This window comes from Gavia stellata, chromosome 30 (assembly GCF_030936135.1).
Source record: "Gavia stellata isolate bGavSte3 chromosome 30, bGavSte3.hap2, whole genome shotgun sequence".
Lineage (NCBI taxonomy): Eukaryota > Metazoa > Chordata > Aves > Gaviiformes > Gaviidae > Gavia > Gavia stellata.
Genome location: NC_082623.1, coordinates 3,830,219 through 3,899,074, shown reverse-complemented (window position 1 = coordinate 3,899,074; position 68,856 = coordinate 3,830,219). Strand labels below are relative to the sequence as shown.

The following is a 68,856-nucleotide window of genomic DNA, read 5'->3' as shown; positions in this document are numbered from 1 at the left end:
CTCAGTGCAGGCAGCCCGTCCCATCCCCTGCCCGTTCAGGCTTTGCACCAGCCTCACCCTTGCCCTGGATATGCCAAGCAAGAGCTGTCCCGATGGGAGGCATCTCCCTTTGCTCCAGCAAATGGCTGCTGCACTCCCCTCCTGCGGCTGTGACCGCAGAGCCCCTTCTGCCGGGGGCTCTCCTCTCTCCCGTTGCTGCTTTGGGGATGCTCCATACAGCAGCCGGCTCCTTCTCGCGGGGGCCGGTCCCTCTTCCCACCACAGCACCCCAGCAGGACCCCAACACGACCGAGAGCTCCTCCAGCCGCCCGCCCTCCTCCTCCTCTGCCTCCAGCCGGTCCTAAGGATGAAGGCAGTGAGAGGCATCACGGCGCTGCTGGATACCCGCCCTTCGCTTTCCCTGGCTCCCCGTGACTCACGCTCAGTTAAAGTCTTTTGCTTTGATGTGGGGAAGAGCAGAGCGAGGAGAAGACGGCTTCCCACCATGGCTGCCCGCCTTTTTAATGATCCCGGTTACTGATTAGACAGCAGCAGCCCAAAGCACGGGCACCCGGAGGTGTCCGGAGCTGCATGTGCCGCCGCGGAGGGAAACACTCACATGTCACAGCTTCGGGAGCGCCTGTGAGCTCAGGCCAGGGACCCTTCGTCAGGACTTTTTGGGACTCATCATCTTCCAGGGGTTTCTCCTTCGGCGCTGCGGGGCCGGCAGTGGGGCGGGCGGGTGGCCGGGGCTCTGCCGATGGTGCCGCTGGCGTCTGCCTCGGCGAAGGGCGCGAGGTCTCGCCCGCCTCTGCAAGAGAAATGGGGTTGGAGCTGAGCACCCCGGGGTGCACCGAGCTGTAAGCAGAGCCCCCCAGTCACCAAAACCCACAGCAACCCGCAGCACATCCCCAGCTGCTGCAAACAGCACCGGTCGGTGCTTTGGGACTCTGATTTTGGGCATGAGCCAAATCCAGCCGCCCCTGTTGCTTCTGCAGCCCAGAGACCACGGTGCGGGGAAGAGCTGCAGCACTGTGAGGGATTTTGGGCTGCTGGGGATGGGCATCGGGGCTGCATCGCTCTGAAGCCACTCACCCTGCTGCAACGCCAGCGGTTCGGCAGCACCCTCCCAAAAACCTTCCCGAGGTCCCACATTCCTTCTCTAAAAAGCCAGGAGATCTGGTTACGCTCAGCGGTTCAAGCTGGATTCTTCATCCCCCCCTTCCCATGAAAGGGCCACTGTCTTCCGTGTGGGAGCCGGCTACCACCTCCCCTCGCATTCCCGCTTGCTCTGGGACGGGAGCAGCCCCTGCGGGACCCCCTCGATGGGGCAAGCAAAACCCCAGACAGGAGATGTGTTATCCCCCGTGGGGATAAACCCCAATGCCGCACACCCCCTTGCAGAAACCCAGCGAGGAGAAGGCGTAACCACCTCCCACAGAGCCAGCACTGTGGGCTGGGGGGCTGGCTGCCCCCCCAAGGTGGGGTGTCTGGGGGGCTGCGGGGTGTCTGGGGGGGCTGCATGGTGCACAGTGCAATGCTACACTCCCCCACCCACCGCGAGCCCCCTCCTCGCCGCTCCATCCCTCTCCCCGGCACCCGGAATAGCAACCGCTTGCACAACAGGGGCTGGACCGCACTTTATATAAATCTAAATTATAGCTTGGGCGAAGGGAGGGAGACCAAAGACCCATAATTTCCCTGGCTATAACAAGAGGTCCTACACGCAGGCAGGCAAGGGCGGGTGGGGGGAACAGAGACCTCGGACACTTCATTATACTCAATATAACAAGAGGTCCTACAAGCAGGAGCCGGGGAGGAAGGCAGGCAGACCTCACACGTATAATTATAGGGACTATAACAAGAGGCCCTACAAGGGAGGGGAAGGGCCCCATCCGCACCCCGGGGTCGGCAGGAGCCTGGACATGCTGCAGAGGGGCTGCAACCAGCCCGAAGCGATGCTCGCTCAGCTCCCAGCTCCACTACAGCCCGCACGCTCATCCGTCTGCCTCAGTTTCCCCACAGGACCATCCTCTCCACTCTCCCCAGGATGCTGATCCAGCCTGGGGCACTGGAGCTCCTGCGACAGGGGGTTTGCTGGGAAGGAAAGCTCATCCCGCTGCAGAACCCTGCTCGCAGCTCTCGCAGGCGAGGCAATTTTGGGGCTCGACCAAAGGAAATTCAGCAGCTCCAGCTGAATTTTGCACAGCAACGCTGTCTCCAAATCCCAAGCAGAGTGGGAGCACATGAGCTGCAGAAAGGAGAAAACTCATTCCCATGCCCCTGAAAAGCCCAGGGCAAAACAGAGAGGAGAAGAGAGCAGGCTGTCATCTACCTACAGGTGTTTGCGCGTAGGTGTGGCGTATAGGTGAATAATAACCACATGTTGCTGCATCCACCTCCTCTGTCATGTCCCAACCTGGACCGGCCTGTGTCAGACCTGCAGCATTTTGTCAGCGCCTGATCTAAAGCCTGTTAAAGCCAGACACGAAAACCCTGATGGCTGAGGAGCTCTGGGTGAAGCCCTGAGTCAGAGGCGCCCGGTGCAGAGCACGGAGGGTGCAGCTCCGGCGCGGTCCCCAGGAAGGCATGCGAGCCACCGGGCATTGGCATAGCTGGGGAGCTGCTCCGCTTTCTGCTATAAGATGTCCCCACTACGCTCAGGGCTTAAAAATCAACAGCCAAGACTTTGGGGGTGCCCAGAGCAGCCCCATCACCACCAGATCCCCTGCTCTGCTCTCGCCCCCGAGGTCAGCGCTCCCCTCCGCAGCGAGTGATTTACACTGGGAAAAAGAGCTGGGAAATCAGGTGCTGCAGCGTGAGAAGGGCTGGCAGCCGCTCTGTGCACAGCGAGAGCTCCAGCTGATCCCTGCCTCTGCCCCGGCTGCGGCTGCTCTGCGCTGCCTCCATCACATCCCTTGCCCCCTCCGTGCCCGTTCCCGAGGGGCTGAGGACAAGGATGGTCTGTTTAGACCCTGAGCTCTGCGAGCGTGGATGGCGAGCATGCCGGTCCGCCGAATATTGAGACAAGGCTCGTTTTTGCCATGTCCACTTCACCCGTATAATTACCCTGCACAACAAGAGGTCTCACACACAACCACAGCGATGCAGGGAGGAAGATGGCAATTAAATTAACTCCCACCGGAACAAGCAGGCCAGAAGAGAGACAAAAATAGACAGGAAAGAAATTTGGGTAAGCTGGTCCTTCCCCGCCTTGTGCAGCCTCGTTTCCCCATCGCTGCGCCTCCATGGGGAGTGTACGGACGGCGCTGACCCCCAAGTGCACAGCGTCCCCCGGGAGTGAGATGGAGAAGGGCTGACCCCGGGGCAGGGCTGGGGCAGCCGGACACGTGTGGGCTCAGCACAAACCCTGCAGGCTCCTGCCCCACAGCTCCCTGCCTGCACCGCTGGTCTGCTGGGTCTGGGCACTTCCCAGGCACCTTCCGACCCACAGGGAAATGGAGCGGGAATGCACAGGGAAAACGCTCATGCACTGAGCATGCATGAGCACAGCAGCTCAGAAACAAGCCTGGCAAAATGCACCCAAGGAAGAGGCATCACTCCTGACGGCACTGGGAGAGACGGACAGACAGACCCCCGGCACTGGCAGAGTTGCTGGGGCATAGGCTTGCCCGGCTCCCCCTCCTCCTTTAAACACCCCCCGGCCCCTGCTCGCAGGGGTGCTCACACTGCTGTGCTTGGCACCGCCAGGCACCTCTTCCAGGCCAGGACGGGCACAGGCGCAGGACGTGCGGCTCCGTAGGGGTCCCGTGCAGGTAATCCCCTGCCCCCTTGGCTGCACGCCCTCATCGCTCCTCCAAACACTCGCTTTGGGGTACAAAGCCCCTGCGAGAGGGGGTCCTGCTCCCCAAACCACACTAAGCCGGGCAGAGAGGGTGCACGGGGAAAGAGGTGTGGGGAGATGCTGCTCCGTCCCACCATCACTGGGGTCTGGAGGGGGTCCCCCGGCAAGGTGAGACCCTCCTCGGGGGTCCCCTGTCCCCACTGCCACCAGGGCAGGGACTGGCTTCTTCCCTCCACTATCACCCCCGCTGCCGCCAGAACAAGACCACGCTTGACCTAAATCTGCCGGGTTTAAAAGCAACCACAAGCCCGGGCAAAATGCAGACGAAGCCCTAAGGAGAGCCGGCCCTCGGGATGGGGCGTCCATCCCCTGCACCCCCATAGCAGCTGCACCCCCAGCCCCTTCCCGGCCGGGGCAAACGCTCATCACGTGGCAGAGAAACCACCCTGGGATGAGAGTCCAGGTCTCTGCTGCCCCATTCTGCACGACCTTCTGTAAAATACAAGGGAGAAATGAAGGTAATGTGGCACAGGGAGAGCAACCCACATGTTTTGTTTATCAGAACAGAGATAATAAGGCATTTAAAAATAATAAGCCAGGCTTCAATAAAACACAGCACTGCCGTAAGGTACGAGAGATTAGAAAAGCCGATAGATGTGGAGCTACTTTCTTTGCCTCCTGGTTGCCAAGCCTGGGACATGGGTCAGGTTTTCTGACTGTTCTCCCCCATTTACAAAGTCCAAATCCACCCGTCGTAAAAGCCCCAAGACATCAGTGAGCTCCAAAGTCCACCAAGCATCGCAGGAGTTGAGAAAAAAGGAGGGAGGAGAGGAAAGATGTAAAGAAGCTGGAAGGTTTCATGGGCTTTAACAGAGTAGCTTGTAATACTCCTGCAAAGTCAAACATACAACATGTCCCTCTGGGAGCACCGGCTGTGGGACGGACCTGCTTTGCACGGTCAGTATCTGCAGGAGCTTCTGGGGCAACCACCAGACATTGTCCTGATTAGTGGAAAAAGTATTTGTGCTTTGGGTGGGAGGCGCACTCAAATCCCGATGAGCTTGCAGGACTGAGCTAACCCATCCCTGAAAAGCTGGACAAACAAAAGGAAACAGCAGTGTGTCAGCAGCTGGTGAGAGCTGTCCCAGGATGAGACAGAGCTTCTCCATCAGCACAAACAAGAGCCGCACCGCAGACACCACGGCCACAGCACCGTCCGGCTCACGGGGACCTGTGGGTTTCTTCTCTACAGCTGGTTGTAGTGCCCAGACCCCCAGCTGGGAAGGCACGGAGGATGTGGGAAGATGCAAAGCTGGAGCCATGCTTTTGGGTCAAACCCACCCAGGTTGTCCCATGGCTCCCACTCAGCCTTCCTGCAAGAGATGATCTACCCAACCAGTTGGGACCTCTGATTTATCTGCCCCTCCTCTATCCAAGTGCCTTTGGCTAAAGAGGAAGAAATCTGGTGGCAGGAGATGGAGGGACACCTCACCGGCATGGCATGTGCCCACCACCGCTGCCCCACGCGTGGCTGCATGCCAGCGACGGGCAGCACGGGAGAGAAAAATGCCTCCGAGACACAGCAGCTAAAGACAGGCTTGGACCGACGAGCTCAGAAGCAAATCCCATCTCTCCAGCAGGCAGCGTGTTTGGATTAGGTGGTGGCAACCTTGTGAAAGGGAGGGAGAAGGGTCTCGATGCGTCTGGATCCACACCTGAGCTCTTCTGGACCTGAAGAGCATCCAAATCTAACGCCGTGGGTCGCGACTCCTGCCGATGTGGAGATGCTCAGGAGTCTCCCGTCCCCCCTTCTCTCTACCTTTAATCCCTCAGGAATGGCTGGTCAGGGACGAGATAATGTTGGATGGAGACACAAACAGAGACAGTCTAGCGAGGCATTTGCCATTAACAACACGCTACCTTGCAGCAATATTTAGTTTGGGAGCTTTCTAATCTGTTTCATGCAGATAAAATGAGCGTGTAATCTCTCTTGGTTTTCCCGTACACGCTGCCTGGCCCAATCAGGTGCCTGTCTGACCTATTCAAGGGATATTTTAGAGCTTGATTAAGTGGTTTCAAGTGCAGAAGAGACGGCACTGAAGCAAATCCTTCCAATCCCACGAGCCAGGCTGGAGGAGAGGAAAGCAAAATTCTGGTTTGAAAGTTTGCTCAACTGGGAAAAATCCAAATGGCTTATTTACATTCAGTCTGAAATTAATGCACTAAAGCATTTGCAGATTCAATGATATTCAGGGAAAGGAAAAGGAGGGTGGGAGGGGAAGAAGGAGAAATGCCCAGAGCTCCTGAGCACGCCTGGGACAGATCCAGCACAGCTTTGCTTCCCTCCTGGAAAGTGTTAGCCCCAGTGCCTCTCTGCTCACCTGGGCAATGCTTTGGATAAACAATTCAGTTCTGGGACAATGAGGAATCCGGTCAGAAAATATTGGTTTCTATGAAAAGTGACTTCCTAAATGCAAAAAAGCAAAACAAAGCAAAAAAACCCACAAAACCCCAAATAGCTTGCCAGCCTGGGAGTTGTTATTATTTGTTATTTATAGCCATTGGGTGGGTAGGAAGAGAGGAATTTCGGGCCGGCCAGACAGGCCAGGACCAGTGTCTATCCAGTCTGTCCGCGTTCGGCATTTCGACCTCGGCTGACAGCTCCTCCTGCGACAGAACCCCGACTCCAGGTTTGGGGCGCAGATCCCGTGCCAAGGTGTCCCTACAAACCCCACCGACCAAAAGGTCCTCGTTGACCCATCCATCTCCTGCAAAGGAGGCACAGACCAACCCTCATGGAAGAATTGCTCCTACGCGAGAGCAAGGACACCGCGGTGGTGGGGATAACCCCTGGAGAAGGGGTTTCAGGGAAGGTAAGAAACAAAAATCACTGCAAGATGCACAAAGGGTGAAAGATCCAGCCTGAGGTTGAGTCAACTTCCATTGACTTCGAGGAGCACCGTGCCGGCTCGGCGCTCCCCGGCGCAGGCTAACCCCCCGTGCTGGCCAGAAGGATGTAAAACCCCCATGCCACAGGAGCGTGGCACGGAGGAAGGATGCAGGAGGAGATCCTGCGACATCTCAGGTGTCCTTAAGGAGAAACAATTATCCTTGAAGCCTGGAAAGCGGCTAACGCGATGCCTATCAGATCCAAGGAGATTCTGGGAATTACAGAGCAAGGAGCCACATGGCTGTGCTGGGGAAAATTATGGAGAGTCTAATTAAGGACCATGCCAGTACAGTAATTGCGTAACCTTACGGGGTCAAACCAGCACAGGTTCTGCCAGGGAAAATTTGTATCTTTCTAACCTGCTAAGAGTCCTTAAAAAAAGTTAATTGAAGAGCAGATGAATGTGAGCTGGTGGACATCACTATTAACAAGAATAATAATTTGCACTTATACAGCACCTTTCATCCTGAGATGTACCCAGCTTACAGTTTTAAGCCAGTGCCCATCATACATTACCCGCTCTCCATGTATTTTACATTAGCACAGCCGCAGCTCTAAGTTGTTGTGAAACGGAGCCTTATCACTGCTCAGCCCGACGGGGAAACCGAGGCACGTAAAAGGGATTTGCCCAAAGCAACATCCTATGGCGATGGAGCCCAAAACTTCGCAGTCCTGGTGCTCAACTTGCCGCTGGCGTGCGTGCTTGCTAGGTTGGGGCTCCTTCAAAGCAGAGACCCCAAAGCAGCTTCGGAAGACCTGCACTGTGGCCTGAACGGGACCGGGGCGAGGTAAAGATCAAGCCCTTCTGCAAAGGCCAGGGCACGGCTCGTGGGGCAGCAGCACCCCTGCTCGCTGAAGGAAGGCGGCGAGGCCGGCCAGCGATGAAGCCGTTTGGGTGGAGCGAGTTAATTGCTCCTGGAGTCAGCGAGTCGACCCGCTTCCTCGCGATGCGAAGGCGCAGCGCTGCGGGGAACGCACCACGCCGGCAGCCCAGCCCTGGCACCGAAAGCGGCCGAACCGGGTGAGCACCGTCTTGCACCGGGCACGGCTGCCCGCACCAGGGGAAGGAGCCGGTGCTGGGAGCCTCCCGTGCCCCCACAGGGAGCACCCCAAAGGAGGATGGGGCTGGGGTGAAAACGCTTCCCAAAGCTACTGCCCTCTCCCTGATCCGCCCTGCCGGAGAGCCAGGGATGCACCGGCGGAAAGACAGCGGGACAGGACTGGAGCAAGGGGGGGACCTTCCCCCCCAAGTCAAATACCAAGTTCAACAGGGCTGACGAAGCCCGGCTGAAGATCATACGGAGACGGGTAAAAGCCTGCATGCATGCGGTTGCAGTGGGCAAAGCCTGAAGATTGGGATTTGGGGCAAAAAAAATCCCAATTACCCCATTCCTGCTGCTATGCAATAGCGCATTTCCACCAGTACAACCCGAGTGCAGCACCCGGGAAGGGGCCACCGGCACCAGGAGGGACCGACGCGGCTCCATCCGGCACCAAACCCCGCAGCCCGGGGAGGCTGCCGGTGCCCATGCCGCAGGAGGCTGCTCAGGGCACGGCCCGAGCAAGACGGAGCTCTGGGAGAAATCAGGAAAACTACAGCGAACGGCCAGAGGACAGCTTGGGTTCCAAGGAAATACAATAAGGAGCGGGACGCTGGGGTGGCAAGCGGCACAGCCCCGAAGGGCCTGCTTTGTTTTGCTCAAAACCTGAAACATTTGAAAAAAAGCCAGAAATCTGCCTTTTTCTGGGGGGTTTTGAGTTTGTTGTTGTTCAAAGAAAAGAAAAAAAATCAAGCATTTTCATAAGCAGACGAGAAACTCTGAAACAGAAATTAATCTTTTGGTGCAAAAAGTCTTTATCTGGGGTTAAACATAATTTACTTTAGGGCTTTTTTTTTTTTTTGGCCCCTTTGCACTTACAGGACGTCTGTGTGCAAATCTGCAAGTAGCTCCATTAAAATCAGTGCTAAGACAAGCAAAGACCCTTTTATTTTGACCTCGCAGGGGGCTGCCTTTGTATCTGCCCCCCTCCCAGGGCAGGACAGAGTCCCAGTAATGGGTACCTGAGCGATGGTGGCACCGACTCCTGCCCAGCCTCCCCTGCTCGGGGCAATCCGTGGGTGCTCAGGACCCCGAGCGGGGTGGCAGCACCCTCACGCAGGCAGCCGGACCCCCGTATTTTGGGCGAGGGGGGCAGAGCCGCTCGCAGCTCTGAAGGCTTCGTTTGGGGCTGCAGCAGACAACAGCTTTCCGCCTCCTGTTACACCTCGGGGCAAACTCCTTGGGAACAGGCAGAAAGAATTAAAGGAAAAAAGTACACGCGTGTGAGTGTCCCATCCCTGCCCGGCTCCAAGCAAAGAGCTGCCGGCGCCTGCGGCCAAGCCGGGACATGGACACAGAGTTGGGACATGGAGGGGGGACGCAGCGGTGGCCCCACGCAATAGGTGTCCTGCTGGGAAGGGAAAGAAGAGAGGTGGGAGTGAGCAGAGTCAAACCGGAGGGAAGGGTTTTTCCTCTGGAGATGGGTTTGCCTCAAGCGTCTTTACATGGGTTTGCTTCCCGTAAGGAAAGCCCCTCTCCTGCTGTCCCTGTTCCCCCTCCTCTTCCTCCCTGTGAAGGGAAGGAAGGACAAAAATAATCCCATCAGCCAAAGGGTTTTCTGGTTTTCTCCTGTTTTCTGTTAATACCTCCAAAAAAATAATTATACCCCGTGTACTCCACATAGGCAGACAATTGCCTCTTCTCTCTGAGGCTCCTCTGTAAACTACCTGTGGCTATTTCAAGGGTTTGGTTTGCAATGTGCCCGTCCCCCCGGAGGAAGGAGGCTGCGAAGGCACCGGGCCCATCTCCAGAGATTCCAAGGAACAAACTCCAGGAAACGGGCTTCGTCTCAGGCTGGGAAATAGGACCGAGCATGGCGATGCCAACCCGACCCTGCCCACAACGCACTAACATGGGCCAAAGCACTCTGGCACCTCAGTTTCCCCATTTATTTCACCGGCTCGGCGTTACCAAGTTATCTGGTCTAATTTGCAAAGCATTGGAAAGGGAGTCCAGTAAAAATTCCCAGGCTCCGTGGTGCGTGACAGAGCCCCTGGACGCTGCCCAAGCGATAATGGCTCCGCACCGAAACGTCACGAGGCCAAACAAGCACGAAAGACAAACCGGACCCTGTCCATTCATTGCTCACCAAAAAAAAAAAACCAACAAAGAAAGAAAGAAGGGATCTGAGCAGGAATTCAAAGCTCAAGACGTGGAACTGAAAAGCCACCCTGAGACAGGACAGGGATATTCTCTCGGCATGAAATTTGGCCCCTGGAGCCTGGGCAGGAGGAAATCGGGGGTGTGCTGGAGATGCCCTTAGCCCCCCCGGCTTTGCACGCTGTGAAAGGGGGGACTAAAGAAGGCAAATTTGGTCCAGCTCTGCTCAGGTATGCCCACCCCGGGTCCACGCGCCCCTCCAGGAGGAGCTGGGGAAGAGGAGGGTGGGTTAAGGGGCTCGTTTGGGAGGGGGGTGACCCCCACACACCATGGGCATACCACACTGGGCACTCACGATGCCCCCGGGCCCCCAGATGTTGCACACCTCGGCCGGGTCCCACCGCTCCTGCTCGGGACACCAGTACAACCGAGAGGTTGAACCACGCTCTACCTACACACCGCTCCCGGGCAGCCAGCGGCTGGGAAGGCGGAAAAGTTGCAAGGCCATTTTTTCCGACACATTTAACAGATTTCTAAACTACTTCTTAAAATAACCCACACTTGATCTTACAGCAGCTAGTGCGCAGCACTCCTCCTAACCCTGGCTGATGGCAAGTTCCCGTGCAAAAGCTTTTTTGCACGAGGTCCGTGCGTTAACAGTTCACTGTTTCCCACCTGGAGAGGAAAAACGAATGGAAGGAAATCCAGAGAAATGAGCTCTGCACAGCCCCTGCAGCTGCCTCGGCCCCGGGACGTGGCTGCAGCACAAAGCAGCATAAGAGTTCAGCCGGGAAGCGGAGCCTGCAGCATCCAGCTGGAAAAGCAGGGGGAAGAGAACAAGAGGATGTATTCTCCGAAACTTGGGCCCAGCCGTGCTCCGGGCCAATGCCAACAAGGGGAAAGATCCAGATGTGCTTAACTCAGTTTCTGTGCATCACCGTGCCCGGTGCTCCCGTGGCACAGCTCCTGCCCGCTCAGCCCGCTGCCCGGCAGCCGCTTTCGGAGCACGCGGGGAGCTGGTCCCGGGGTGGATCTGGCCCCTTTTGTGTCTGGTCTGACAGCACACACAACGGGCTGCTTCACCTCTCGCCGTCAGCTTCCCGCTCTGGCATTTCTCCTCTCTCACTGGGACTTTTAATGCAGTTTCCGCACGTGAACCTTGGCAGGGACTGACCACCACCGGACACCGGCACAGGTCCTCACACCCCGGGCAGAGCCACCACACCACCCGGACAACGGAGGGGCTCAGCTTTACCCCATGGAGAAAGTGAGGAACCCCCAAACTTTTCCATCCACTCCTCCATGGCCTGATCCTGCCCTCCTACATCCCACCGGAGAACCCCAGGGAGTCGCTGCAGGGTGGGGAAGGGGCCCCGCCACCCCCATCCCCATCCCAGCCCCCCCAGGGCTGCAGAGCAGCCCCCAACCCCTCGCCCCCATCCCTCGGGGGTGTTTTTAACCCCCTCAGCTTGCGCTGGCCCCGCGCCCCGGCTGCCCTCTGCGCTTGGCCGAGGTACAGCCACTGCCTCAAAAGTTTGTGCTGCCAATTCCCCCCGGGCTCGGCCGTGCCTGGACCGCGCCAGGCACGGGCACACGCCTGCGGCCACGCACTGCCGGGGGTGCAAACGCACACTCAGCCGCACACAACCACGCACACGCACACCCCCGCCTTCCTGGCCACGCACACAGGCACACCCCCCCCCCCCTCAAGCCGAGCACACGCTGAACCACGCACCCCCCCCCAAGCCACGCACACCCCCACACTCCACCATACATCCCCCCCAGCTATGCACCCCCAGCCGTGCTTACACGCACCCCCTCCAGCCACGCACCCCCCGCCCCGCTGTCCACCCACAGCCCCCCCAGCCACGCACACCCCCCCCCCCCCATGCAGACGCACCCCCTCCAGGGCACCCCCCACCCGTGCACCCAACACCCCCCCCCCGCCGTGCACCCCTCAGCCGTGCTCCCCTGAAACCGTGCACCCCCCCGCAGCTGTGCACCCCCAAAGCCGTGCACACCCCCCCCGCAACTGTGCACCCCCAAAGCCGTGCACACCCCCCCAGCTGTGCACCCCCAAAGCCGTGCACACTCCTCCAAAACCGTGCACCCCCCAAAACCGTGCAAACCCCCCCAGCTGTGCACACGCCCCCCCCCCCGCAACTGCGCACCCCCAAAGCCGTGCACACACACACCCCCGCAACTGTGCGCCGCCAAAGCCGCGCACACCCCCCCAGCAGTGCACCCCCAAAGCCGGACACACGCCCCCCCCCCGCAACGGTGCACCCCCAAAGCCGGGTACACCCCCCCCAGCCGGGCACACCCCCCCAAAGCCGGGCACACCCCCCCCCCCCCGCAGCTGTGCACCCCCAAAGCCGGGCACACCCCCCCAGCTGTGCACACGCCCCCTCCGCAACTCTGCACCCCCAAAGCCGGGCACCCCCCCCCCAGCTGTGCACACCCCCCCCCCCGCAGCTGTGCACCCCCAAAGCCGGGCACACCCCCCCAGCTGTGCACACGCCCCCCCCCGCAGCTATGCACCCCCAAAGCCGTGCACACACACTCACACACATATCCCCCCCCAGCCGCGCACCCCCCGGCCCAGCGGCGCACGCACCCCCCCACGCCCCGACCCCCCCCCCCAGCCACGCACCCCCCCGCCCCGGGCAGCGCCCCCGGCAGCAGCCCCGCGTTACCTGGCGGCGGGACCGGCTCGGCTCGGCGGGGCTCCGGGCGGCTCGGCCGGTGGTCGCTGGCCTGGGACATCGGAGAGGGGCGCGGCGGCTGCGGCGGGGAGAGCGGGCTCACTGCGGGCCGGCGCCGGCCCCCCCCGCCCCGGGCGCCGCCGCGCTCACCTGGGGCCCCGCGGGCCGCCGCGCCGCGCCTCGGCTCAGCCCCGCGCCCGCCCCCGCCGCGCATCCCCCGGCCCCGCCGCCCGCTGCGCGCCGGCAGCGCTCACCGCCCCGCCGCCGCCCGGCCCCGCCGCTCCGGCGACCTATAACGAGCCGGTCGGGGGCGCGGGGTTGGGTTTGGGGTTGGGTTTGGGGTTGTTTTTTTTTTTTTCTTTCCCAATTCCTTAAAAAAAAAAAAAAAAAAAATAAAAAAAAAGGAGCTGCGAGAACAAACAAACAACCAGCCGCGTCCCCGCGCTCCGCGCAGCGGGAGGGGGGGCGGAAAAGTTTCTTTTGGGGGCTGGAGCAGAGCCGGGAGGGGAGAGGCGCAGGGCAGGCAGAGGTTGCTCGGCTCCCAGGGCCGGCCTCGAAATGGGGCTTTCTCCGCTTTGCTGCGCTTTCGGCTCAGTGTTGTTTCCCCCCCACCCCACAAACTGCAGCGGGGGAGTCGTGGGGATTAGTGGGACTGGGAAACTCCCACCACCCAGCCGTGCTCAGGACCCTTGGGTGGGTGCTGCAGCTTGTCTGCTCTGCGCCCGGGTGGGGAAGCAAAAAGGGTGCTTTTACTCCTGACCCTGCTGGCACGTCCTCGGGAAAGCCTCAGCCTCTCCCACCCCTCCCTGCCTCAGTTTCCCCAACCGGTAAATGAGGTTCGGCTCCTCAGGGCGATGCCTGGAAGTGCTGGGATCAGAGGTGACAACGTCACTGCTGTCATCAGCCCCGAGTGCAACGGTGTGAAACCGAGGTTTCAAGCAGTATCAGCGCTTCTCAAGCGGGCCAACCCGGGGTTCGCTGCGTTTGCTCCGGCGCTGTGTCCCTGCGGAGTCCCCACGAGGCCTCGTCCTCGTGCAGAGCATCATGCAGGACCCAGCGGGGCGTTTTCAAAGTTGTTTTTTTTATAACACCGCTGTGTTTTCCTGCTTTTAAAAAAAACCCCAGCGTTGCAAAGTGTTACAAAAAAAGGCAGCAATGGCTCTGGAGCTCGGCTGGAGCCACGCTGCCGCCAGCGTGAGCCTGGAGCTGAACCGGCCGGCAGCACAGCGGGCTGCCCTCGCCTGCAGCGTGGGGCCGGGGGTCACCGCGAGCCGGCACTTCCCTCGGTCACCGCTTCCCGGACACGCCGGGGGTCTGGGGCGACAGCTCCATTTTCCAGAGCTATGGGTCCGGGTTCCCAGAGCAGGGCTGAACCCACGGGACGGCCCCGGGGCCTCCCCACGTCCCACTTCTGTCCCGCCTGGTGATGCCGTAGCCCTGCTGCCATCAGGGCTGTCTCCTGCGCTGTGGTGCAGCATTTAGTGTGGCGAGGGATAAGGGGAAGGCTCTGAGACATTACCACAGCGGCCACACGTAAAGGAAACGTGTTGGGAGGGGGAAATGAGGCAGCCTGGGTCACGAAGCAGGACTGGAGGGACCCGATGTGCTCAGGATCGTTCTGAAAGCTCCAGCCTGAAGCTAGGGAGATGGAGAGGGTCGTGCAAGACCTCAAGAATCGGTCTGTTTTAAAGCCAACTTGTCACGACAGTTTGCGCCTTTTAAATAATCCTTCCGGCAGGAGCATTCCTGCCCGCACCCTACAGCGGCCCTAAAATCCTGCTGCGTCCTCCTCAGAGCCAGCCAGCACCATCCTGCCCACGCTGCTGTGCCGGGCGCTGCACATCCCAGTCCCTGCTTGGCAGGTCGGGAAAATAGGGACCCTGACACGGACAGAGCCCCGAGAGCTCCCGATCCAGGCGGTGGTGGGTGCGTGGGGAGCAGCACGGGGTGCAGAGTGGGGTGGAGCGTGGGGTGCAGCGCCATGTAGGGCCACGCACCCTCCTTCCCGGCCGCAGCGGTCCTGCTGCAGAGAGCCTTTCTCTGTGCATCGTTGTTACCGAGGGTGAAGCATCGATTGACACTGCGACGCCCCGTCCCTGGGGGGGCCACCCCGGCGCAGGTCACCCCGCCGGGAGCCAGTGGCTGGATCATTTCCTTCACCTGACCCCGCTCCGCTGGCCGCAGCCCCAGCAGGACCCAGCCAGCTTTCCACAAGTGCTCATGAAAAGCACCGTCCGAGCGTGGAGCCGGCCATGCTGGTGACGGCGAGCGGGGCCGCGGGGTGTGCCGGCATCGCCGGCCTCTGAGGCAGCGTCTGTGAGTCACACCGGGAAGACGCCAGCTCCATGTGCTGCTGCCGCACATTCCTCCCTGTTTACCTGCTCAGACACCCGTGAGCCTGGCCCCACCGGGGCAGACGCACCCTCGCTCCTCCCGGGCAGTCCGGAGGGACGTGGCCCCACCGGACAAAGGTGCTTGATGCAAGAAGGACCCAGCAGCCCTGGGATTGCCTTGAGCCTGGGGAAGGAGGAGGGCGGCTGCCTGGGTGGGTGATGCTCTGCCTGGCCGAGGACGGAGCCGGGAACCGGGGTACCACATGCTCGGCTCAGGCCGGGTGGGGATTAGCAGCACTTTCCCTCTGTGCTGACAGCTTGGCCTGATAACCCATAAAAAGAAATGAAAGAATCCTTGGAGAGCCGAGTCACAACTTTGGTGGCGCAGGATGTCGCCCTGGGCAGCCCTGCCTTCAGAGGGGGAAAGGGGCTCCCCAGGGCGGCTGCATGGGCGCCCAGGCTGGCAGAGACGCGGGCACGGCGGGACCTGTGCCACGCAGGAAAGTGCTTTGCAGGGTTTTTGGGGCCGGAGAGCAGCAGGTCTTGACCCACGGCAACAGCGGGGCCGTGGTGCTGCCTGCCCCGTGGGCCATCCCGCCGAGCCTCCCATGCCCCGAGCAGGAACACCCCCAGCCTCAGAGGTGCAGCACTGCTCCCTCTCCAAGTGGAAGGGATTACACCGAAACCAAAGGCAGGATCCAACCCTGCAAAACAAGCCTGTGCCCTCCCTTCTTCCACCACCCGTGTCCCTTTGCCACAGGGCAAAATGCTGCCCCAGTACCTGCTCCCGGTGCCCCAGGGCTGTGCCCCCTCCCTGTGAGCCTGGGCAGGATACATCCCATCTCGGCACAGCACAATGGCTGACAGCGTGCCTGCTGCCTTAACGCTGAGCTTAGCCCTCCTCCGCTGTCCCCCAGCCACCTCCTCGCTGCCTCCTCCCATTGGGGTTTCTCTCCTGCCGCATCCCACGTTCATTCAGAAGCAGGAGGCGAAATTTGGCAAGTGCAAACCGAGGGCAGCCAGGGCTCAGCCTTCCCCGACCTCTCCTTAGGGCGCTGCGTCGCGGGGACGGTTCGAGCACGTCACCGGCAGCACCTGTCACCAGCAGAATCCGGTGGGGCGAGTGGCTCAGCCGGCCTCGCCGCTGCTCTCCCACGAAGGGCCCTGGAAAAAAAACATGCCAGTGCTTTGCATTGCCGTTGCCCAACACTGACGAACCAGCCTCCAACGCCCTCCCTCGCCACGGGGCTGCTGGACCCTGCGCATGGTGGTCCCATGGGGGCTCCAGCCCCGTCCCTGTACTGGAAAGCTCCAGGGATGGAGGTGAGCAGGAAAGTGCGTATGAGCCTGGCAGGGTCTGTCATGGGGGTTACGATGTGCTCAGCGATGCCAAGTACCCAGCACAGTGACAAGAGCCTTTTCCACAAAAACAAGTGGTTTTTTTCCCCAAAGCTTTGTCCCCTCTAAAGAAAACTCCCCTCGAGCAGTTTTAGCAGGGTGCTGGGGCAGACAGGAGAGGGGCTGCGGGCACCCTGCAGTGTACAAATGAATCCTGCAGTGATTACACCCGGATTAATCCCGCGATACACCCGGGACTGCTGCACCCTGAGGAACACTGTGGGAGCTGGCTGTATTTTGGAAAACAAGGCCATTTCTGTAGGTGTGTGACTGCGCTGACCCACATTCACAAACCCTGGCATCAGCCACCGCTCCGAGCGCATCTGCCGCCAAAGTAAATCCACCCCAGTCCTCCCAGCTCCCGGCTGCCTCTCGGGCTCCTCGGCCGGAGCCGGGTCTGCGCCCCATCGCCCCCGGGTCCGCTGCTCCCCCAGCACCCCACAACTCCCCATCGCTGGGGCTGGCAGCGGCGTGGAAGAGGAGGGGCAGAGATTGAAACCTCCCTGACCTTCCTGACTCCGATGAGGATTTAGCACTAAGCCTCGACTTTGCAGTTCAAAGAGGGTTTTGCAACATTCCCGGCATTTATCCCTCGGCGAGCCCTTTGCAGTTTTGAAAGAAAAATAAATAAATAAGAGAAAATGCGTGCAATCTGAAAACAACAACAAAAAAACCCCACCCCAAGCCGCAGCGTGCGGTTAACCTGCCATGAATGGGACTGTAGATTTCGGCTGTGTCTCAGCACAGAGCCGGGCTGTGCAGACTGAGCCGTGTTTGCTTAGGGTCCAAGCCATAACCCCCTGATCTGTCTAGCATAATTACCAGTCGCTGGGCGCACACAAAATCGCTCAACAAAATAACCTTCTCAAACCCTTCTGTGCGAAGCGGGCGGGGGGGCGGAGAGGCGCTGGCTGCTTGGGTTCGCAGTGAATGACCCCACTGTTTCAGATTTTCTGCTAAAAGATTTTGATGAGTCACGAGCTATTTCTGTAAATAATAAAAAAAAAAAGAAGGAAATGGACATTTAATAAAAAAAAAAAAGGGGCCCCATGAACATTCATCTTTTGAAGATGGAAAAATTAAAGACTTCCCCCCTCCCCTCTGCGCCACGCTTTGTCCCCGGGGGGGGTTGTGTGCAAGCGCTGGTATTGGGGGGGGGGGGGCAGAGGCACATGAGCAGCCGTCGGCACATCGTGCAGAGCACATCGGAGCAGCCCCACCACTGCCACCCACCACGGCGGCTCCGGGGCGGCCGCTGGGGACCACGGCTTGGGGGGGCTCGCCGGCCACCCCGGTGCTGCGGGGTGAGTGGGCCACGTCCCAGCCGGGCAGGGGAGTGAGTGTCACCAAGGCCTTTTGCAGGGAAACTGAGGCATGAAGAAGTGCATTGCTGAGGAGGACGGGTGCACCCGGGGATGGGGAGGTGACGCTCGGCAGCACCGTCCCTGCACGGGGCCAGGGCCGGCACTTCTCCCCCGCTGCTGCGTTGGGGCTCACGCTCTGGGCAGGGCCAGCAAAGCAGATTTGGCTTCGGGGTGGGGGCGACCGCCTGCTTCGGCTGCCCTGGCCGGAGCCCCTCCGGGGCTCCCCCGCCACCCCCGGGGCACCAACAGGCGGCCAGATCCTGCCACAGGCAGCGACGCGGTGCGCTCACGCTCGCCGACAAGGTCCCCTTTGTCCTCCCTCCCCGTCCTGCGCCGGGGGGACCTGCAGGCTTGGGGTTGATGTTGCAGGTTTCTGCACAGATGGGTACGAGCCGAGGCTTTCAGAGAGGCTGGGGTAGCAAAAGTGGGTGCTTACACCCAGCCGGTGCCTGCTCCCCGCATTCCTGGTCTTTTCCTTCCCAGCTACTAAAGCCACAATTATTCTTCCCAGCGGTTTTTGAGACCCCCGGTGCAGGGGGCTCGCAGCCCCGGGGCCGCAGCACGTCACAGCTTGTGCCTTGCTCCGGACACGATGCGACGCTGGTATTAAATCAGCCATGGTCTGTCCGCAGGGAATACATCGCTGTCTGAGTGGCAAGAGAAAAATAGATCAGCTGCACGCAGTCAAAGTATACTCAAGGGCTGTTCTCACAGGAACTTGTCTGTACCCGTCCAGCAGCCCCCGGACAGAGGGTGGGCTGGGTGGGCTGGGGACCCCCCAGGCGCTGCCCCTCCTGCAGCAGCCTCCAGCCCCACAAACAAACCAGAGAAGCAAAACGGGTGCAAAAGGGAGACTAAAGAAGGTAGCAAACCCACAGCGGGCCCATGGGTGGGTGGCTATTGCAGAGCCAAGGGCTCTGTGTGTGCCTCTGCCCACGTGTGCTGTTTCGGGACCCCCTTCTCAGCCCTGGTCCTGGGGGGGTACAGCCACATAGACCAGAGACCACCCGAGACACCAGCAGCTCCGGGAGGGGAACGGATCTGGGAGCAAGAATGCTTTGGTCACATCCCTTCTTGGCCCCAGTTGTTGCAATTCCTTAATGCTCATTAAAAAAAAAAAACAAACCCAAAACCCAAAACAACCAAAACCCACTCCCTCCTTTTTTTGTTCTTCTGAACTATTTGAAAGCCGTGCCGGCTGTGTGAGTCCGCGGCAGCGCCTCGCCCCCGGCAGCAAACCCCGCGCCGTGCTTCAAGGGTGGGCGAAACTCCACCAATTTGGGCAAAGCATCGAGCTAGCTGGAGAGAAGGGTGGTATCCTCGTGGATGCAATCTCTGGAGCACCCAGGAGGGAAGAGGAGGAGAGGGGTGGGTGCCTCCTGCCACCGTTTTCTGGGTGCACGGGGTTGCTCCGCACCCAGGAGCTGAGGGAAGCGGGTGGCTGGTCCCAGTCTCTTCCCCCATACTGGTTTAGCAATCAAACCCAGAAAGCTTTCATGTCCATAGCAAAAAAAGAAGGGGAGAGGAGGAAAAAAAGTTTCTAGTTTAAAAGTTAAAAGCTCTTTCTCCAAGTGTTAAATCAATCAAAGCCACATGCGAGCCCCCGCGCCTGCCCCGTGGGAGCTGCGGAGCCGGCGGAGGATGGGGACTGGCCCCTCGGCACAGCTCGTGCACCCATGGGTGCTGGCTCGGGCTCCCCGGGCGGGCGGCGAGGGGCTGGCGGAGGCACGTTCAGCGCGCCCCAGGAAGCCACCGGCGAGCTGGCCGCGGTTCAAAGAGCCCTGGAAAAGGGCCACTGGAAAAAAGATTAAGCAAATTTGGCTGAGATGGAGCAGCGGAGGGAAAGGGGATATAACAGTCTATTAATACTGGCAGGGTCTAGACACAGATGGGAGCCAGCCATTTCGCTGGGCTGCGAACCGGGGGGCTGCGAGGTGGTGGGGGGCCGCAGTGCCGGCCGGAATCTGCTCTCTGCCCTGTCCTGTCCTCATCCCTGCGCTGCTGCAGCTCTGGCCGGGACTCAGAGCGAGGATATTCAGGAAAAAAAATAATGCAACGGCCAAAAGTTCCTGATGGCGAAGCCGCGATGCCCCAGGAGGTTGATTCCCCGAGGGGAATGCCAAAATCTCACTTTTTAAGGGGCAGATATTGGGGCTGCCAACCTGGCCCTACTTTCGGAGCCTTGATGAGCACTGAGCGCTTCTTAATACACCTCCGGTCCTCCGGCTGCGGGTGCTGAGCCGCCGGGAAGCTGCCTCCTCGCTCTCCGTCGGGCCGGGGAGAACCGGGCTGCCGGCGGGGCCGAGCCGCGGGCTCGACGGCACTGGGTGCTGTTTGTCCGGCTGCCCGGGGGCTCTGCGGCGTGAGGGAGTGCTGGCGGCTGGGGGGTGCCGCTGTTGCTGCTGGGTTAAGAGACCTCTGAAGAACATGGACATGGACATGTTAAACATGCGGTGGAGGGGCTTCACTGCAGAACTGGTCTTAAAAAAATAAGACAAAGAAGAAGAGGCAGGAGAAAAAAATCCCTAAGGGCAGTGGCAAAAGCTCTCTTACTTACTAATTATTAACTTCTTAATTATTGCTATTCTTCTTTTGTACAGGCAGATCTCCTGCTGCAGTAACTCCAGCAAACATCCAGCAACTCACCTTTGCCCCAGCCTTTGGGAAAACCCTTCCCGTCTCAGCAGGGTGGAGCAGGGGCTGTTTGGTGAGGAAGAGGAGGGACACTCCTATCCAAGCTGCTGCTGCGCTTTTCCAGGGGCCACTGCTGCCCCATCCCATCCCATCCCATCCCATCCCATCCCATCCCATCCCATCCGCAGGCATCTGTCAGCATGAGCTGGATGCTGCGGAGGGCTGGCAGGGCTCTGCCCTGCAATCAGCACATCCAGGGAAATTCAGGTTCTTCCCAGGTTTCTGGGATGCAGGGAGCAATGCCTCAGCGTCCGGGGATGTTAGGGGCACTGGGTGGGTGCTGCGGGGTCCCCTCTCTGTGTCTCTGCCCCCCGGGGCTCGGAGGGGATTGAACTCGCAGAAAAAAATGAGCATCTCCCGGCCCCCCATCAGCCAATGCAGCTCTACGGTGTCGGCTGGTGCTGGCGACAAAACCCCCAGGTTTGGCAGCTTTCGACGACCGTATGGCTCCCAGCACCACGACCGTACGGCTCCCAGCACGGGCGAACGTGGGGTTCCGCTGCTGCGATGCCATTAGCAGCATCAGCAAACACCCCGCGGGCAGGATGCGACCCCAAGGCTGGCCAGCACGGCGAACCCACCCGCAAGAGGAATTTCAGCCAGTCCCCCGGCTTGACGTGGCGGTGCTGGGAGGAGCGAGCTGGTGAGGGGTAGATATAGGGACCTGAATTGTGGGGGCTGCTGTAGCCCCCCAGCTGCCCCAACAGCGACAGAGCAGAGCAAGTCGCTTCTCTCCCCTCTGCGGCCCAGGCTGACCATCGCTCCCTCGCTGCTGAAGAACCTATGAGGATTAAAAATGGTGGCTTTTTATTTTAAATCAATAATCATAACAAAGCAGCCAGCACAGCAGCATGATAGGTAATTTATTTTATTGCATTTTATAATGCCATTGTCCATACAGATTACATGCAGCTAGATCTACTGTACAAGGGTTTACCGTCTGCCAAAGCAGACACACGGAAGTTCAGAGTACAAATACACAGCAATGCTATTTCCTTTATACAGCACGAGGGATGCGGCAGCGAAGGCGGCGGCGGGAGAGAAAGGGTCACTTTATACACATCCTCCCTCCCCTCCACCCTCCGTCTCCCTCGGACCTCGTCCCACCTCCCCAGCATCACTTCCCACCCTGCGCCAAAGAGGATGGGGGGGGAAAAAAGGGGAAAGGAAAAGGTTGTGGCAAGGCTGGCGCTCCCCCCGAGCAGCCAGGGCATGGGGGTGCCCCCACGCCGGGCACCCCCCTGGGTTCCCCTGGGGCCACGGCGGGTGGCTCTGGGGAGCGGAGGGTCCCCAAGCCCCCGGCTCTGGCCTGTCCCTACCTTCCCCAATGCTTCCAGGACAAAAACCTAGATCCAGGGAGATGCTCTGGGGCGGTGAGGCTGGCCAGGCGTGTAAACAAAGCAAAGAAACCCTTTGGTTTAACGCAGGTTCAGCTGCTGCTTCCCCTTCGCCTCCGCTCGCCTCCCCAGCAGCCCCCCCAGTGCAACCAGCACCCCTTCCCTTCGAGCACTGGTTTCTGACCCCCCCCCCCCGGCTTTACCCATTCTAGCTATTTGGGGAGGGGGGAAGTCACTGAAAAAAAAAAGAAAATCATGGAAAACTGAGTAATTCCTTCAGTGGGAGATACCAGAAAAATGCCTTTACTTACAGTGAGGTGTCCATACCGTCCCCTCGCAGAACTGCCCCAGGGGGCAAAGAAACAGGAAATAAAACAAAAATCCAGAAAAAAACCCAAAAAGAACAATTCGTGTTGGTAGGTTTAAACCCAGTATATATATATCTCAATATATACAGACATACAATTCTGCCACACATTGCGTTTGGTCCTTTATCCTTCCCTCTCTCCCCTCCCCGCCTCCGGCGTGTGTTTGAGGTAAGACACGCAGAATTTTGTAAAATTCAAACTAGCAAAAAATAAACCAGAGGGGTGAAGGGGATGGGTGCGGGCGAGGCTGGGAGGGGACACAGTACCTGGGTTCGGATGGGACCCTGCAGAGGCGGCCGGGCTGGGTGGGGGGTAAGAGAATGAATTAAATTTACCCCTGAGTATCAAACCGGGCACGTTTCCCGTGAAATCACCCACCGTGATTCCGGTTTCAGCAACGGCCGGGGAAGAGGCATCACCTGGAGCCACAGGACTTTCCAAACCTGTGCACGTGTTTAAAGAAAAAAAACCTCCTTTATATTTATATATTTATTTTTATATATATAATATATATATATATAGTGCCCTTCGGAGCCAGGATGGCGGCTAACGACCTATAGGAATATACGGCGCGGAGGGGAAGGCGCCAGGTTGGCCTTGCGGGGTCTGGGGTTGATAGCGTGATGGCATACAGGGATTTGGGCTGGACCCGTGGGGATCTGGAGGCACGCAGCTTGCCCCGGCTCTGGGAGGCATTTCGGGGATGTCTGTACCTCTGGAAAAGCTTAAAAAAAATAATAAATCACACCCCGAGCCAGAACCGCAGCGGGTGCTGGAGGGCTCGCCAACGCCGGGCACGCTTTGTGCCTGGACCACCTTGGATTTTGCCCCAACCGTATGCAAAATAACGGGGATGCAGAGCTGCTAAAAAATTAAATTTGAAGAGCACGAGGAAAGGGAGGGGAAAGGACCCAGGAAGAGCCAACGAAGGGGAGCCGCTACTGAAACACCCCACAGAAAACCAGCGAGGGGGTCTGAACCCACGCGCAGCCCAACAGCCCCGTGGATGCGGGGAGGGACCCACCAGCAAAACACCCCCGGCGGCGGGTGGGAGCCGGGGCCGGCAGCACCCAGCACCCTCCGGTGCAACAGCCCCCCGCACCCATGCAAGCTCCGGAGCGCCTGCGGCACATGCGCCGTGCCTGCATGCATCCAGCTGCAAAACCTCCCCTCCGCGGAAGGGATGCACTACACCAGTACAAGGCCAGGTCGTTCCCAGTACAAGGCCAGGTCGTCCCTCCCCGGGGACACTGGGGGGGTCCCAGACACGCTGGAGCAGCACGAGGGGTGACACCGGGTGCTGGCGCTGCCCTAAGAGGCACAATTGCTCCCCAACGGGGAGACGCGAACTATAAACCCAAAAGCCTGGATGGAGGCAGGCGATCCGTGCCCAGGGTGAACCGCGGCCGAGCAGCAGCGGAGGGGGGCCGGGGGCTGCACCCCAACATCCGCCCCGTCCCTCCCTCCCCGCTCCTTCGTACAAGTAAAGCAGCAATGCGCGGTGCCCGCCTCCCTCCAGCAACAGCCACCCGCGGCAGCTGGAAACTTGTTTAAAACAATAACTTAAAATCAAAAGACTGAAAAAAACGAAAGAAAAAAAACCAGAAAAGCAAGCAGGCGGGGAAAATACATGGCACCTCCGGCCTCGCAGCTCCTTTGGAGGTATGGGGGGGACGGGGCTGCACCCACACTGCAAGCGATGGGGTTCGGTTCATGCCCCCCAGCCCGGGCAGGGTCTTTGGCGTCCGGCAGAGCCCGGGTGGGAGCCGGTGGCAGTGGGGACGAGCCGGGAGAGGCCGAAGGGCGCGGGGAAGCGGGTGGCCTGGCAAACCTCCTCGCCCTGAGATTTTGGCAGCAGCGAGGGAGCGAGCGAGGCGGCGGCGTGGGGAGAAACACGGGTCGAGTGGAGACACCTAGCGAAGGCCGGCACGGCACGGCACGGCACGGCAGTGAGCACCCACGTGTGGGCTGGGGAGCGCAGGTTTTGCAGGATTTTCTGGGGTTTTAGGGAGGGGAATGGGCCCCTCTTGCAACACCAGCCAGGGGGGATGCTGGTGACCCCCGTTAATAGCCGCAGTGGGCTGTGCCTCCCCCCCGGGTGGCTGCGGCTCCCCGAGGGTCTCGGCACCCCCCGGACGGTGCTGGGGTGGCACAGGGGAACAAGGCTGGGGGGTTTTGTCCAGCCTCACCGCTGGCTGCAGTGGGGAGCCAGGGACCCCCCCCCGTCTCTGCAGACACCTGGGTATCGAGGACGCAACAGGCAGCAAAAAGACGATCCGAGGCAGGGGCTCGCCCCAGGGACACGTGCCACAGCGCCAAGAGCCCCTTGGGGATGTCACAGAGGTGATGCACGGGGACAAACAAGCACACACTCCCCCCCCCCCCCCCCAGCTGTGTGTTGCATTTTCAACCCAAAACACAGCTCATGGAGTGCTGGCGCCAGGACGCCGGCACGGGGCTGGGGGCCATGTGCTGGGGCAGCGACGCAGCCCCCAGCGCCACTGTCTCAACTCGGGGTACCAGGGCCAGGAAGGTACGGAGCAGCACTCGGCGTCGCTTTGGGAGAGCCTGCAGCTGGGCTCAAAAATGAGAGCAGCTCCACGTCTATCACAGCAAGTCCCCCAAGACCCCGCTGCATGCCAAGACAGCCAGTGCCAGCCCGCTGTGCCGGGGAAGATGCCGGTCCCCGAGGCCAGCACGGGGCACCGGGGAGGCCACGGCTGCCTGCCAGGAGGAGCCCGGTGCTGGGTACCCACATCACCACCACAGAAAGAAAGAGCAGGGAGAAGAGGGGTGTTTGGTTGTGTTGTTCTCGTTATTATTAATATTTCTTTTTTTTTTGGCATTAATACCATCTGTTCACCTGAACTACGGACCTTCTGTCTCTAGAAATCTTTTGGTATCTTCCCATCTGGACACACACGCACATGAAAGGATAACGAAAAGAAAAGATGAAAGCGGGAGCCCCGGCGGCAGCAGGCTCGGCTCACCGACCACGGCCAGGTTTGGCTGCCCCGGGGTTTCACCGGGGTCGGCTTTGCTACCAACAGGATGGCCGAGCAGCGGCTCACCACCGGGCTCTGCCCGTGCCAGCTCTTCCGCGGGTGCCCCCCGGGAGGAGGCTCGGTGATGGTGGATGCTGCCTCCCCACACCTTTGCCCATCCTCGTAGACCCTGCCCCGGCTTCGGAGGAAGAACCGGGCACGCAGCGGACCGGGAGCCTTTCCCTGAAGTCAAAAGTCGGGCCACCGGCCATCCCTGCACGGGATGGGAGAGGTGTCACTTGCTGCAGCTGACATCGAGAAGAAAGCGGGGAGCCGTGTCCTCGCTGCCCGGCGCTGGCGGTCGGCTGGGGACGGTCATCGCTGCTGGGTGCCACCAGCCACCCCACCAGCGGGGACCAGGGGGCTCGGGGAGGGCGGCCAACCCAGGGCGGCTGCTCTGCTCGCTGGGCAGTTTAGCAACCTGCCAGAGGTGACAAGGCAAAAGGGACACAGTCCCACCGACGTGCCGGTCCTCATCCTTCCCTGGCCGTGAGACAATGGTGCAAGCCCAACGTCCAGACTGTGGCAGAGGACTCGCCCCCGTTTCTGCTGTTTCTTCCCCCAAAGCTGGGTAGAGGCAGCGTGTGGGCAGGGTCCACAGTCCCTCCTAGTGCAAAACCCACTGGGGGACGGAGAGATGACAGCAGGTGTCTGCCATCGCCTTCCCTCCCTGGGGCGGTCGCTGGTGGAGGCTCGAGCATCGCTGGGCGGCAGAGGACCGCAGGGGAAGAGGGGACGGAGGTGCCTTCCCCATGCCCACCGTGCACAGGGAAGGAAGGAGGGACCATTTCGGACAGAAACAACCTACCATCCTCGTTCACCAGTCACTAACCAAGGGAGGAGGGGAGAAAAAGTCCAGCTCTTGGGTTTTTGCTTCTCGTGTCGCGGGACGTCCCCCGCGGCAGGGGTCGGTCAGTCACCGGGGCCGCGGCGCGGGGAAGTGGGGAGTGGAAGGGACGCGCCGTCAGCAACAGGTTGTTGCACCAAGGAAACCCTTTTGCTTTGTGGAAGTGCCTTTTAGAAACAGGTTAACGCCGAAGGTCACCTTGGGGAGGTGGGAGCTGTCGCTTGGTCTCCGGCCGGGAGGGTGGGAAGGGTTTGCCCCTCAGTGGGGAGGAGGAAGGGGTCCTTAGGACAAGTCTTCCACCGGCAGCTCCTCCTCCAGGTCCCTGTCGTCGGGAATCGTCACATTCTGGTTGGTGGTGGCCATCAACGAGACGGGTCTGCTGTCGTCCTCTGCCTCGGCGGGTTCCTCTTTCACGTGCACTGGATGGCTGCAGGGAGGGAAGCCTTCAGCCTCGGGGAGCCGCTGGACACAACCCCCCGAAGCTCTCGGTCCCACGGGGCAGCCCAAGCCCCCCTCCATCCCTGTGCTGCCCCTCGCCCAGGGGACAGGAGCCGCAGGAGGCGATGAGCAGCTCCCAGTGCCCAATGTGCCACTGTCCCTTAGCTCCAAACCCTCCAGCAGCCCAGTAACAACCACCAGCACCGTCCCTCGACCGCTCGCCCCCGGCCAGGCTGACCTGTACTGCTGTGGGGACAGGCGTGGGCTGTTGCTGCCGTTGCTGTTGACCTGCTCCACGGTGCTGCTCACGTCGTCGTGGCCCACGTGCAGCATGCCGCTGGCGGAGCTGGTGTTGATCATGGTGGGGCTGTTCAGCAGCGGGAAGCTGCTCTCCGCCAGCGCAGCCTGCAAGAGAAAGCAGCAGCGGTTCAAGGCATGGAGGATGCGAGACCAGGAGGGAAAACAGGACTGCGGAGCGGCGAAGGTTTAGTGTCCCCATATCCCTGCCAGGGACCGGACCGGGTCCTTACCTGGTAACTTGCATTAAGTGCTCCGTAACCGAGTCCTGAAATCATGTTTTTGACTAAAGTCGGACTCCTGCAGAAAGAGAGAAAGCAGAACGATGGACGGCTGAGCGCTCCCGGCCCAGGGACGAGGGGGTCTGGGAGCAGAGGTGGGGGTGAGCACGGCTCCCAGGCTGTGTCCCACGGGAGAGGAGGACCCACCCTGTCATCTTTGGTGGCCTTCGCTTTTGGTACTCGTGCTCATCGACGGTCCAGACAGCTCCCTTGACGTTTTCCACGCGCACGAAGCACTTGTGCAGGCTCAGGTTGTGACGGACGGCGTTCTGCGGGCAGAGCGGGCAGGAGAGCTCAGCGGCACAGCCCCGGCCCCCTCCTCTTCCTCCCCATCCTCCTCCTCGCCCAGCCCCTGCGGGTCCCCATGGTTCCAGGCTGCCCTGGCCACGCTCGGCTTGTCTACAGCCAAACACTCTGCAAAGCCACCGGGGATGCTGCAAACGCTCGCTCACCCCATCAGCACCGAGAGGGTTTAGGAGCCGAGCCCTCAAGACACACGTGGGACACGACCCCATTTCGCGGGCCTTGGCTGGATGCTGAGGAAGATGGGGACAGCGTGGGACAAGGGACAAGCCACACCAGCAAGGACCCGGGGGCAGAGCCACCCTCTCCGCTGTAGCTTGCTCGGCGATGCTCGGCAAAGCCGGCTAATCTTTTCCTTTCTTTCTCTCCCCCCGCCGCCCCTTTTCGGTCCTTTCCCTCCCTTTCTTCTCTACATCGACCATCTTTACATTTCTAAATGTAAAATAAAGAGACACACACGTAGGCAGACAGCGCAGCCCCGAGAGATACCAGCTCCCTTTTCCCCTTCCAACTCCCTGCCATTTGCTACTGCCCCTATTTCATTACCAATTTTAATTTGCCTCTAATTAAATCCTGTGTATTTTTCCGACTCACTTGCTAATCCATGAGGGAGGCAGGAGGCTGGAGTGGAATCTCTCCGAGCTATAATTACAAAGGGCCTAATCACGCCGGGGCTCTGCCTTTGAATAAATTTCCTTGCATTAAGGTTCTCAGATTCTCTGCCTTGCAAATGAGAATGACCCCAATTTCAGGAAGTTGGCCTTGGAGGGTTTTTTTTTTAGTATTTTTTTTTTTTTATTTCGAGTCCTGATTCGTGATGAGAGACTAATTCGTTACGCTAAAACATTAACAGCAATTTAAAAGGTCGAACGGGGGCTGTATAAACAAAGGAGCTGGCCAACACAACAAGGCAAAAGGAGACACAAGGACTGAACCCCCCCACGCTGGAAAGTGTTAAGAGTTCCCAGAAACTCATCAAATTGTACCACTGCCCCTTTTTAATTTAAGAACAAAACCAAACAAAGCTGGGCTCCTTCCCTCGTCATCCATCCATCCATCCATCCATCCATCCATCCATCCTCCGGCCACTGCCCTGCGCCCGCTGCCCGCCGGCTGCCCCAGCAGCCCCGGCTGTGCCATCGTGCCCGGCGCTGCCGCGATGGCCCCGCCGAGAGCCGGGTCGCGCGGTGGCAGGCGGCGGGGATGGGCAGGCTCCTGCTCCTCTCGCTGTTTGGCAGAGCCAGCCCAAAGGGGAAACTTTGGAAGCGGCTCCCAGGAGCCGGTTCCTGGGGAAGGAGACTCGGGCACAGTCGGTGCTGTTTGATGGGATTTTTTGGGGGGAACTGGGAACCCCCTGGGTCATACCGGGAACCTGCCAGTCGGCAGCTGGCCCGGCTCCTTGGGCAATGCTCGGTGCAGCGCAGAGCCGGGTCCCTGGGTGCCAGCCGGGTGCCATTGCCACTCTCACCCAAAGGCATCTGCTCCCTTTGGGACATGCCCTGCCCCGGGGGCCGAGGCACGCCTCAGCCTCAGAACCCACGCTGGCATCACCCGGAGAGGAGTGCCCGGCCGCACCCGGCACCGCGCGCACAGACGTCCCGGGGAGCTGGAAATCCAAGGGGGACCCTGGACACCGCTGTGCTCCCCAGGCAGCGAGGGAGCGGGACGAGCCCCCAGCCCTCGCTCTGTCCTTGCGCTGTCTTTGCAAATACCCCTCTCCCGGCCCACGCTTGGGGGTCTGAAGTGCGGCCGGGGCTGGGGCAGCCGCTGCCCTTGAACCCCTGTCCCCTGGCAAGCAAACACAGGACTTCCTCCCCTCGCCGGGGCCGGATCCTGCCCCGCGCTCCCCTTCCTCCTTCCTGTGCGCTCAGGGGACTCCTCATCCAAACAAAGCCCTGATTAAAGGCAAGAAGCGTGGCAAAGCCGAAACCTTTCCTGCACGTGGAGACGCAGCCCTGGCCCGGCATCTCCCGCGTCTCCCCTCTCCCTCCACGACACCCCCCTGCTTCCAGGTGTGTGTTTGCAAAGGCAAAAGCAGAGATAAAATAAATCCTGGCACCGGGCAGGATGCGATTCAGCATCACCGGAGCCTGGCATGCCCCGTCCCCGGTGCTGGGTGTCGGGCAGGGTGCCAGCCCCGGGACACGGAGGAGGTGCCGGATGAGACCCCCAACATGGGAATCCTCCCGCCTGGTGCTGGGGGGGCGGTCCCTGCCTCATCCTAACGTGGCTTTTGTATTTCAACAGAGTTATTTGTTCAGTGCCAGACCTGGCTGCTCTGTTTGCTTCTCATCTTTGTCTTTTCTAATGATGTTTGCTTTACGCCCCCGGCCCCGCTCCCTGTGCTGTGCCGGGGGTCTCCCCGTGGGCCCCCACGCCGCACCGCGGCTCTGCCCCACCATAGGGACGGGGTACCCACCTTGGCCCCCCGCACCCCTGCCCCATCCCGGGGGCAGCTGAGGCAGGAGACGAGGCAGAAGCTGCAGCAGAAATGGTGGTTTTCTGACGAGCGGAAATACATTATTTTTTCCTGCGTATCCCCCTCCTTCAATAGAAGCGTGGCCTTGGACGCAGAAAGTTGTGAAGGGAATCATCCCTGCCTCGGTTCTTTTTAATTCCCTGCCATCCCTTTTGGTGGTGGAACAGGAAAAAATAAAGAGCAGCAAAAAGGGAACCAGAAGGGTTGGGGGATGCCCCTCCCTGAGACATCTGCCTGAGGGTAACATGGGGTGCGGGGGAGCTACACAGGAAAAAACCCCAAAACATTCATTCCTTTTAGCTAGTGAAGAGCAAGGAAAAAGACATTTTCACCTGCCGTTATCTCATTCCACAGACGGGGAAACTGAGGCATGGAGCAGGGAAAGCGCTGCCCCGCACGGACCCTGCTCTGCCCCACGGCGAGACACCGTCCTGGGAGCAGCGATGGCCGCACCGGGGTCTCTACCCCAATGCTCCCCATCACCTCCAACCCTCTCCCCAAACTCGGGGGTGTCCCCGTGGGCCTGGCCAGGGCGGCAGCAGCCAGCGACGCTCCAGCGATGCTCCCCGCGCCGGCTTGCAGTGCTGCACGCGTGCCGTGAGGGGGACTCCAGACTGACGCAGCGCCACGGCCAGCATCAAAAATGGCCCAGGCACCCCTGACTGCTCCTTCCCACCACCCTCCTTCCCCACTCGGCACGCGGGGATGCTCGGGATGGGCCGTGCTGAAGCCAGGGGCCACCCGTAGCACTCCGGTGCCAAAATGCCCGTTATTCACCCAAAGTTTGCTGCAGAGTAGCAAACCCCTGCTGCGGTCAGCTCTGATCTGCAGCAGCAACGCACGGGGGCCCCGGGCTCCGGAATAACCGATTCCTCCCTTAACCCTTTCAAAATGCACCATCTTGCTTGCACCTCGCTCATTTTAATTTTTGTTTTAAGTGTTAAGTCTCCCTCTGCCACTTTGCTGCCTGTTACCCTGAGCAGGACAAAGCTGCATCTTAGTAAATACATGCAGCAGGAAACAAGAAATAAATCCTTCCCGGCCAGAGCAATAACTGCTCCTTCTCACAACCACTCCTTTCCTCCGAGACGTGTTTTCTTGCTTTCTCTCAGATTTCGTGATTTCTAAATAACTGAGGCAGGAGCAGCCCCAGCACCCGGGTGCTGCCCCAAGACGCTGCCCCAAAATTCACGTGCATCAGCCCAGGCCAGTGACAAACGGTTCCTCGGTGCCAAAAACTTTCCCCAATACCTGCCTGTACAGCCCCGTGCACCGGGTGGGGGGAACCGACGGGCACAGACACTCGCTTGGAGTCTCGCAGCAGAGCCACGGGTGCTCCTGCTCGCCGACGGTCCCCCCAGCCCCACCACCCTCCCTCTGTCCCCACGGACCAGCACCTACAGCCCCGACCACTGCCGAGACCCTGCCGCTGCCTCTCGCAGCCGAGACCCTGCCGCTGCCTCTCGCAGCCCGGCTGCGGCATCTCCCGCTCGCAGCGTGCCACCCGCCCCCGGGGTTATCATTAACCTTATTTGCTATTTCGAGTGTCTCGCTCTTTTCTCTGCCCTTCTCCCGGCTCCGCTCCAGCCCCAGCTCCGCAGAAAGCTCCGGGTTTCTACAGCGTGGCCCTCTGCCGTATCCTTCTGCATGGACCACGTGTCCCCAGAGACCAGGGATGCATTTTGAGGGGGAAAATGTGGGATTTATCCACATTTCCTGCACCATCTCAGAGCTGTGCAATGAACTGGTCCTTTACCACAGGTGCCCATTTAAGCTGGAGCATCTCCCGCAGCAGGCAGCCCTGGGTGGGAGTGGGTGAGCCCTGGGTGGGATGGGGCGAGCCCCGCAGCGCCGAGCAGGGCTGCTCTCACCTTCCAGGTGGCCGTGTTCCTCCGGAAGTAGGCAAACATCCGCGTGAACCAGTTATAGATTTCGTTCAACGTTAGCTGCCTGTCGGGGGTCTCCAGGATGGCCTGGGAAACCAGAGAGGGGACAAGAGCATCACTCGCCACGCTCCGGTGGGGTTCGACGCCCGGCCCGTGGTGAGGCACGAGGGGCAGAAATGGGGGTTCAGCAGGCATGGGGCCTCCCCCAGGACCGAGAAAGTGGGGGAGAGCGCAGCTGGAGAGCGCAGCTTTGCCCGAGGAGCCCCGCGGGCAGGTCTGGGGGTGCAGAGCTGAATCCCGCGGCACAGGGAACCACTCACCTGCCGGATGAGCGAGGCGTACGTGAAGGGCGGCCGGACGTCCGCGTTTTTGTAAAACTCGTGATTCTGTGCAAGTTCTGGAGGGGAGACAAGAAATAGGGGGACGGGAGGGTGAAGGGAGCCACTTTGGGACCTGGGGACCGCATGATGGAAGGTCCTGAGCCCCACCCCGGAGCTCACCTGAAGATATCGGGGTGCAGAACTTCTCCGAGTTTCTCCTGCGGATGGGCCCCACGTTGTGTAAAGTGGAAGAGCTGATGACGGAGGGGCCCTGCCGCAGGGGGGTGATGGGCGCCGTGGCGGAGGTGGGGGGATGAGGTAAGCCGTCGGGGAACGTGTCGGAAGTGCTCTTGGAGAGGGTGGCACTGGAGACCAGGTTCAGCTGCACGGACAGGCGGGAGGGAGGGCGGGCGGTTGGGCACCGGCGCGGGGAAGGCAGGGGCTGGGAGAGCCCCCGGCACACCGGCAGCTCCGTGGGGCTGAGCCAGCTCATGCCGCAAAGCAGGCAGCGAAGGGCTTGCAGGGGGAAGGCTGGCTGGGCTTGGCAGGGATGGGATGCAACCATGGGATGGGATGCAACCACAGGAGAGGATGCACCCATGGGATGGGATGCTACCACGGGACGGGATGCATCCACCTCATGTCTGAGCTGGTGGAGCGGCGCAACACGCTGACACAGGCTGCGTTTCACTCCTGCTTGATGCCTTGCACTGGCCCAAGGGACCAGGCTACGTGCACAGGCAGGGAGGGGATGGCAGCCAGCGGCGAGGGGAAAGGGGAGGAGAGGGAGCGGCTGCAGGGATGCACAAGGGCAGGAGTAGGACGCACGCTTACAGGTTGGCTGAAAGGCTTTGGCTCTGAAGGTCTCATGTGAAGATGGGCCATCATTGCTTGGAGACGCTCACTCTCCTTTGCCAGCTGTGGGAGGCAAGAAGCAGAAGAGAGACGGTCAGGCAGCGCCGGCAGTCACCCGCGGAGGTGCCCACAGCCCGGAGGAGCTGCCCGCCGAGCCCCAAGCCCTGCCTGCGGGCAGGCACCATCCTCCAGTGTCCCCAGAGGAGCCACCTCCCGCCTGACGCCAAGCCCTCCCGAGAGCCGTGGCTCTGCGGCAGGCTGCAGCACCCACCATGGGGGGCACGGGGGCCACTGCTGCTCCGGCTCCATGTGTGCAGCCAGATGAAAAATCTATGATGAAATGGAGTCATTTCACATGTCCCGGCCACCCGTCGCAGCCCTCGCTCTCCTTCCCGGGTGCTCTGGTCCCTGTGCCAGCCATCCCCATCCCCTTCGCCCTCCTCCAGCCTCTGCTGCCTCCCGCTCACCAGCAGCTCCCTGTCCATCTACCCATCCCTCCTTCTGTCCATCCATCCACCTGGACGTGCAACATCGCTTTAATTGTGCACTCCTGCCTGTTTACTCCCCGGAGTGCGGAGAAGGGTGAAATATTCACTGTGGCACCAGGAGAGATTTTGAGCCCAGCGGAGGCGATGGGATCTGACACCCGCTCTCTTCCCATCACCTTCCCTTTCCACCGCGACCCCTCAAGCTCGGGGCTTGGCCACATCCTTGCGTGCTGCCGGTTCCCCACCAGCCAAGCCCCCGGAGCTGGGAGTCGGGCGAGGAAGGAGTTAAAGGCAGGAGCCGGAGCAGAGTTTGCTGGAAGTTTGGAGCAGCTCGGATGCTTTTGCGCTGTCGTGGTGCTCATTAGAGCTGACAGGTCTCCCCTCGTGATGCAGACGCTCTCCGCCGGCACAGCGGGAGCTCCGCGCTGAAAACTTTATAATTGGTAGCTCCGGTGGCAGGTTCTCCTCTCTGCACACGCAGCTTTCTGCTCGCCCTTCAGCTTTTCTTTTTTTTCCTTTTTTTTTTTCCCCCTTCCTTTCCCTCCCCTCTTTAAGCCCCAGTAATTGCTTTCAACCTCTCGCTTTAGCGAGGGCTGGGGAGCAGGATGCGATCGCATGGCTTTGCCCAGGCGGCTTCGCAGCCTCCCTGCCCGGGAAGGTTTTGCTGCGTCCCCCCACTCCGCAGCCCCCGTTGTTGTAACTCCGGAGGCTGCTGAGGCTGCCGCGCATCATGGCCCGCTGCCCCCCAGGGCTGGCATCCCCCGTGATGATACCCATCACCGTGCACAAACCGCTTTGAGCTCCTGCCAGCCCCCAGCCGAACAGCCGGGCACTCAGGCACTGTCATGCCATCGGGGTCTCGGTGAGTGACCCTTTGCCAGAGACCCCTGCCCCGTCCCGCCTTCCCCTTCGGTGGCTTTCATGTCCCAAGATGAAAACCCTCCGTTTCCTCCCATTTTTCCCCCTTCCCTTCTCTATTAACCGAATTACGCACGGCACGTCGGGGAGTCAGAGACGCTGGGAGAAGCACTATTTAAAGAACTGGCTTTCCAAAAATAGCACCCCAAGGTGGGCTCCAAAGACCACGCTCAGCCACCGAATTAAGTGGCCTGATTTCCAAAGAGCGGGGCAGCCCCGTGGCTCTTGCTGGGGCACAGCTCATGTCCCGCCTGTGGGCACGCACCCCCCAGGCCACATGTGGCTTCCAGGTCTGTGGCATCTCCTTGTACCCACAGGGATGCTTTGGGCAGGAGGGATGGCTTGTCCCTTCCTTCAGCCCCATCATAATCATGCGGGGATGCTACTATCGGAGGGGGACATTGAGGGTCCCCCAGGTCTTGGATCCCCACTAGGATATCACCCAGCCAAGGGCAGCACCCCTATTTAGGAAGGATGCTTAAAATGAGCCTCCGTGGCACTGGGGTGGCTAGTTATCTTGCTAGTGGTCCCCAACCTCGCTACCCCCCTCCTGCAGAGCGCAGCCAAGACACAGCACGCAGTCTGGGAAAGGAGATGGCTTTTTAAACGCACATCCTTTGAGGCTGCGGTGGTACCCACCTGTATTTCCAGCTGCTGTACCACTTGCATCTGGACTCGACACTGGGCCGTGCTTCGGTCGTCAAGTGCATGTTCTGTATTGAGGTGTCTGGGGAGAAGAACATGGGGGTTTACGCCTGGACATGCCCGAAACGCGGCCCCTCCGCTGGGGCCACGCCTGGGATCAGCCCCAACCTGCAAACCGCCTGTACCGCAGCAACGCCCAGGGATGCCCGTGAGGCGCTGCCCACACTGGGGATGCTCCGGTGCTGCTGCTCAAAGCAGAAGGGAAACTGAGGCACAAAGGCGGCCAAGCAAACTGGGCTGTGCCTCCTCCCCAAACCCAGGCTGGAGGGCAGCCGTAGACCACCGGCCCTGCCCGTGGCAGCCCCGTGGTCTTTAAGAGCAGCCGCTGGTTGATGGAAAGCCCTTGAGAAGGGCTGCTGGCAGGAGGACCTGAGGAGCAGGTTTCCAGGACAAAGGCGGCATTATGGAGGTTTACTTACACCCTCTAAGGAAACCCCTGAAGGCAGAAGGTGACATTTCCAGGGCACTCCTCATCCTACTGCTTTCGTGCCTTATGTTTATAAGGGACTTTATGTTTATAAAGCACAAGGACCTTTGGTCCTCGCCGCCCTCCCTCCTTCTCAGGTGAGCAGAGGTGAGCAGCCGGTGACGGGGACGCTGCTTGCTGCAGAGCCAGGGTCACCCCGGCATTGCCTTGTGGGGGTCCTCACCCCCAGACTCAGCAAAGCGGCAGCCTGGGGACGCAGCCAGCCCCGAAGATGTTGCATGGCTGGGCCACATCCCTGCTGGGGTGGGTACAAACCTGGGGGGGTCCTCACTGGAGGGGCGGGACAGGTCGGAGGGGGAATGCTGGGCGGCAGGGCAAATGGCATCAGAGCCGCTGTGGGAACACCCCGAAAGGTGGCATCCAACTCTGGGAAACACGCAGGTGTCCCAGGACCACAGGCCAGTGCTCTCCAGGACCAAGACTGAGATATTTTTGCTGAGACGTCCCAGGAGAATGTGCCTCAGGAGTATCTGCTCTTGGTCCGGATGCAGAAGGCAGTGGGAGTCTCACCCGGCTGTTTGCGAGAGACTTCCAGCCCCAACTTGCAAAAACAAGTTAGGTAACTGGGACCAGGTGCCAAGCCCGTATGTGAGCAAACCTCGCCGGTGTCTCAGCCCCGCTCCGCAGGGCTGCGGCTGGACCGAGCCACCCGCTCCTCTCCCTGCGCGGCAGACCGAGGGCATGGCTGTTTCTCCAGGGAAAAGGCTATCGAGAGCCTAGGCTGTGCTGAGCGGGAACGGAGACGTCTCCCACCGACCCTCACAGGCTTTTACAGAAGCTCAAAGGACGCGCTGCCCCTTTCCACCCCAACGCTGAAGCTTTCCAAGCTACTCCATGGAGGTGATGCTCAGAGGAGGCTCAAAGCAGGTGTCTGGACTCAAAGCAAGGTCCATGCTGCAGCTGGGCTCAGCCTTTGGGAGCTGGAAGTTTTCTGTCTGTCTGTCCCACACCCTGACACATGCTCACATTGACAGAGAGGGCACAGAAACCCTTCAGAAGTGCTGTCGCGGAGGCTGCCCCTCGGGAAGCTCCTGCAAGGACTAGGTGTGCTTAGGGGGGCAGGCAGGTGGGACGCAGGGACCCTCCAGCTCCAGCTAGCACAGCGAGGCTCTCCCGGCACCGCGACCCAGCCCCGGCCATCTCCTGCCAACTCCAGCTTCCAAACCGGAGCTTGCTCATCTGCCCTGTGCCATGTAAACATGCCCGGAGAGGTGGGAGGAGATGCCTTATCTAGGTTCACCTGGTGAGTCAGAGGCAGAGGAAAGAGGACACAGGAGCCTGAGTCACTCACTCACTCAGTCACCACCGGGCAATGCTCCCCCGGCCTCCCCAGGCTGCCTTCGCACCTCCTCATCCTCCTGTGCAAGGCCTCTGCCCAGCTCCTTCCCTGGGAACGAGGTGCGGCCCGAGGGATGCTCCCACCGGAGCTGGCCCCGAACGGGTGGCAGCAGACGGGGTCGGTTTGTAAAAACCCAAAATCTCACTGATGGAGAGCAAAGCACGCGCGCGCGCCGGTGCGTCTCGGCCGCCATGCCGAGCAGACAGCCGGAGAGGCGGGGGGAAAGGAGCAAGCAAGCCCGTCAGTTCCTTCTGATGTCTTTGCTAAAAATCCCGGCTACAAAGAGATCTAATTGCAAATGAACTAATTAAGTAAACCTCTGACGAAGCGTGAAAACAATTTGTTTGACCCTGACGCTAGCAGAGGGCTCTTCGACAGCGGAGTTAATCAGTCAGCGCCGGAGCCCACAAGCGGTGTCAGCGGGCTGCCGTGCAGCCATCTGCTTCCTCCCCTCCCCTCGCCCCCCAGGAGGGGAGCCGCAAACTCCCCTCGCCTGCTGCCTGCTCCTGCCCGCTGCATTGGGTCTCTTCTCCTCTGGCAGCAATCTCTGGTGTTTTCTCCTTTTGCGTGGGGCCCCTCGGCTCTGGGCAGACAGACTTTGGGGTGTCCGGACCCATTTCCAGGGTCTCCTCCTCCGCCAGCCCCATGCTGTCCCGGCCCGAGAGCATGGGCTCTCCCCTCCTCCGGGAAAACCTCCCCCAAAAAGGGGAGCACTTACTTGACAAACTGTCCCAAGTCCTCACAGAGGGTTTCGCAGCCGGGCCACTTGCACTCTCCGTGGCCGTAGAGCGGGTGGGAGCTGGGGGTCTCTTCGTGGGAAGAGCTGCAGAAGACGGAAAAGGACTGTCAGATGGGGCAGCCGTGATGCTCCAGCGTTCCCGTGCCCGAGGCCAGCCCTCGGGTACCCACGGGAGACCCCGCAGCAATGGCTCCCTGCCCTCCATGGGCACACGGGCGCAGCAAAACAGTGATAGGACTTGTTTATAGGGTGGGCAGAAACTCCCCAACCCTCCCAAAGCTGTTGCCAGCACTGTGGGTGACGGATCCTGGCCCCTTCCACCTCTCCGGGGGTAAAACCACAAAATGCCAGGGCCCGACCCGGCTCTACCTGTCCCTTCTCGGCGTGTGCATGGTGCTCTGTCCATTGGGCAGAGGGTGATGGGAAATGGGAGGCGAGACCTTGGCGGCCGAAAACGAGGTAGAGTTGGAGGTGTTGGTGGTGAGGTCGAGACCTTCTTGCTTAATGCTGTCCTCGACGGGCTGGGCGGCTGTGACCTCCTTCCAGAGCTGCTGGAGGTCCGAGGGGCACACAGCTACGGCGCAGGGAGAAAGCACCCGCCGTCAGCGAGGAGAAGGACCAGCACCCAATGGCACCCATGCACCAGGCTGGCTCGGGGCGTCATGGCCTCCCTTCCCTGCCCGGCCAGCGCAGCTCGGCTCCCCGAAGCTCAGGCAGCCCAGTGCGGACCGTGCACCGGGAAATCAGCACCCAAAGCTGGGCACAGCCCTCTGTGCCAGCAGCCGGGGAGGAGAGGCTGCACGGCCCCATCGGGAAGCCCAAAACAAGCTGCCGGCAGCACCCGCGGAGCTGCCCTCGGAGGGTGGGAGACCCCGGCTCCCTGCACCCTGGCACCCCCCATGCAAGAGGAAGCTGGGGGCCCAATCCTGCACACAACCCAGCTCAAACTCTCCCAGGCCGTTAATGCAATCAGGCCCCAAACTTTAGACGGGCGCGTTAGGAAAAGCAACGCCCCAGCCCCCTCCGCAGCCCCCCCTCACCCCGAGCAGGGAGAAGCTGCAGCCGCAGGGGCTCCCCCAACACGCTCCCCAGCCCGGGCAGGGGTCCTTACCTTGGGGCAGGGTCTGCAGGGGCACGGTGCCCTGCCCCGGCGGGAGGCTCACCAGCCCCTGGCGCTGCAGGTTTAACAGGTGCTGCTGCTGGAGCTGCTGCATCTGCAGGAGCTGCTGCTGGAAGGCCAGCTGCTTGTTCCCTAACGGCTGCCGGGAGACAAAAGGGAGAAATCAAAGCGTGTTATTTCCAGCCTTGCAGCAGAAGCCTTGCAGGGGAGGCAGGGGCCCGGCGGCGGCAGCAGCGAGGGATGCCCGCAGCGGCGGTACGGTGGCCGTGCGTGCCTCCGTCCTGCTGCCGGGCCGCTGTGCCCGCTCAGCTTGCGGCTGAGCCGAACGGAGGCTTTGATCTGTCGGAAGAGGAGGGGAAGAAAAGGAAAGGGGAAGGGAAAAATAAAGCACTGAAAAGAGAGGGAGTGAGCAGAGCTGGGGGCTTGCTCAGAGCAGAGACCCTGCTCTGCCTGTCAGGTGGGCAAACCTGCAAACCCGAGCCGTGGGGTCCCATGCAGGGAGGCTCAGCCGCAGGACGAGCTCCCGCGGGCATCGAGCATCCCCGAAGGAAAGGGGCTCCCAGCACCGAAAAGGCATCCTAAGACTGCCCAGATCAATAACACCATCCTTTAAGCAGGGAAACGGTCCCTATTGGCCAAAAATGACCATTATAATCCCTTCTTGGTGGGGAGCAGAAAACAACCGTCCGCAGGGGAGCAGGTGCCCAGTACCAGTGCCCCCACCCTAACCACAAGCACCCCCCAGGTAGGCGACTGTCCCATCCGCCCCCAGGAGCCGGCCGTGCTCCTGACCGGTGTAGCAGGCCCTAAACTAGTTAGGCAGGACGGGTCCCTGGGGAGGCACCAAGAAATCCATGAGAATTAACTGAAGGGGAGAGAATTCAATTAGGGATGGGGACAGGCAGCTGCTAATCCGAGCCGGCCACGAGAAGGGAGCTGCCCCAGGCCTGCCCGGCCTCATTAGCAGGGCAGGCATCACCGTAACCCCTTGAACCCCTCTGCGCAGACGTTGTTTGCAGGTTGTGAGGAGCCGGGCTGGCAGGCAGCGTGAGCCGGCTGTGCCGCGCCAACCAGCCCCAGCAGCAGCCCGGCCCCTCCATGGCAGCTCCGTTATCCTCAGCGAGAAGTGCCGGGGCTCCTCTTGGCACAGCAAGCCCCCGCCTCGGCGGAACACACTGGCCAAGCCCATGCTAAGGTGCTTCCCCCTGATCTCGCTGCACTTGTGAGTGGGGACACTTTGCAGCCCCATTGCTTGGCCCAAAAAGAAGTATTTTCATGTCCATGTTCTTACTGATGAGCACAAGAGCTTTGCAATAGGAAACGTCCTTTTTTTATCTTCTGGCTGGGTCTGAGCATCGCGAGGATTCAGGCCCCCGGTGCACCGGGGATCGCAGGGACCTGGCACAGCCCCATCCTCGCTCTCTCGATGATCCCCGAGGCTGCATCTCACTCTCTACTCAACAGGGAACAGCAGACAGACTCTCCGTGGCAAACCCAGTTCACAGCTTAGTTTGGAATCAGCGCGCGCTGCTGTACCCGAAGCAGCACCCCGGGTCCCGTGGGATACAGGCTGTCCCCTGCAGATGCTGCTGATGTTCGGCTGTGGCTTTGCGAAACGGAGGGTGAGGATGGGCTCCAGGCACTGCCCTGCAAAATCCCTGCGGTCTGCAACGTAAGGCACGACTGCGGGTCCTGTCTAGGGCACAGAGAGAGTTTAAATCTGGTTTCTCAGCCTCAAAGGGATGTGCGGACTCCTCCCTGTCCTGTCCACCTCTTGGCTACGGTGGAATTGTCCCCCCCGAGTCAGGTCTGGATCCTCTCTGGCTTTGCCTCAGTCCTGCACTTCTGACACTTGAAGATAAAGGCATAAATCAAAGCAATTTCTGCGCAGCGAAGAGAAATCCCCGTGCTCGCCCTCGCTCCCGAGCAAGGCGCTGAGCCAGGAGGGCTTCAGGCCACGGGACCGGAGCAGTCAGTGGCCCCGTAGGACCACGATGGAGGGAAAAAGGCAGGACCAGGCTGTGTGCCCAAGGGCCTTAACAGAGGCAGCGCTGTCCCCAACCCTTGTCCCCGTTGTCCCCTGCGAGGGGGACATGCATGTCCTCGCCATGGTTAGAAACTGGAGCCAGGATGGGATGGGACGAGCTTCTCCTCCTCTTCCCGGCTCCACCGCCGCCCTCCCCGGGGGCCCAGGGGCAAGCCCGGGCTCTGCGCGAACACAGCCTCATTCACTGCACTTCCAGGCTGCGGAGCAGGAGGAAATTGGGAGCGGATGAAGTCATGAGGATCCCCAGGGCACGTCGCCTGTGCCTCGTAGCCCGGCTGGGCTCTCCCAACCCGGCCTCCCCAGAGCTGTGGCCGGCAGAGTCAGACCCCCCTCGAGCCCCCGGGGACTGGGCAGCCCTGACCCGTGTGTGGTTCCGGCAGGGACGATGCTGTCATGTTGAACCTGCACCTTCACGTGCTTCAAATCCACACGCGTATCCTTTCAGCTTCACCAGACCACAAACACAGGGACCAGCCCTGGGAATACGTGTCCTGGTGCCCAGCGGATGCACGAACGCCTGGGCTAAGCCAAAACAAGGACCACTTCTCTCCGGGGCAGCCAACGTGCCGGTCCCTGGAGAGCAACCGCCGCACCGCAGAGCCAACAAACTGCACGGGCTCAAAACCTCCGAGTGCAACGGGTGCACCCGTGTGCAGACCCACCCAACAGCACCCACCAGCCTGAGTATGCCCTGGAGAAGGCAGGGTGGCGAGAGCCTGAATTTCAGCCCCAGCCTTATTGGAAACCTCTGTCCCCAGCCATTCCCCAGGGAGCTTCACTCGGCTCCTCTCCCCTTGGCAAACCCCAGCCTGGAAAATGCCAGCTGAGTCCCTCCCAGCGGAGACCCCCCAGCACCCACCAGAGGAGCCTGATCTGTGTTAGGGCCCCCCCGCCCATCCCAGTCCTGCCTCCCGTCCCAGCGCGGGGGCTCGGGGTCCGGAGCTTCGCCTGCGCTCGGCGTGCATTAGACGCAGATGACTGGGTGCAGCTACCGGGGTAAGAGCCGCCGTCACTTTGATTTATGAGCACATCAGGAGGAGTTTCGGTGTGACACGCGGGACTGACAGGAGCAGTTCATTAAGCTGACACGGAGGTTAGGCAGCAGGCAGCGCCCCCCGCGCCACCTCCCTCCCCTGCCCCGCCAGACTCGGGAGAGGGAATGCCCCCGCCATCGGCTTTGGGGGCTCACGGAGACCCACTGGCCTCACCCCCGGGGAATATCGGGGTCTCCACACCCGGGTGCCACTCGCAGCGGCTGGGCTTGGCGAGGCAAAGCAGCCAGGGAAAGAGCGGGACGACAGACACCGGCTTCGCTGTCGCTTGCGGACGCAAAGCACCCCCCGCATCCTCTGGGACAGGATGCTGCCGACAGGCGCTTCCGACATGTTTCCATCCTCTGCGCTCCCTCTTTTCCTGCTCTCCCCTTCCCTGCGCCCACCGGGAGACCTCCAGCCGCGCCGCTCCTCCCGGGGAGATCTGAGCCGCTCCTCCATGAGAGGCTGCTACCTGCTCCCGGCGCGGCGGCGGCACAAAGCCGTTCCCACCTGCTGATCCCCCTCCGCGCTCGCAGACGAGCCGCTGACTTACAATTACACGGAGGCGAGCCCTTAAAATCAAGCAGAGGCAAAGCAGAAGGCTCTCGGTTTACAAACCTTGCAGCGGGGCCGTAATTAAATACCGCCGTGGATTTCCATGAAGGAGCCGACGCCGGCCAAGAGCGGCTCTGCGCCGGCATCCCAGACACGCCAGCTATTCCCTGCGCCGTCGGGGGAAGCAACGGCATCGCCATTCCCGGCAGGCACATGCTGCTGCCCAACGCAGGCTTTATTAATAGCAGCTGCCCAAATTCATGGGGTGAAGCTGACCCCACAAAGCTGACTGGGGTTTTAGGGAAGGGAAACACTCTGGTATCCACTTGTGGGGACCCCCTCACTGTTTTCTGGGGCCGTGGGGTGGTGATGCCGCTGGGAGCTGGACACGGGCCCCTTTAGCAGCATCTAATGCCCCTTCCCCCCCGCTGGCCACTCAGACTTTCTTAGCGGATAAATTTCTCGTCTTCTCTGTACCATTTAATTAAAAGTTTACATGCGCTTTTTAAACCAGGAGCCCGCTAAGCAAGCCCTTTGTTAGAGCTTAATTATATTGCCATTCGTTGCTGCAATATAACATCGCCACGGCCAAGAGGAAAGTCCTTGAGGAAGCTCAGATTTATGCCTCCCCCATTCCTGGAGCACAAGCAGCTACTCCAGCTCCTGGAGATGGCTCCGATAAAGCCTAACCCCGCGCACGCTGCGTAAATACGCCAACACCCCGCAATGAAAGCCCGGGTCAAAGTCTATTGAAGGCTCGAGTGGGCGCTGGCCCGACCCCGAGCCGCTCGAGCCGCCCTATTCCCCCAGCGCCGGCGTGTGCTTTGCCATCGAGCCCCTGCTGCAGCCACCCCAATGCGCGGGCTGGGCTTAAACGCTTTCTTCCTCAAAAGAAAGCTGAATTTTTAAGTGCTGAGAATTGGTGGGTGTAAATCAGGCTGTTGGATTTCAGGAGGGGTGATTGCAATGAACAACCCCACTCCCCTGCCTGCTACTGATGCTCAGCCGGGGACAGGGACCGAGCGGCTCAAATCCACGTCCCTCTGCACCAGGAGCCTAAGGAAGGATGTGCCATAGAGAGGGCAGCGATGTCAGACATACAGCAGCATGCGCAATGCAAAATACCCCCAGGCGCCACCACGTGCACCAGACAGAGAGGGGCAAAAATATATAAGGAAAAGGAAGGGAGCGGTGCTGTCTGCCCGCTGCCGGTCAGGGTCGACCCCCAGCCTCCGTGCGACCGGCACATCCCCAAAACCGAGTGTTGCTGATACAGCCGCGACACCTCGGAGTGCATTACTATGGGAAAGGACAGTAAAACCTGTCAGGTAAAAGGAGTTATACAAGATTGATGCAATCGCACCCGCATAAACACTTCGCCACCATGCAACCACCTCCCCAGCAAAGGGCCCACCGGTGCCGACCTGGTCACACAGCATCCCCTGCCTGAGTGACTCCCATTGGAAAAGCCATTTGCTGGCATTGCTGCTATTTCACACAGCGCTTGGGTTTTGCAGAACCGCCTTTCCTGGCAGGAAAAGCCCTGGTTTGGGTTCCCACCTGACCAGCCCTGCCTGCCTACTTGCCAGGGTGCTGCTCTGCCAGCTCAATCGGGGCCGGGCTGCCCGACCCGAGCCGTGCCGAGAGCCCGCACAGGGCAGGGCCAGCACATCAGGCAAGGGCTGAGCCGAGCCTCCTCTGCCCCCCACCACGAGGAGGATTTGGGGAGCCCTCGCTCTGTCCCGGGGGGCAGCGACCTGCCCCTCCCGCCGGGGAGAGTCCGGTGGCTCTGCTGGAGCTGCCTCCCCACACCCGCTGACTTCACCGCTCCCCACACCCGCCCCATAGTTTCTAGATGCGCTGACAAGGATGCGGTGCTGAGAACGACGCAGCTCGGTGCACGTGCCAGATCGCAGATAGGGAGGAGGAGGAGGAACTCCCAGCACCTGGACCAGCCGCCCCAGCACCTCCCAGGAGCAGGATGCCCCTGTATCCCGTCCCCGCTGGCTCCCAGCCCGCTGCCCTGGGTGCTGGGATTCATGCACACCTTGTTTTGTGCTGGTCCCCCTTTTATTTGCTGCCAGATCTGATGGCCCAGAACCCATCTGCGTGAGCTCACCTCTTTGGGTTGCTGCTTTCCGGCTTGCTGCTGTGTCAATAGCTGCAGGTGAAGCTGCTCCTGTTGCTTCTTGTAGTATTCCTGCAACTGGGAGGGAGGGAGGCAGGGACGGGAGGGGAGAGAGCAGCCTGGATTAGCAACAGAAACACTGTTCGCGTCTCCCTGCCCGGCACTACTCCGTGCCCAGCACCAGGCTTTGCCACAGCCATGCCAGCTCCTGGCACCCCACCGTCAGGGCAGGCTCTTGGCTGTAGGTTAAGAGGAAAAGCACCACTGAAGAAGTCACAGCTGCAGAAGAAACCTCGGGAGCACACTCCTAAGGGCTCTGGATCCCCACAGCAAGTAAAACCCCCGAACACCACCAACGCCAAACCTGCTGGTTTTTTGACGCCAACCGGCTGCCCTGGCTTTCTGCCACCGGCCAGTCTGGGAGCCTCCAGGGAGGCTTCCAGGGAGGAGGGTCACAACCGCCCCGGCTCAGTAATTCCTGTGTATCCCGGGGATTTTGCAGCTGCCCGGGGAGGTTTTGTTCAATGGGGGGATGTGAAACACCAGGAGGTGGGTGACCCCCTTGAGAGAAGGGAGCCCAGGCGCTCTGGCACGTAACCCAGTGTTTTACGGTGGGACCCCAAAACACCCTTGGCAAGCATTGCGAGAGCTGGGGGGCTCCTGGCTGGGAAGGGGCTGGGAGCAGCCACGGCCCCTGGTCTGGTCGGTACAACCCCGTGAGCGCCGGGGGCTCAGACCTGCATCTGGGCACCACGGGAAAGCGCAGGCAACCCGGCTCCTCGCAGCACCCCGGTGAAAACAGAGGGTTTTGCTGGGCCAGTAAAACAGAGAAAAACACCCTAGCCCCGCCATGAGCCACCAAAGAGGGTTCCAGTCTGCAGGAGGCAGCACCGGGACCTGCCGGCGTTGACGCCAGCTCTCACCCCAGCCCCTAAATAAACCCTTGGTGATGGATTTGCTGCGCGCAGGAGGGGCCGGAGGCACGGGGAGGTCAGCGAGACCCGGCGGCCCCCTCCCACCCGGCCCGTACCCCCGCGCAGGGGCGACGGCGGCGGCTCAGGAATGCCCCTTTGGATGCCGGGAAGCCTTTATCAGCTCGGGGCTGACAGCGCTGACAGCAGCAACTTTGCTTTTTCTGTCGGCGAACAGGTTTGGAAAGGCTGGGTGTTTACCCGAAAGCCAATCAAAGCCAGGTCTCTGCAACATGGTCGAGCGCGGCTGCGGGAACATTGGGTCAGGGGTGAGAGGTGTGATGTTTGGTTTTCTTCTGGTGGAGAATGTGAGCTATTCCGGCCTGGGTTGTTTAATTTGCAGTCAAACGTGTTTCTTTATCCGGCTCCAAAGAGGCTCGGAGAAGGACCCACCCAGGGTAGTGTTTACCCTTTGTTCTTTCCCTGGGGCCAACCTTGAATCCTTATCAGCCTGTTTGGAGTAAACAGGTACTGGAGGCAGGAGGAAGGGTGTGGAGGATGCTTGTGGGATTTCTCCTTCTCTCCCTCCCGCCGGCGGGAGGTGTTTACCCAAGCAGACCTGTTTTGTTTCGGAGTTGAGGTTTGTTTTTTTCCTTCTCCTCCTTTTTCTTCCCTCCCCGTTCATTTTACATTTGACGGAGCGCTCCGGAAAAGCCGAGCGAGGCCGTGAGAAACAAACCCACGCGCTCACGTCTGGAGCCGGACCCAGGCACCTGCCCCAAAGCCCAGGCAGCGGCCACGGGGGCTCTGCTTGGGGCCCGCCAAGCCAAGAGCATCCACCCTGACCCCAGCTCTCCCCAAGAGCTGGGCAGCCCCAACCCAGCCCTCGGGCAGGGGCTTTCTGGGCTTTGACACGCTGACACAGGGCAGCAGCATCTGGCTTTGCCAGCACTGGTAGCACCTGCAGCTCTTTTCACCCCTTGGTGCTGGACGTGCTGGGAATCCCCAAGGAAATATGGGGGGAATGCAGAAGCCCAAGGAGGAAAGGACCCATCTGCCTGCCCCCAACAAGCTCCAGCATTCACGAGCACCGGTGGGGAATTGCTGGGCCGGATCCGGCCGACGCACAGGCAGCCCAGGACCAGCGTTACCTGTTGCAGCATTATCGCCTGCTGCTGCTGCAGGAGGGCCTGCAGCTGGGGCGGCGAGAGGATCTGCTGCATTTGCTGCGGCGTGATCATCTGCGGGGACATCATGGCCACGGAGACGGGGACCTGCGGGGAGAAAGGACACGTCAACACTCCCAATTCCAACCCTGGAAAACCCTCTCCGAATGCCAACAGCCTCCATGTGCCTTCCACCCCCCAGGCTCTCCTGGGGCATCCCCCATGCCCCCCATCCCTGCGTCACCTTCCGGTGAAGCCCTTGGCCACCCATCTGTCCTGGCATGCCGAGGCCACCGCCGGGCACACGGCGATGGCACGGAGATGCCCCACAGTGCAGCTGGCACTGGGGCGAAGCTTCCTAAACCGCGAGCTCCCCCCACGCTGAGGGCAGGATGCTCTCTGCCCACAGGGTCTTCTTTAAATGCAATTTAGCTGGGGGAATTAGGCATTGAGAGGAGCCAGCGCACGTGGGCAGCCAGCTCCAACCCATGGCTCCCTCCCCTCCTGCGAGCACCAGAAAGGTGCCGGGCACTGCTCCTTCCCTCGGGGTCCCGGCGGATGCAGAGAGGAGTGAAACACCAAGGGAAGTGGGGAAGATACGGATCACCCAAATAACTTTGCGAAGCAGAGCACAGAGGAAGAGGTTACCAGGTTTTCCACAGACACATCAAAGCTTTACCTCCAGCTGACACCAGTAACTCACGTAATTACCATGCCAAGTGGAGGGAGGGCTAAGAAAACCTGCCAACCCCTGCCTTTGGTTATCATAACATGGGTCCACACCCCCGCAGGAAAGCGCCGGAGAAGGTGTCGGTGATGGATCCCAGCCCTGCCGGTCCTGTGTCCAGGTGGAGCAACGCCGCCTTCCCAACCACGGCCATCAAGAGCCGCCTTGCCCCAGCCCTCTGCCGATCCCACCAGCCCAAAGCCCTTCCCAAGGCTCTGGGCAGGGTTATGGCTCTGGGGTAATTTAAGAACCCTTCCCGGAGGCTCCCTTTTCCCAGGACAGCAGATGACTACGGCAGCCTTGGGCTATTCAAGGGGACCCCAGAAAGGGGCAACTCCTCGGCGTGCGGGATGCAGCAGAGCCCAAGCCGGGCTCCCCGTGCAAGCCAAGGACCCAAGTTTGATCCAAAGTAGATGACTTCTCATCCCCTCGCTCACAGGTCTTGGGACCTCAGAGACCAAGGGACAGAGAAACAGAGCAACCGGCTTGAGATCACCCAGCAAAGTCCAAATGAGAGCCCGGTATGCACCAGCCCCTCCTGCCCAGGACCTCCAGCGATGCCCAGGCTCCTGGTCCGGACCTGCTGCCCACCCTGGGGACTGCCTCCCCCCTCCAGCCACCCTAGTGGGACACAGAGTGGGGACGGCACCCCAGGGGCAGCCCCGTGCAGTCCCTCCCGTCCGTGGTGGGTGTCCGGCCAGGCTGGAGCATGCTGACCTTCAAGGGAGATTGCGAAGGCTTATCTGTTTACTCAGGCATTTTGCTGGAGGGAGGCGTCGCAAGCAGGCTGAGTTTCATTTGTCGCCGGCGATCCCCCCCCCAGCAGCTGCCTTCGTGTCAGAGTTATTGATTAATTGCTGCGTATTCACACCCAAGGGCTGCTGCCGGGGCGCCTTCGACTGCACCGGCTTGGCTGCCGGCGGAGGGCTCAGGAGGCTGCAGGAGCATCCCCGGCAAAGAGCTGCAAAGCTCTGCGAGGGCTCCGGCACCCGCCGACGCCTGACGGAGTGCCAAGACAACGCCGAGCACCCGCCCGTGGCACCAGCGCCGGTGAAGAGCTGCCGTTTCGGCGGTCAGGTGCTCGCAGACAGCTGTGCGAAGCGCTCGGCGAACATCTGGGGAGGAGGGAAGCTCGCGAGGACGGCAAGACGGGAGCGAGCGGGGTGCGCGCCCGCTCGCTGGGAGCTAAGCATGCTGCTAATTTCCCTTTGCCAATTCATCAGCTGGCAACGTGCTTGGAATGAGAGCCCCTAATTAATTGCTCGTCCGCATCCCCCATCCGGGCGGCTTCCCCGCCCCCACCGCCGCCGTGCGGCCTCTCGTACACGTTCGCTGGCATTTTCAAATCGGAGGCATCCTAATTACCGGAGAGTTATAACACCTTCCATTTCTCGCCCAGCGGACTGACACCCTGTCAAGAGCAAAGAGAATTGCCAGAGGTTTTGACAACACTAATTGCCCCTATAATCTAAAAACACAAAGGAGAGGCGATTAGTCGAGAGGGCCCCAGCTCTCGATCCGACACGAGGTTTTCACAATGTTACAAGAAAACAAAAGCGACGCTTTTTAGAGTTTGATGGCTGCTAACAAAAGCAGAATTATATTTTCATACAACCTTTGTCTGCATTAAATGGCTTTTTCTTCCGCGCTCGGATGCGGAGCTGACACAGGGAAATGGCGGCGGCTTCGCGAGGGGGTGAGGTGTGAACGGGGCGAACGGGTGCCGGCTCTTGTGAGGGGCATCCGGGCTTCGCCGCCTCCCCGAGCCCCGACGGATGCTGAAGCCCCATGAAGAATTTCCCCCCAGCATGGAAAACGTCTCCCTCCCGGCTAAGGTTTCCAGGGAGGGCAGGAACTTTCTGTAGTAAAAGGGGAAATTCCCATATACAGCAAGTTTTGCTCCCGCTACGGCCATTCATCACGCGTGCCGGGTGCCAGGGAGGCTGCGGCGCTGCTGCCGGCGGCTGGCTCGACCCCGGCGCGGGGCAGCAAACCGCGGTGCTGCGGTTCTCCGCCCCGGTGACAGCCCCAGCTGCCTCTGTCGGGGACGGTGGCAGCTGCTGCCCCGGCAAAACGAGATGGAGATGGAAATGTCCACCCCTGGCCCGGCCGAGAGCCCCGCGGGGGGACCCCGATCTGCTAACGGGGAGGGGGACGGCGCGGTGCGGCCCCCCGAGGAGCGCGGTTCAGCCCCTTCACCTGCAGGCACGGCACTCGGTGACCGCCATGCGCAAGCTTCCCCGTGGCAGGGGACGAGGCCAGCCTGGCATCCCTGGATAACAGGGGGGCTTTGGGCAACGGTCGCCTCAAAAGCTGGGATCCAGGCGATCAACAACACAAGGGAGAGCCAAAGGGCGCCGAGGAGAGCGGCGCAGAGGGGGTACGAAGGGTTAGCTGCGCCCAGCTGCCTCCTCTCCATCCATCCACCCGGCAGCAAAGTCCCTCCCCAGGCACCAGAGCAGCCGCGGACCGTCCTTGCACGCGGCGCTCGCACCGCACCCAGCAAATCCCTCGGGAAGCAGGTCCCAGCAGCCAGCCCCGCAGCAGCGGCTGGTCCCCGGCCGGCGCGTCACGAGCTGGCATCTGCCAGACACCGACTCAGGAAGGGTTTGACTCACGCCTTGGCCGGCTGCCACTCCGCAAAACTGCTTACTAACAGCTCCGGCTGCCTCCCAGAAAGCCCCGGCGCTGCGGCTCCGACCGGCGAGCGGGATTGCGAGGGGGTGATTTTCCAGGTGGTCCCTGTTGTAATCCCTCCGTGCCAGAGGACGGGGTGGATGCGGATCATCAGGCAGCGGGTGGAAAACGAGATGGGTATTACAAGGGAAACTCGGCGCTCGGCGTAAGCGCGGAGCAACTCTGCCAAAGCTGGCTGAGCGAAACAGGATTTGGCCGGGCGTAACGCAGCAGGATGGGGGAGCAATGCTTTTATTTAAATCTTTCTTAGATTTTTTTTTTTTTAATTTACGGGAAGCGGATTGCAACTCCCGACCACGAGGCAGAGTGGGGAAAGCCATGGGCCGAGGGCCGGTCTTGGCTCCCAGGGAGCCATCAGAGGGACAGCCGCTCTCCTGACCCCCGAGACAGCGCGGGAGCTGGGACATCCCGTGTCAGCCCGGGGCGTGCGAGCAAGCCAGCGGTTTGCTCAGCCTTAAAGCATCCCTGCACCGACCTTCACCTCCCAGCCGTGCCGTCACCCATGCCGGGAGGTTGCCGCAGGAGCCGCCGTGTCCCCGGGGAGCCGGGGCCAGCATGCTGCCACCACTATGGGAAGGAGCACCTCCGGGACCACACCTAAAACCACAGGTCCAAGCTCCCGTGCCAGGGCAGGCGCAGTACAGCCCTCATCCCCCCCATTCCCGCTGACCCGAGGGGGCTTCGGGGCCGCCGGCATGAGCAGATCTCTCCCTGCGGCGGGTGCGTGCCAGCTACCTGGGGTGTTCGATGCTTCCCACAGAGCCCAAGGCGCTGCACATCCTTGTCTCCGATCTAATCTCGGGTTTTAATTCCCAATTAGAAACAACAGCAAACATGTTTGCGCTGTTTTTCTTTTTTTTTTTAAACACCCTTTTCAATTCCAAAACCAACAGAAACAAACCGAGGAGGTTGGCGAGGGAGGCCGGGAGCCGGGAACAGAAGGGGGGAAGCAACCACCACCGAGAGCAGCTTCAGGTCTGCTGGTTTTAGGGGCAGGGGATGAGCAAATCCCTCTCTGAGCACCCGCTTCTCGCTGCTGCAGCTGGAGGAGAGCAAACCTTTCACTTCGAGTCCAGCCAAAGCATCACAGGCACGTCCACGCGTCCCCTCCTGCGCTCAGCATCCCCGGGCGAGCTCTGAGATTCAGCTGGCTCAGACCGTCTGCAAGAGCTTCGAACGCCCGGGGCCAGGCAGCGATGCCGCTCGCACCGGCATAACCCCAGCCATGCTTTATATACCCTGACGGGTGGCACAGGGCCACCCAAACACTGCTCTACCCCCCACCCCGCTCACCCCATGCTGCGTCTGGACCTTACCAAGACGGGACAGAGACAACGGACCAAACCCTACCCAGGGTCAGAGGAGAAACCAAACCCAGCTCTGCAAGGGAGCTCCAGCTCCATGTGCCAGGCTGGGTTTTGAGGCTGCGGGGTTATTTTCCGAGTGCTTTCAGCAGCTTTAGCACCAAAGGAGTAATTGCCCCGGCTGGGAGTGGCAGGAGGAGGGCAGCGGCACGGGGCGAGCAGGCGAGCGGGCGCTGGTGTAACTGCATGGAGGACAACCAGCCTCTGATGTTCAGCTGCACGCAAAGAAAAGGAGGAATCAATCCCCTGGGCGTCCAGCCCATCGTGCATCCTCGTTAGCGCAGCGCGCCCCGCCGGGGAGGCACTAATCGCGCGTAATTGGGCCGCGAGTCGCTAAAAGTTGAAAGGGAGCTGGCTGGGGGATGCTCGCGGCAGAGGTGATGGCACGCTGGCGCGCTCGCTGCCTGGCAGCCGCTTCCTCGGCACGGCCCTGCCGCGGCTGGGCGTGAGCCGCTGCCCCCGAGCATCGCCCGGGCAGGGTCCCCGGGGGGCACATCTCCTCCACGGGCACGGGGTGCTGGCACGGCTCGTCACCCCAATGAAATCTGCAGGGATTGAAGGAACTCCTTTGCTCCCCCGTTAATCCAAAACGCCGTTGCTGCCATCGCGGCGGTGGGGATGGCAGGGCGGGATGGCGGCAGCGGCTACGGGCTGGCAGAGCTGGGGGCTCCGGGAAGGAGGAGGGGGAGCAGGGACGGACGGCGGTGCTGCAAGTTCAAATGGAAAAATCTAGTGCAGTGCGAGCCGAGACGGATGGGCTGCTGTATTTTTTCCTGGAGAGGGAATGCAGAAGGGCTGGTATTGATCTGTCTTCATTACCCATTTCACTCAAGTTTCAAATCAACAAAATACACTTTTCCGCTCCGCTGCCCTCCCCGCCGCAGCAGACAAAAGAAAAGCAATTTCCCGCAGTTTGCTCCAAACTCCTCTCCCCTTCCCTCAGCACCCTTCAGCCCCTCTCCCATTTCAGAGGCTTTTGAACCTCAGCAAGTTGCTCCCACCAGAGGCTGGGAGCCTTCGGGGGTGCCTCCAAGCCAGAAATGTCCTGGCACCGAAAACACGGGGTGCTGCCTTTCCAAACACGCTCCAGCACCTCGTACCGTGGGCTTTACCGGACACCGGCAGCATCTCCCCACGCCGGCAGGGTCCCGGGGGGATCCGCTGCTCCCGACCAGCCTTGTGCAAGAGAGGAGCACCCTGCGGACTGTCTGCAGTGAAAGTCCTCAAATACAACACTTTGTTGGCATCTGCTAAGTTTCTAATAGTTTTAAAGTTGCAAAGAAATAAAACCATTTAAAAATGTTTCAGGGTGGGTTTTTTTGGCTTTTTTTTTTTTTAGATGCAGCTGTAATTCGAGTGTCAGCTGTGAGGCTCTCCACGCACAGCTACACCTCCAGGCATCTGGGGGGAGAGAGGGTGCGTACTCCGAAAAAAACCCCCCCGAAACCCCAAGATCCCTATGGAGCCCAGCAGCTCCTTGTTTGTTTTTAAGAGCATGCCGTCGCCGGCTGTCGTTAATATTCCCGCTGGCTTGGCGCCCCAGAAACGTCCCGTCCCCATCAGCAAGGTGGCAGGGGGCTGCTCCCTGCAAAGGCAAGCGCCTGGTTTCGGCAAGCACAGGGAATCTGCGGCACTCCCGGGTGTTGGGTGCTGGGGGGGGGGGGCTCCGGCTCTCTCTGCTGACGCTGGGACCCTCCCGCTCATTTCAGCTGGGACTGGGGGCTGGGAGGCGGCCGGCGGGGAGCCGAAGGGAGGCCGCTGAAACAGCTTCTCCCCAAAATACCCAAGCGATGTGGAAATCCAGCCCCCAGCCCCGGGGGGGCTGCGGTGTAGCTGCGTCTCTGCAGGCAAAGCCCACGGGGGTCCGGGCTGGCACACCGAGGGCACCCCGGGTCCCAAACACTGCGATGAACACCCAAGTCCTGCTGTGCTCCCCGCTCCCTCCCCAGCCAGGGGCTGCTGCACTGGGACCCAGCCTTCCTCCTCCTCCTCCTCCTCCTCCAGCCGTCCTGGCCAGTCTCATCCACACCACTCTGCCGTTAGATAAACTTCCTTTCAAAGGAGTCTGCTTAATCCTCTATCTCCCCTCGGTCAGATCCCGCTCCAGCTGCCGGCCGGGCCGGTGGGGGGAGGAAGAGGCCGGTTGCTGCTGAGTTATGAGCTATTTCTGACTCACGTCTACAACTTTCACAACTCCTTTTGCAACGCAAAAAGGGAGGAGGGGAGAGGAAGGCAGATCCAGCTCACTCCGCCAAAGCCGCCGGCCAGATGGGCAGGGAGGGGAGGCGAGAGAAAGCAGCAGAGAAGGGGGGAATGGGATGTTAAGCGAGCGGCAAGCGAGCGAAGCGTGCGTGCGTCGCAGCCGGGAAAGCGGCGGAGGGAGCAGCCAAGGATGGGCAGGGGAAGAAGCGCAGGCAGGAGAAGCGCGGGCAGGGACGCGCACCCACGGAGGGGAGCGAGGTGCCGGTTACCGGAATCTGACTTCACCCTCGCTGCCTTTGTCCTTTGCAGACATTTTCCATGCAGTGACTGCATTTCCTTCCTGCGAGCACCACTGGAAAAAGCCGTCTGTTTGTGCCGCAGAAGCCCTGACTAATTCCCGCTGCTCGTACCCGGCTGCTGCTTCCCAACCTGGTGGGGCAGCCGGGGGGCTCCGGGCTCCCCCGTCCCCCACGAGCCCACCCCGGGACCGGCAGCACCGGGACGGCACTTGCTGCCGGCTGAGGTTCAGCCGTGCCCCGGCTCGCCGTGCCGGGAGGGGAGCCGGCGATTGCCCGTCCCAGCCCCGGCTCTTGCCACCCACCCGCCGCCGCGCCGGCTCAGCCTGGCATAGGCAGGACCTCCAGCTCTGAGAGCGCTTGTGCTAATTACTTTCCTTTGTTAATTAAACCCACGTGGCTCTAATAAGGTAACCTGCTGTTCTCCGATAAATTTAATTAGCCTGAAGGGAGAGCCCCTCCGCACAGCTATTTAAATTGTCACTTTCCATCGCTTGGGCTTTGCTTCTTTCTGCCTCCCCCTCTCTCTGGGTTCATACCCCTTTTCCTCCCGTTTTCCGCCCCTTTCCTTTGGCCGAGGAGGGCAGCAGGGGAGCAAAGGGGAGGTCCCCCCTCCCCTATGGGAGCAGGATGCCACCCAAGGGTGCTGCTCCCACCCAAAGCCCCATTTTCCTACCAGTGCCACAAAACCCCACCCCAGATGGGCCTTCGTCCCGTCCCAGAGGCTGTCCCATGCTGGAGGACCTGCCCTGGCTCCGGTCCCAAGGGACTGTTCCTTATCCAGCCCCAAAGTACTGTCCCGTGTCCAGCCCTGCGCCCCGCTCACAGCACCCAGCATCAATCCTGGGGTGCCCCGACCCTGGGAAACTCCGCACCTCCCTATCCAAAATGCTGTGCCAAGGTATGGTGACACACGGTGACCTCCTCTCCCCGGTCCTTACCCTGCCTGGAGCCAGCCCTTCCCTCGCATCGCCCTTTCCCACCACTTCAGCACACAGTGGAGACCACCCCCCCCAAAAAAAAAAACACCCAAGAAATTTCTGGAGGTTTACAGGGGATTTAACCCTCTGTGGGCTCCTGGCGTGCTTTAGCCATCCCAAAGATGGAGGCGACGTGTGTCTGCACGTGCACTTTCTCGCAGCATCAATCTGCAGTCGAGCTCTTCCCAAACAGGGGGTGAAGGGGGGGGACACACAGGTCCTCGGGGCTCACCTGCACCGCCGGCTGCTTGCCCTCATTGCTGCTGGGGGAGCTCAGCCCCGTGGCCTGCTGCAGCAGGAACTGGCGTGCCACCTGGAGAGCCTGCAAAAGAGACACAGCGAGGTGGGCAGGAGGAAGGGTGCCCTCTTCCTCCTCCCTCCTCCGGGCATGCTCCCCCCCCAGCTCCCCAGAGCAGCGCCCAGATGTGGGGCCGGCCGGACTGGTTCTCCGCTGGTTTCGTTCACGGGGCGCGAGCGACGTGCGAGGAGGGGAGCGCTCCCTGACGCTCCCTTCTGCCACACCAGTACAACCAGTACATCCCATTACAGACCATCGCTCTCCCTACCCCCCGGGAGCCACGGGGGCCTGGGGGCAATCCTATCCTCTTCCAAAAACCCCCGCCCCATCTTCAGCAAGTCACCCGGTCCAGCATCTTCGTGCCTCTGGCAGGTTTTCAGGCGGGTCACCCTCCCCAGGCTCCCCCAGCCCCGGCACACGTGTCCCCCACCCAGGCACAACCAGCACCCGACCGAAGGTCCGGTGGAGGGGCCGGCTCCCGGCCGATTTATTCCACCCTTGCATGGAGCCAGCGCTACATTTCTGCCGCAGCTGACATCCCTTGTCTCTAAAGCTACCGTGGATATTTAATTTTACATCTGATTGTCACGCTGGAGCGCAAAAAAGTCCCAGTCACCACCCAGATTCGGGTCAGTCCAAGTGCAGGATGACACCCTGATTTAATAATCCACGGACGCGTCCGCACGGAGTTTACGGTGATGCAGGAGGAGTTTAGCAACTCACACAAGCGACCGAGACAAAACCTCCTTATTTTTATGGGTGTTTGCCTTGAAAGAGTTACGGGTTTCCTTAACTTGTTTGCAGGGATGAAGGTGTCTCGCTGGAAAGTCGCACAACAGACAAAAGAGGGAGAAACCAACATAAATCGATAAAAGCCACTGGTGGGAACACACGCAGGCACAAGCAACCCTGAGCGAGCCGTGTACAGCGGTGTCGGCAGCCGAAGAAAGTAGGTGAAATTAAGGAAAATCCTGCAAAGAGACAAGGAGGAGAGCGGAGCAAGTGTGAGCCGGCAGAAGAGCCGGCCGGTCCCAGGCGAGCACGGCCGAGGGCAAGCAGCGGCGTGCCTGCGAGCCGAGAAAAGGAGCTTCATTCAGGAGCTGAGAGCCGGGAGCGGGAATAAAGCCCTACGGAAAACAACCCTGCAGCACCCGGCTGCTGCTCCCAGACCCGCTTCCTCGTACGCTCCTTATTTTTGCTTTTAAAGAATTTTTTTTCCTTTTTTTAGGTACATTTCTGAACAACCAAGTCATTGTAGCCCTGCCTGCAGCACAGGTTTGCATTAGGGCCCGGCACGGGGTCAGAGCCCGGCTCGGCGGTGCTGCCAGCGGCACGTGGGTTCCCCCGGCTGTCATCACCCCGGCCGTAAATCACCGCCCCGGCTTCCAGGAGGCGGCCGCGCGCCCCGAGAAAGGGCCGCTTGTTAATTCTTCGCATTTCCAGCTATAAAGAAGAAAGCCCCCAGCCTGCGCACCGCTTCTGCGTCCCTCCCTGCCAAATCCGCTTACAAACGGGAGTGGCATCGCCCACGGTGTGGATGCACCTTAATACACCGCTCCAGCCCACTCGCTTTTTATTTAAGCTCTGCGAACCAAGGAGCGCCCGCAGCACCCTTAAACAGTCGCTCAACGGAGCATCCGTGAAAACTCATTACCTGTGTTTTAATCAAAAGGTCCCATTTCGCGCTCCTCTCCGCAGGGGTTGCTCGGGAAGAGCGTATGGGACAGATTTAGAGCAAAGAATGTCTGAGTTGTGCCACCACCGTTTTTTCTGTGAATAAAAGCCTCCCGACCCGCTCCTCGCAGGTGGAGAGGCGTTAGAAGTGCATTTGCAAAATGAGAGGTAATTTTAAAGTTGCTGCCGAGGCCAGGGGCTGTGTGCAGAGGGTTTAGCAGACACAGCCATGCCTATTTTATTTACAAAAATATCATTTCCTAGCAAGGGACCCAAACCCAACAGCTGTGCCCCAGACGCAGCACACGGCACCCTCTGCCCTACGCGGCTGTGTTTGTCATCACGCATGTGCCCTGAGAAAGTCAAAAGCCCAGGAATTTCACAAGCAGACGGGATCCTAATGTTATACTCCTATGATGAATCGCAGGGGCTGCACCCTAGGGTGCACCCAGGAGCGACCGAAGCCCGGCACGCCCAGCATGGGTGCACCCAGAGCCGCCCCAAGCCCACCGCCTCTTCCCGAGCATCCCCGTCCGGCTGCTGGGGATGCTCAAAAACTGCACGACCACTAACTTGCAAACTCACTTTATCCAAATGATTGAGGACAAACGTGGCAACGTGCTGCTGGGAACCACTGATGGTGTGAACCCGTGGTCCAAGTCCCAGAGCCGACGCAGCCCCAGCGCGAGGCACGCTCCTCTGCGGGCATGTTATTTCCCTGTTATTAACAGTAATAGATGTGCATCGGTAATGTGAACACAAAAACCATGTGACAGTTATGACAGCTCAAGGTCTGATATTTTAATTACTTTTAGAAATGAAAACAGTAATTCCAGTTAAAAGCCAAGGGTGGAGGAATTCAACGGATGGCCGCTCAGCACCAGCGTGCCGCAGAGCCGGCAGGTCCAGGGCACCCATCCGAGGATGAGTGCCGGACCCGTGGCTGCATCCCGCGTGCGCACACCGGCTGCCTGAGCTTTACCTATTTTTCCACGTGTCTGTTTGACAGAGGTTTGCATGGATTTGGTTTCTCCATCCGCACCGCGTGAAATTCCTCCGGCGTTTGTAAGGACCATCGCACAGAGGCGATGCGGTGAGGCAGGTCCCTGCCCCACCCTGACAAAAATCAGCGCAGCAGGTACGGAAAATACAGCGAAGAGCGGAAAAACAGAAGAGACGTAATGCCAGCACCCAGGTAAAGCGCTAGGCAGGCATTCTCCCAGAATCTCTCTTTCTAAACCCAAATACTGGCTGGCCCGCGGGTGCCACCGAGTCCCCAGCGCCCGGCTGGCTCAGCCCCACCGCCGGCCGCCCACCCCGCGCCGCCTCTCAGGGGGGAATTTAATTCACTCCCCGCTGGCTCTCTCACTTTGTTGTGCTCTGAAGCACGAAATTACAAGATTTACAGGAAAAAAAAAATGACATGGCCTTACAATTGCACACAAGGGCCTCTCCGCCAGCGCCCAGGAGCTGCCCCCTCCCGCCCTCCATCCCCACCAGCGATTTCCACTTAAGCCAAAGTTCGGCTCAGCCGGCAAACGAAGGATGCTCTGGCCGGCAGCGCCCGGGTCTGCGAACCTGTTGCACGGCTGCACAAGGCAGGTGGAGCCCCGAGAATTGAATTTCGGGATGCAGAACCCCACGTTATCTGCGTTTGTTACCCTCACGCCCCAGGGCAGGAGGACCAGCCCAGGTGCTGGGGGGGGATGAAGCCTTTCCGTAGGGATAAGCGAGGATGGCGGCACCCACGACCTCTCCCTAGGGCTGAGGGGATGGGAAAGGAGGAGGCAGAAAGTCCCCCCCGTAGGAGAGGAGGGGCTTTCACCTCCCGGCTGTGTGAACTGGAGAAAAAATGATTTTTTTCTAAAATTGTATCCTGCTGCATGGTGTTATTCAAGAGTCATTAGCATGTTACCCGTAATTAGGAACGAATGGGTTGTGTCAAATTCATCATGCTCCTGGATGGCTCCCTTTGATCAGCAAATTATCCCATAAAAAAGTTTGTAATGTCTCAGACACTCACACCAAGAGCTGATGCTGTTTGGCTTCGCCCTCCCCAAGAGCAGCAGCAGCAACACGTTTCAGGGCTGAGGAAGAGGATGGTGGCCCAGACTTTGCTGGAGGTGGCCCACGACTACCCCAGGCTACATGGGGGCATATAAAACATCAGTTCAGTGCAGCACCCAAAGCTCCCTACCCTGGTAGGGCCACGCCTGGGGTAGGAAAGCTTTTAACCCGGGGGGATTTTGCTCATTTCATTATTTTAGCTGCTCCCTTGTTTTAAGCGCTAGAACTAAACTGCAAAGTCCCGGCCAAGGTTTCACCAGTTTCTTGGTGCGTTTTGTGCTCTTTCTCCAACGAGGCAGCACTACAAATGGCCTCAAGTTGCGCCAGGGGAGGTTCAGGCTGGATATTAGGAAAAATGTCTTTACTGGGAGAGTGGTGAAGCACTGGAAGAGGCTGCCCAGGGAGGTGGTGGAGTCACCATCACTGGAGGTGTTCAAGGAACGTGTGGACGTGGCACTGCGGGACATGGTTTAGTGGGCATGGTGGGGTTGGGTTGGTGGTTGGACTTGATGATCTTACGCGTCTTTTCCAACCGTAGTTATTCCGCGATACAGTTCGGTACAGAGTCCGTGGTAGAATTTCAACGTAGTCTGTAGCTATCCTGATTTCTAAACAAGTATTTTTAAAGGCAAGCAAAAAAACCTGAAAAGTACTTAGACAAGTTCTTAGCGCCTTGGAGGAAGAGCCTCCCCCAGGCTCAGCACCTTAACCCAGACGTCGCCTCGCCAGCACCCCTGCGTGCTCCGCGCTGGGCTCGCGCGAGGTTTATTGCAGTGATGCTGCAGAAGGCTGAGCGCTAAGAGACGCTGGAAGGTGGGTGCTGGGACGGGGAGGGGGTCAAGAAATAACCCGTGCCTGGGATTCATCCCAGGCGCGGTGAAGGCTCTGTCCAGACAGCACACACCCTGCCAGGACCAGCTCCGAGCTGCTCCCGCGGCAGCGGAGGTTTCCCCGCCGGGGAAGGGGGCTCTCGGGGTACCCAGCCCCAGGAGGATGCTCGTCTCTGCCCGGAGACATCAAACCCTTCCACGGTTCGCTGGATAAACCGAGGTTGGATCCTTCCCCCAACTTTAGGCGACACCATCTCATCCTCCAGCGGGGCAGCAGCCCGTTATCCCGGCTTCCAGCCAACGCACCCGGGGAGGATGGTTAATTCTTCCCCCAAAGGCTCGTGCTCCGGCTAGTGCGACTCCACGCCTCCACCCCACCCGTGAAGAGATGGAGGCTCCCCAGGACGGCAGAAGGGGCAGCTTTTGGCTGCCTTCCCCAGGGCAAACACCCCAAAACGCACTTTCTCCCAGGGGGGACAGCAGGTCCCATCGGGCCCCAGCGATGGAGGAGCCCAGGGCGAGGAGACGGCGGCTCCCATCCCATTCGGGACGGCTGACTCACGCTTCAGCCCCTACGTTAATCCCTCAGCCCTGCCTGGCCACCATTTTCTCCTCAAAACCCGCCCGAGCCGAGCCTCTCCGAGGCCTCCCGCCGCCTGGTCAAATTGGGAAGAAATAGGTCAAGAGGTCCAAAAAAGTTTGGCGAGGACGGAGACATCCATGGGTCCTAAAAGCGCAAGCCGGGGGCCTCCCAAAAATCAAACAGCGCAATGGAAAATCCTGGCCAGGGTATTTTTACACCACCTTATTCTACCAGGTATTTCATTTTACGAGGGCGTACTTTTTAATTACGCCCAGCGGTGCCGGGACGCTCCAGCTGCCGGAGCCAAAAGCAGCGCGCCGGCTGCCTGCCGCGCAGGGGGGAGCGGGTTCACCCGGCCCGCGATGGGAACCGCTGCCCAAAAATAGCCGAGGGATTTTCCACCTGGATGGGATCAAAGCTTTGCATGGGGTTTTAACCTCCAGTGAGTGAAAAGCCACCCTAAAAATGACATTAAACCCAGGATTTTGCAAGGACAGGGGCAGGAAGAGGATCTGTAGAGAGAGTCTGTATCTTCCCTTCTCCCTCCGTTCCGTTTGGAGGGTAGAAAGAGGTTGGGAAGGGATGAAAAAAACGTTAAAAAAAAAAAAAAAGAAGATTTTTTACACTAACCTCATAAAAATGACATCGTCACATTCCAGAATTAGAGCTATTAAAACAACACACACACGGATATTTTTAGATGGATATTAACGGTAAATGATGCCATATTGAGAAGCACTTCCACCCAGCCCAGCACCGGTCTTGCTTAACCAGAACCAAATGGCTCAAAGAGATCAAAATTAACAAAAATGACACAATTCTTCACAGGGGGAAAAAGAAAAAAGTCCTTTTTACAACCAGCTCTGTGCCTCTCTCTCGGCCCCAGCTGTTCTCCCTTTCGCTGCACACGCTAATGCTTCTGGACTTTATTCTTCCACTCTTGACTCTTCAATCCTCGCAGGCGAGGGGTTAAACCCATTTCCACTAACGAAGAACACAAGGAACAAGCTCCCGACAATCCCACCCCAAGGAAAAAAAAAAAGGGAGGAAAAAAGGGAAAAAAAAATCTCCTCCTGCGTTTGTACTCAGTAAAATATGAAATATAAATCAAGGAACCTAATAGAGAGATGAGTTTCACTGAAGTGCTCCAGTCTCATTTTTATCTTAAATACCCTAATAATAGCGGATTACACAATATATCTGAGATGTGATCACATGTTTTACGGAATGGTATCTTCCCTATGGCAGAGAGGTGCCTCTCCTCCCCCATCCACATCCTTCTTTAACTACCAAAAAAGTCCAATTTCCTTCTTTTTTTAAAAAAAAGTCTTATTTTTGTTTAATAACTTAACATTTCTTTGACATGTGTCTGCAATAAACTGCAAGATCTTTTTTTTTTTTTTTTTGCATAATAAAAAGACACCGAACAACGCTAGAGCGGCTGGATTTTCCAGATGGCTCCTTTTCCATGGGATTGCAAGTTGGAAAGAGCTACCGTGCGGCTGCTGAGCTTGGGGACTTTCCCCATGCTTCCCCCAGGACATCCCTGCTCCGAGCACCTTCACCCCGCCACCCCCTGCGCCCCAAAGCCACCCCGACCCCCGAGACCCAGCCTCTCTGCACCCCACGGCTTTGAACCGCGGCTCTGGGATAAGACTTGGGGACCTGGGATTTTTTGCAGGAATTCAGGGAAACCCTGGAGAGACCCGAATCACCGGAGAGCAGCCCCCGTTCGACACAGCAGCCCCATATGTGGGTCTCCCCTGCCCCTCGGCGCTGTTCCTGTGTGGTGCAGCCCTGCACCCCGATACCGGAGCATCCCCCCATCCTTCTCCCATCGCAGGGGTGCGACACCCTCATCACCCCGCTGCCCCCGTTTCCTGCCCAGCCTTCCTCCGCCGAGGATTACCGGGGGGCCGGCGTGGCGGGGGGGCGAGGGGCCAGCCCCCACGTTAAAAACTCATTAATGCGCAGCGGCGGCGGGGCCCTTTGGAGCCCGGTTAGAGGATGTCAGCGCGCTGGAGGTCTCGCCACGTTCCCACAGCAACGGCGGTGGGAGACCCCAGCCGGCGGGCAGCCCTCCCATGCCCCCGGCCGACCTCTCCCCTCCGCCAACCCCGGCACAATGCGGGCGCACGCTATTCAAGCTTTTCAGCCGAATCCCGCCATTGAAATCCAGGGATTTAACCCGAACGCCATCCCCTGGGCTGGGGGGAGAGGGAGGGAGCGAGGGGAGGGGGATGCTCCAGCCCCGCCGGGGAGGGGGATACCCTTTCCCCACCCCATCCCGCCGGCCTCCCGCTCTCCCTCCAGCCTCTCCGGAGCACGGGATGCTCTGAAGTCACACGGATCGGGGCGGACAGACAGACTGGGTGCAGCCAAGGACGGCGACAGAAAAGCTGCGCTCTGCAGCGGAGCAGAGCCGGTGCTGCGGCTGGAAACCCCTGTCCTGGCAAAGCCGGGCTGGGGCAGCCGGACACCCGCGTCCTCTTGCTCCAGGGACTCCCCAGAGGCCACAAGAACAACCTCGGGGGGTCCCTGAGCACCCTACAATACACACACCGCCCCGCAAGCTCCCACCCAGGGCACCCACCTCCGGGCAGCATCCTCAGAGAGGAGTTTTAACCTGAGAGGTCCCCACAGCCCAAACAAGCCCAGGGCTGTCTGGGTTCACCCTTTCAAAAGGGTGAAAGCAGAGAGACTGCGGGCACCAAAGAAGGTCAAAACCAGCTCGTTTCGCCAAAAGGTGCAAAACCAGCCAAAACCGAGGGCAGAGCACGCGCCCCCGGGGAGCTGCAAACCCCTACGGACAGGGAGTTTTAAGCCACCGATGGCCCTTCAAGCCCAGGTTGGGTGGTTGAGCGGTGGGTCCCCACCCCTCCAGGCTTCCTAAGGTTTCTTGGGGATTTCATAGAGTTAAATAAGAATAAGGATTGAGTGCCAACGTTTCGGGAGCTGCGGCGGAGCCGGGACGGAGGAGCTGTCAGACGGGAACAGCCCAGTGGTCCAGGAGCCTGCCTGCGACAAGGGGCGAACGCTGGATGCTCCCGAGGATGGTGTAAAGCCTCCATGAAGCACCTAATTGTGCAAAACTCTATATATGGGGACATTTATTCCTGACCCCAGCTGGTGCTCAGCCTGTTCCCTGAAGCATGAAGATTGATAGTCCTCAGGATATTTTTTTTTTTCTCCCCCCAAGGTGCTGTCATTGCAGATGTCATTTGTTTTTGGAAGTTTACCAAACCCTCTGCCTTAATAATTCCACGTGCCGGCGAGTTTCCCAGGGTAATTATACCGGGAATCCGAAAGAAGACATGCAAAAGGGTGAAATTAGACATTGGCCATGCCTGGGGCAGGGCAGGATTTACCGGGTGAGCTCAGGGAGCAGCATCCACAGGGATGAGCCAACAGCAGCAGCGCTCCGCATTGCAAAAGCCCCTTTTTCCCTTATTTTCCAGAAGGAGACAACCCCCTTTCACAACGACGCTGCCCACCCTCCAATCCACACCATTTCGCCCGCGCAAGAACAAGCATCTCCTATTCACCCCCGGCTCCGGCTGCCGCTCAGTGAAATTCGGGGCCGTCCCCGGCACGGGGAGGGGAGCGAGCGGCGGCTCCTTCGGCAGGGGTGACTCGCAGCAGCATTACACGCATGATTACCCTTCGGATCAGGGGAACAGGGGCTTAACTGCGTGAGAAACGGCTGTTATTCAGGTAATGGATTTACAGCACTCACTACTAAAGTATCAGACACAGCAATTTTTTACAGCTTTCACGCTGGAATTTATGGCTCAGCGAGGCGATCTCCATACGAGGCAGGGATCATTGCCTTATTTAGTATCCGAGGAGGAAAATTTATGTTTTCTCCAAAGTTTGTTTTGAAAGGTAACCTGCAGGCAGGCACGCACGCCCCCCCCTCCCCACAGCCACCCGGGCCTGCACGGTGCAAGGGGCGACGTGTGCCACGCAGCTCCCGTGCAGGGGCTCCCCGAGGTGCGCACACGTGTGCTCAAGGACACAACTGTTGCACGCACGTGTCGCAGTCACATGTGTTTTCAGCCACACGTGTGAGGTTAATTCTTTGGTTTAAGGCACCGGGAGTCCCGGAGAATGGGAGACCACCCCCGCTCACCCACCTGGGTGACCAAACACAGACTCGGAGAAAACCTGCTCCTTATTTTACAGCCGATAGGTCTTTCCTCTGATCTCACAGCCCTCCTCCTTTTCCGGCACCGTTTTCCCCCGTGGACAGGGAACAGCGTGGGCAGACCCACCAGCGCAGGCAGGACCTCTCCCCAAAACACAGCCATCTCTGGGGCAGCAGGACCCAGCCCACGAGCTGCACGGACGGATGGGCTCCATCTCCTGAGGGATGCGCACCCCAAGGGACGGGCACCTGCTTTTTGGGGCAGCGCCTGCACCCCAGCTTCACCAGGATGACCAAACCTGGTGCAACCCACCTCCTGGGCCAGCCCCGGGGATGAGGGGAGGGTAAAATCGGGTGTTTGCCCCCAAACCCTCAAAGGACCCAATTCCAAGTTGCCTTGCATGATCAAGGTAAGAGAAGGAAGCGTGGCGTCCCTCCTACCTGCTGCTGCTGGAAGTGCAGGAGCTCCACGGGGCTCATCTCGCCGTTGGTCTCCCCGCTCGCGGCTCCGTCGCGCCCTCCGCCCCCTCCGCCGCCGCCTGCGCCGCCCCCACCGCCATCGGGCTGGTTGCTGAGGCTGCTGACCCCGTTTTGGCTGGAAGGAGTGGACCGTATCGTCTCCGAGGCGGATTCAACCATCATGACTTGCTAGCAGGACCTGAGGAGGAGGAGAGAGCAGAGGCTGAGAAGAGAGTCTGAAATCCCTGGGTGACATCCCCACCTCCGCCTGCCCCGTGCCCCATTCTCATCCTGCCCCGTCTCCGATCCCTGCGAGGTCCGGCAGGGAAATGCAGGGATGGGATGTTAAACCCCGGCCAGTTTTAGCTGCGTTCAATTTACTCCAAAAAATAAACGTGCAGTGGCGCGAGCTGCCGGGAACACGCTGCCGGCCCTGTACAGCACTGGGGCAAAGCAAGTGCAACCCGTCCCTTAGGAAAACACCATGTTTTCAGCATTCCCCCAGCCTGATGCAAGACATAAAACCCCAGGAATCCGGGCATTTTTCACAGAATCCCAAATATTTCACTTTGAGATGCTGGAGACGGCAAAGTTGGAAACTTTTGGCAAGGCTGCACACCAAGCTTGTGGAGCCCGCGCCACATATTTCACCGTGAAAATCTCAACAAAGTTGACACATTTCCACAAAGCGCTTCAGCTCCCAGCAAACCAGCACTTCCCAGCAGGAAAAAACACCCAGCAGAAAGTTTGCCGCCAGGTCGAGGAAGCCCAAAGATACCGCGGAGCTGGGACGCGGCAAAACGAGAGTGCGGTGACGCTTCAGAAAACATCAGTTGGAAAATCCTCCCTTTCTCCCAGATGCCTCTGTGCACCCCCTCCTCCTGCCGTACCCCTCGGATGCCCTCAAAGGACCAAGCCGGGTGCTTCGCCCTTCAGCGCAGGGGCTACAACGCCCGCCGCGTTTTCAGCCCCGCACGAGCCCCTGGTAGCTGCGTTTTGCAGCTCTTGCACCTTGTTTCGTGCAATTCCAGGCTTCCCTCTCGCAAGGCAACAGCGCAGCGCTTCGCCTTCGTGGATGGGTTTTATCCCTGTCAAGTCTCCCTGCCCATCGTCCTGTGACACCCAGGGCACGAGGGCAGAACCGCCCGAAGCTCACAGCTCCTCCCCGGGCTCGCGTCGGCAAAGGCGCCCGTGCACGCTGCAGCAATCCCGGGAGAAGAGTCGTGGGATGCCGGCAGCCTCAGGGCAGCCATCCGGAGCTCCGTTCGGCCAACGCAAGCTCCCGAGCCACCGCGCCGAGCTGGGGGAAACCACCAGGCACCGGGAGAGCCGCCGGCTGGAAAAGCTGCTTGCGCCCCAGCTGCACGAGAGCTGGGTGCTACGCGCATCCCTTACCCCCCCGGTCTTAAATGCTGTTTAAATTAAGGCAGATGGGAGGGACTCCCGAGGAGTTACAGGGCTTGGTTTCAAGGCGATGAGACGAAGAGTCTCTGCTTGGTTGGGTTGTAGCTGTGAACAGGAGGGTCCCATCTCCTGGGAGAAACTCCCAGATCTGGGCTGGCACCGGAGGAAAACCAACCACCTCCATCCAGCACCAAACCCTACCACTCCAGCCAGCAACCGCCGAGCCCCCCGGGGCCACATCCAGCCATGCACAGAGCAGATCGGGGGCACGAGAAGCCCCTCCGGAGCCGAGGATCTCTCCCTCCTTCCCGACACGGGCTTTGCTCTGCGGAAAAGCAGAGGACACAGTTTTATCTCATCCATGCCGACTCCTTCCCCATCGGCGGGTGCCGGAGGAGGGTCGGCGTTCACCCACCGCTGCTTGCAGCCGGCGGAGAGTTTGAAACAGGAGGGGAATAAAGAAAGAGCGATGGGGAGAAGAAATACTGTTTCTCCCTTTTTCTTCTCTTTTTTTTCCCCTCGTCTTCCCCCCCTGCCCCAAAAGACAGAAAGACAAACCGCGAACAACATAATTGCTGAAATGTGGCGTGTAATAATAGCTATTCAGAAGCTGATCATTCATATTAAACAGGGTGAAGCAAGCTTCTCATTTGCATGTTTGAGATTATATGCATTTCAAAAGTCATTTCCGCAGGGTATATGACTGACATTAATTCCCATGTGGAGCTGCCGGCTCCCTCCCGCCGTCCCGGCACCACCAAACCCGCGCAGGGTGACACACCGGTGGCTGTGGGAGAGTTCAAGGTTAAGGGGATTACTGGGCTTTGGTTTCGTCGGAAGCGCAGGAGCCGGGGTGCTGGGGCGAGAGCGCAGCGCGGTCGGAGCAGCTTCCCGAGAAGGGATCGGGAAAGGATGGGATGCTCGCCTACGGATGCTGCGTTAGGAGCAAAAAAGCTGGAAGAAAAGAAAACACCTTTTGCCCTCGAAAACTACATTTGCTCCTTCTCCCCCCACCAACGTCAAACAAGAGCCTGCAGAAATATCCAATTATTGCTGTTCCTTTTCTCATTTTCCTTCTGAAATCCGCTGCCTGCTCCGCATTTCGAGCAGGCGAGCGGCCCCGCGGGGAAAGCCCAGCTCTGCCCGTGTCCGGCAGTCACAAGGCATCACCCCAGCCAGACACTCGGCAGGATTCAAAAAGGGATTTGACTTTCATACGGAGAACAAGAATATCCAGAGTTACAACAGGAAGTATTAAAAAAGGAGGGGGGGGGGGGGGGGAAGTTTTTGGAAAGGATATAAAACTTTCCTGGCTTCGGGGCATAAATTGAAGCTTAACTATTGGGAATTAGGAGGAAATCTCTTCTGGTGGAGGAGCTGTAACCATGGGCTTGCTCTGCCGTCCCCGGCCCTGCCAGAGGCGGGATGCTGGAGCAGATGAACCGGCGCTGGGGTCCAGCCGGGTGATTCCCGCAGCCCGGGACACCAGGCCAGCTGGGTTCCCTCTCCAAGTCTAGTAAAACTCGACTTCCCGTTCACAAACCCTACTGGGATGCTGGTGTGTCTGGGTTCCCAACACTGCAAGGGAAGTAATAAAAGAAAGTAATAATAATAATGAAAATATTTCCATTCATATAAAAGTTTTACAAAACCTTAAAGAAAAAAAAAATGAAGCCAGTGTCTGCAATGTTATGAAGTCGATTTAAATTAGGAATGAGTGCCTTTCCAGCCGGGGCTGATCCGGGATGGCTGAAGCCGCGTTGGGATGAGCAAAACCCGGCTGCACGACTGGCTGCAAGCACTGAAGCACACGTGCATCCCTGTGCACAGACGGGAAGGCTCTGCAGCATCCCAGCTCTGGCTTTTCATCTATTTTAGTTCAAACGCATCCAGTATTTTAGGGATTCTCCATACACTGGTATCCAAAGGATCTAATCAGGATCAGACCCTCCCCCAGGCATAAAGGCACCCTGTCCAGACACTCGTCGCAGAGGATACAACACCCAGATGAAGCAGAAAAGGATGGTTTTTACTTAGAAGGGGAGGGGAGGAGACCCCTCTAATGGCAATGAGCAACAGAAGCTGCGCAAATGGATTGCTAATTACCATTTCAGACTCAAAATCACTTCCCTGAATAGCGCTCTGCCTTTTCCCCCCCCCCCTCCTTTTACTTAAACCCACACCTTTCTCAGGACAAAGAAAAGGAAACAGAGAATTACAAATGGAGTAAAGAATCCCCCTGCCTTGAGCAGTACCATATGGCAATGAGAGTATATTAATTACCGTTGCTTTTTAATTAACAATTGCTTCATCTGAGCGGTAACATTTCCTTGACATCCCCTGACTTGCCGCTAACCTGTCAAGTGCACGCGCCATGCCAAGTCATCAATTCGTTTTTATTGACATGCCCCCCCCAAACAGGCACGATACCAGGGTTTTCCAATTAACACCTCCGCACTCTCTAATTAGCGCAATTAACAGACTGATGGATGCCCAGAGCTTCCCTGCGGATCAGCTGGCCGGGCTGTCGGACAGGGCTCCCGCCGCGTGCACGTGTGCCCGACATGCGTGTGCCACGCTCCCCGGGCGCTCGTGGGAGCACCACGTG

The 68,856-nt window shown here is 59.7% G+C and overlaps 2 protein-coding genes across 10 annotated transcripts in view; both read right to left on the bottom strand.

The window, feature by feature from the left end:
- The window catches only part of MDFI (MyoD family inhibitor), a 6,791-nt gene extending 4,401 nt beyond the window's left edge, over positions 1-2,390 (bottom strand). Inside the window, exons 1-3 of the mRNA XM_059831034.1 lie at positions 2,319-2,390; positions 1,075-1,141; positions 599-790 (exon numbers count right to left, since the gene is read on the bottom strand). Of these exons, the coding sequence (XP_059687017.1) occupies positions 599-790; positions 1,075-1,141; positions 2,319-2,390 (331 nt within the window). The remainder of the gene's footprint in view (positions 1-598; positions 791-1,074; positions 1,142-2,318) is intronic.
- Positions 2,391-24,970: 22,580 nt separating this feature from the next.
- Positions 24,971-65,027, bottom strand: FOXP4 (forkhead box P4). 9 transcript variants are annotated; one of them, XM_059831274.1, is made up of 17 exons: positions 64,827-65,027; positions 55,019-55,108; positions 46,506-46,628; positions 44,808-44,810; positions 44,435-44,521; positions 38,671-38,818; positions 37,929-38,133; positions 37,539-37,643; positions 34,929-35,016; positions 32,863-32,946; positions 32,209-32,410; positions 32,029-32,105; positions 31,694-31,795; positions 27,188-27,309; positions 26,993-27,059; positions 26,701-26,867; positions 24,971-26,451 (listed from the first exon to the last, which is right to left on the bottom strand). In XM_059831274.1, the coding sequence occupies exons 1-17, from the start codon at positions 65,025-65,027 to the stop codon at positions 26,307-26,309; spliced, it is 2,016 nt and encodes a 671-aa protein (XP_059687257.1). In that variant the 3' UTR covers positions 24,971-26,306. The 9 variants fall into 9 exon arrangements, with proteins under 9 accessions (XP_059687257.1, XP_059687251.1, XP_059687253.1 ...); XM_059831268.1 differs by lacking the exon at positions 44,808-44,810 and adding an exon at positions 42,628-42,630; XM_059831270.1 differs by lacking the exon at positions 44,808-44,810 and adding an exon at positions 42,271-42,273.
- Positions 65,028-68,856: the final 3,829 nt, after the last annotated feature.

Coding starts and splice junctions, on each gene's coding strand:
- FOXP4 (XM_059831274.1), bottom strand. CDS start 65,027: ATGATGGTTGAATCCGCCTCGGAGACGATACGGTCCACTCCTTCCAGC. Junction 35,017..37,538: donor GACTTGGGACAGTTTGTCAA/GTAAGTGCTCCC, acceptor TCTTCTCCCCAG/ACACCTCAATACAGAACATG. Junction 27,310..31,693: donor GGAACACGGCCACCTGGAAG/GTGAGAGCAGCC, acceptor CTCTGCCCGCAG/AACGCCGTCCGTCACAACCT.